This window comes from Phragmites australis, chromosome 5 (assembly GCF_958298935.1).
Source record: "Phragmites australis chromosome 5, lpPhrAust1.1, whole genome shotgun sequence".
Lineage (NCBI taxonomy): Eukaryota > Viridiplantae > Streptophyta > Magnoliopsida > Poales > Poaceae > Phragmites > Phragmites australis.
In genome coordinates, this window is record NC_084925.1 from 39,417,426 (window position 1) to 39,488,988 (window position 71,563).

A 71,563-nucleotide genomic window follows, 5' to 3' on the forward strand; every position below is an offset into this window, starting at 1 on the left:
TTATAGCTGTAGCATCTAGGTCCCTAGGTAAGTGGTAAGAGTTTCGGTGATTAATGACAACCGTATCATTGTGACTAACATATGTGTTTTGAACGGTATCAAAGAAAAAGAAAAACTTAGTTCACAATGATGCTTTGATTCTCTTGGTCCTTTAAGCGCTTATATGGACGATCAAAGGACAAGTGCATGAAGATTAAGGATCTTCTAGTTCTAAGTGTCACAAGGAGATGAAGGACACTTAGAGTAGTATAGGTTCTATTTCTTTTTAATCTTTTGACCGTACTATAAAGGGGGTTAAGAGTTGTAGCTTGACCTAGGTGAGTCTAGACATAGTTGATGCACACTTATGAATTTCTAGAGCTAGGTAGCTCATACAAGCTTTTGGTTGAGTGTCCAAGAAGTTAGAACTCAAGATTGTTTAAATTGGATAAATTCAGCGAAAATTCAACACACCGGATGATCCTCTATATGAAGAGTGTACTCACCAGAGTTTATTTTGGTCGAGGTCAGCAGAATTCTTTAGCTTGGTCAGGATGGTCCGGCGCCAAAATTGTTGTCAGCACCGAAGCATTTTCCTAAGAGTTCTGAGTTGAAAAATTATTGAAGTCCGCGCCGGATGGTCCGGCGTTCGAGTGGTGAGATCGCCGGAGCAATCTTTGTAGTGCAGTCTCGGCTTGATTCTACACGCCGGATGGTCCGGCGTACTGAAGGATAAATGCCGGATGATTTTATACAGAAAGGTTGCAAACTATCATCTGGCCGATTTTAATGCGCCGGATGATCCGGCGTTAGTTCGGATGAAACGCCAGAGCTTTAACGGCTAATGGAACAGTTAACGGCTATTTTGTCAGGGGTACTAGCACCGGATATTCCGGCGTGGAGAGAGTTATTCACTTCGAACCCTCCGGCGTTAAGAAAAATTCTGGGTTGTTAGACAACGGCTAATTCTTGATCCTTAGCCTATAAATACCTACTCATTTGGTCTCATATGGTGCTCTTGCGACCCTGTAGCAGCTCATACACTTGGTGTGTCATTTAGAAGCAAGAGAGAGTATTTGTGTTAATTCCAAGTTCTTAGTTGAAGATTAAGGACATCTTTAGTGCTTGGAGAGTAATAAGTGTGCATCTAGCTGTTGTTTAGGCTTGGTCTTTGTCAAGTGAAGCTTGAAGCTTGTTACTCTTGGTGGTTGGCAACACCTAGACGGTCTTGGTGATCGGAGGTGTTCTCGGTGAGCTCTTGGAGGACTTGTGAGAGCCCTGAGAAGAGATGATGTACTTGGTTTGATGCCCGCCAATCCGGAGATGGAGAAGGTGCAATCAAGAGGGAGCACTTGAGTCTTGGTGACTCAAGGAGAGCTACATCCTTGGTGGATGCTCCAACGAGGACTAGGGGGAAGTGCCAACTTCTCGAAACCTCGGGAAAAAAAATTGGTGTTCTCTTCTCCAACTATTTACATTCCCGCATTTTACTTTGAGTATCTTTGTTCTTGCAAGTCTTTCTTTACCGTTCTCTCTCCTAGTTATTTTGTTTGTTTAGTTGCCTTGTCCTAGTTTAAATCACGTAGTTGCATTCACTTTTATATAGGCTAAGGTTGTTATTTGTTTTAGAAAGCGGTAGAAGTTTTAATTAGCGCCCAATTCACCCCCTCTCTTGGGCCATTCGATCCTTTCAATAGCGTCGTCCGGTGTGGGACTGCAATCAAGATGAAGGTTGTCACGCCCCCGATCAAGGTGCGAACGTGGGGACAGACTCCCCCTTTTTCTCTCGGTGATCAGTTAAAGATTGTTAGGATATTTTTCAAGATCAATTCCAATAGGATTATTTGCAGTTTTACATATCTTACATCCAATATTCAGAGTGCACACTTAAATTTTGCTATCACTTTTTTTCCTTGTTAAAGAGCTTTCTTATTCTGGTTCATCTTATTCCAGCTTGGAGAGGCTGAAAGACTCAAGCGTACTAGTAGGATTCACCAACACCTGTTCCATCCCTTCTATTATCTCAGATCTTGAGTGTCTCCTCATCGTGAAAACCGCTCAAAATTCGGTGAGAATTCACTCAAATTCACTTGGTCAAATTTGTATATCGGAGGCAAAAATCGAACAAATTGACGATTTGGTAACTACTCGATTTCAACTGAAAATCACTCGAATTCTATCAAAAACCAACCGCATTTTTCACTTTTCGTTCGTGATTGGAAACCGCTCGATTTTATCGAAAACCGCTCAAGTTCAAGAAAAACAAAGAAATAGCTCAATCTTGTAAAATCTATAACTAATTCATCTGAGCTTCAAATCAAGTGAAACAAATTTTGTTGGTTTCTGTGTAACATTATCTATATGATAAAAGTATTTATACTCATAAAAATGCTGTATATTTTCTGTGAGAAAATGTATTTTCTAAACCTATTTAAATGCATAGTTAATTCTTTGCTAATCCAAAAATCATGAAACCAATTTTTTTAGTCTTCTTACATGATTATATGTCTTTTAAAAATACATGAACTCATGAAATAGTTATTATAGCATGCATGATTGTGTAAATGTGTTTCAACTAGATTTATTCATAACTAACCCATCTCATCTCCAAAATTAGTGAAACCAATTTTATTAGTTTACTTATACTATTATTTATGTAGAAAAATAATGGTAGATACGAAAAAGTTAATTACAGTGGTGTTTCTTAGTATGTTCACTTTATGCTTGTGAACATTGTAAAGATCATGGAGAAATTAATAAAACTCTAAATAAAGTGAATCTAATTTAAAGATCCTCTTAAGATACGCTCTACATAAAAAAAAATATGTTTGCATGTTAAGCTTTTTCTTAATATAATGGGCCAAATCATCATGTTCATACGGCCTATTTCAATATTTTTCTTTTTTTTTTCAAACTTACTCTCCATGAAATATGATGCAAACGAAATTATTTTTGAAAAAAAAATCGCAGAAGGTCTTAGAATTATCGCTAGTATTTTTAGATTTTTTTATTTTTGATTTTGATTTTTGAATTTAAATTCGAAAACAGGTCGATTTCTAAGTGTGGTGCGAATCGAATCAACCAATATTCATGAATACCGAGCGGTTTTCAATAATTTTTAAAACTCTCGACGCAACCGCAAGCTATAGGGCAACCAAATCCCACTGTAGGTGCATTAATTGTTGGATAACAAACATTCAAATGACCATAGCTCTTAAGCAGTGATTCTAAATTCTATTCCGATTGAATTGCCATTCTCCTTGCAATTTAATTAACAAATCAAGACCCATATTAGCTATGTTTTATTGCTAGAAATTTTTAAATTATGATGGACCCACATGTCATACTCACACACTAGACTTTGTTGGTATTGTTTTAAGTATTTGGCGTGGTCACAATCCAAACATCTTAACTTTAACCAAAACTTGGCCATATCCAGGTTTTGGTAGTGGCCAAATTTTGGTTTGGCATGTCTCGAGACACAAACCAAGCAGCCCCGAGGTTATACAAAATTAGACTCCTGCTACAGCTTGTGATATTGTGAGTTGTGACTGAATGGGAACTCGCTTAACACTGCACAGGCCTCTGAAAAGAACTATAGTAGGTCTGACGGTGCCCAGTCCACGCTGCTGACTGAAGGAATTTGATTGCAAGCTGCGCAGATGTTTGTTAAACTGGCTGTGGTTTCTTATATAAAATCATGTGCTGTGCTAAAATAGCAAATTAGCGATCCTAGAAGCGAATGGTGCAACTCATAATTGTATTTGTGTTTACTAAACCATTGCTCTTCTGTGATTTAGATACGGCTAGTGGAAGTGTGTTTATGCTTTCCAGATACTAATCCGTCGCTGTTTCATTTAACAGATCACTAGGAGGGAGAACTTTATATTAAGAGTAGGAACTGAATTCAAGAGAATCCTCACCTAAGAGTCCCTACGAGTTGCGCCTCTAGCTACGCCCATTAACCAGAAACCCTCGTTGAGCTTGTCATTATTCTTCAAAAACATGGTTGCAGCCCTCGCGGGGGATGATTGACGCGCGCACAGTGTAACATTCCCGGGTCGGGCCGCTCTCTTTGGAATGTTTTTTATTTTTATATTAATAAAATAAAAAAATTATAAATCTATCCTTCCATTTTGAAAAATCGCTGCCAGCGGCGAGGCCGTGCGCCCCATTCCAGCCTGCACAGAACGTTTAGTCCGACCACGCTCCAAATCCAGTATTTGCCTTAGGCCCTTTAGGATGGGCCTGAAGTTGAAAGGATAAGGCCTCTCTGGCAATTAGAAAACCAAAACCCAAAATGCATTTACCCCCTTTTCCTCTCTTGAATTTTCATACAACTACATATCGCCACTCACAACCCTCTCAAAAAGGAAAACATATCACCATTCACACGACTATAGGTCTCTGAGCCATGTTCAGGAACCAGGACTGAACCCCGTCCAAAAAAGAGAAAGAAAACGAAGAAGAAAAGAAGCGAGAAGAAAAGAAAAGAAAGAAGGTAAATAACCGCGACAGAAAAACTGTCGCAAACCTCCTGAGCTGTCACTAACATGATTTGTGCTCACACGCTGCCTTCTTTTCTTCTTGCTTACAAGGAGTACCAAGGAGCATACAAAAGCCCATCTCGCATAGGAAAGCGCGGCGTTCCAGAAGGGGAGCACAACTGACTTCTCCGCTGCAGTTCATGCACATACCATATAATCTTATGAATCGGAGCATCTCAAGGAGACAACATCGGAGGAACGCAACAAATTGCAAAACCAACAACCCCCTGCAAACAATCCACCCAAAATTGCAAATGGAAACAACTGATGCCATCAATTTGGTGGCATGCCATCAATTTGGTGGCATTCCGCATCTCTCCAGATTCAGGACAAAAAGATCCTCCCAAAATCCTTTCTTGCAATGGAAGGTGGCAGTCCGCTTGCTGCAAAAGAGTGACTAGCTCTCCCTCCTGCACAGTTAAGATTTATTTGTATCAGTATTGTGCTTGAAAGGCAAATGCAGGCACGACTCTTTCTACAGTTTCAAATGCACGCCAATTGCAAGAGGCATAAGTAATAGAATTAATTAGCTCAATGCCATCGCAAAGATGTACGAATTGGAACTTCTAAGCTTCATACAAATGTGCAATAGGGTAAAAAGATAAGTTGCTTCCTGAAAACAAAAAATAATTACATAGCATGTTTTGGTCAACAAACTACAAGTTAATATCACCATGCACGGTCACACAACACAAAGTTTCACATTTAACAGTTACAACTTTTTTCCCAGTCCCATGTGCATAGATAGACAGGCAAAACAGTAGATTTGAGCATACTATAAAAACATTTTTGCAATAATTCAACTAAAGATGTGCACTGTGATATCCCTTTCTCTGAATATTAATAGCAAGGCTATAAGATATTGCAAAAATGGCATTGGGAGACTGGTTAGAATATGACTACAACAAGAGAATGCCAATTAAGTTTCAGAAACATGCCTTACCCAAGATCAAAGGTGAAAAAGAGAACTGAATGTGGAAGGAAATAAAAAGACTATGCAACTTACTACATAGATAAAAAGAAATCTTAAGTATGAGAACATGAAACATTACCCCGGGGCATTCCTTCACCCATAGTGGTGGGTGGAAGTTCTGCCAAACTATAATTAGTCCAGACAGGCCGACCATTGTGGTGAGACCTCATTGGACGTATGTAACTGGAAGTCACATTGTTGTACTGCTGAAATGGCTGTCCACGATAATTTGGGAAACTTTGCTGAGAATAATTTGCATGGTTGTAACCATCAAAGGTGACATGACCTGTAGGATGTGTACTCTCTTCGAGAGATGATGCATGAAACAGGTGTCCACTTCTGCAGCAAACCATTGACAGTGATCAGTGGTAGTAGTAAAGCTAGCTTCAACCAGGGGAAAAAGTTTGCTTGTGCTACCATTCAAGGTTAAATTGGTTGACAATGAGAAACTAGAGCATCATTCAGTCACAAATACAAAACATGGAGCATAATCACTTCTCTAGCATGTTTATCATAACAAGTTAGGGTTCTTGAAAGATACTAAACCAAACAGTGTCTGAAAAAGTGGAGCTGAAAAGGCGTCCCCAAGTATGGATATTTGAAAGTGCATCTAGACCCCCTACGTGGGTTTTGGCTTACTGATGACAAATGATTAAAGGACTAATGAGTTTGCTGAAGTTTGAATAGGTTTTAAATCCCATTAGTTAAGATAAGAGATGTTAGCGTCCCTAAAAAAGAAAAGATAAATGGCGTATAGTTACTCAATAGATTTTAATTTATTTTATTTTGAATTTGAGTTAAGAATAGCCATACTATCAAGAGGGATGCATGTTGATAATCTTGAAGGTGTCTCAATGCTCAAAATATCCTTTTAGAATCAAAAAATGAGAGACACAATCACTCACGGACACCGGGAAATAGTTTTTGTTGTCTGAACCCAGAGTCTCTGGGTGAATCCGAATACTCCAGACTTTGTTCATATGGCCGGAGTCTCCGAGTGAGACTCTGCTAGAGAGTCTCGGTTTGAGTCTAAAAAACTCAACCCAGAGTCTCCGGGTTAGCCCGGATACTTCGGGGTTCTGTTTGTGGCAAAGTCTCGGGTAAGCCTTGTGTGCTTAACCCGGAGTCTCCGGGTTAACCCGGATACTCCGGTGTTCTGTTCGTAGCCGGAGTCTCCGAGTGAGACTCCGCCAGAGAGTCTCGAGTAAGCCTTGTGTGCTTAACCCGGAGTCTTCGGGTTAGCCCAGATACTCTGGTGTTCTGTTCGTAGCCGGAGTCTCCGAGTGAGACTCCGCCAGAGAGTCTCGGGTAGACCTTAAGTGCTTAACCCGGAGTCTCCAAGTTGGCCCGGATACTCCGGGTTTTGATGTCTCCGGACTCTTTGGAGAGGCTCCGGATAGTGTATTTGCCTGAGTAATCGTGTGTTACCTGGAGTCTCCGGGTGAACCCGGATACTCCGGGTCAGTTCAAAATAGACGGTAACGGCTAGTTTTTTGAAGTGAGCTATAAATACCCCTCACCCTCTTTGTTGGGGTGCTGCTGAACCGACTCGTGGACAAATACTTTCAAAGCCATTCAATAGCCCGCCTAACTCCTCTAGAGCTTAAACTTGTGCAAGATTTGGAGATTAGGTTTTGGGAAGTGAGTTTGAGTGTTAGAAATAAAAAATTCCACTCTTGAGCACTTGAGGTCATCAACGAGCTTTCGATTCGTATTCTTTTCTCTTGTAGCTGTGAGCTCCTAGATGGCAAGGCGTCATCCGAAGAGCACCTAAATTTATGGAGTGCCCCGGGAAGTTTGTATTACTCTCATTGATTTAAGTAAGAACCCTCGCTTGATCTTTGTGGTCGCTTAGGAGAGGAAATGGTTGGAAAAGACCCGGCTCTTTGTGAACTCCTCAACGGAGACGTAGGCACCTCTTTGTGAAGTGGCCGAACTTCGAAAACAAATTCTTATCCACTTCACTTTGTTGCATATTTACTTGTTTTAGTTAATCTTTGTGGATTTTCCCAATCTACTTGTTTGTGTGCTTGTGACTGCAGGGTGTTAGTGATAAGGTATTTAGATCTCCTTTAGAACATGTGGTAACCTATAGAATTACTTAGATTTACTCAACAATTCTTTAGTTTCGTTTTCCTGTATAGATTTACTCAACAGTTCTTTAGTTTCGTTTTCTTGTATAATCCAGACTCTCCGGATAAGGCTGGAGTATCCGGATTCTGTACAACCCGGAGTCTCCGGATTAACCCGGAGTATCCGGATCCAGTAATCCACTGCAAAGTTTTTAAATTTCAGGAATCGCCTATTCACCCCCCTCTAGACGACATCTCGTACATTTCAATATTCACAAGCAACAACTCCACTGAAACCACCTGAAGGACAGTAGGATATGCATAGTAAAATGTGCATCTGGATCCTTTCAACACAGGGTAAGGCAAACTTCAATGAAAAAAGTGAAAAATCATCATTACTTCCATGAGTGGAACATTAGTCTCAATGATGATAGTTCCTTGAAGGCATGCAACGGTGCAATAGAAACCAGCAGCACAGCTAAAGCTGAGACTTCGAGTTGTGTGGTTCTTTGGGCAAACTATGTAAATGTATTAAGAATTAATCAACAACATAATGTAAAATCTAATGATACTAATGCATCCCCAATGGTTGTGGATCAGAAGCAAGCTATCAGAAGAGGGGTGTTTCTGTTATATAAACTTTTTGGAATGGCCAACCACATCAACTAAATACGATCAAGAAATACCATGATACCTTTGATTCAATGATGAAGGGTTTGAACTTTGGATAGGTGCCAATCTGCTAGATCTCTTTGTTTGACCACTTGCATCTCTCAGGTGAAGACCACTTAACTCAGCTGACAAGGAATGATCCTCTTGCAGGAGTGATTCGTCACTGCACATTGTAACAGGGAAAACAATCCCTAAGTTGTAGGCTACATTAAAAAGAAAATAACTTTAGGATGCATCATTACCTATAGTTGGGATCCCAATCGGCTGGATCTAGTACTGATGAGGTCGAGGGCAATGTATCTGCTGAGACATCAGAGGAGTGTAAAGGAGGAAAGCCATTGTACTTGGTAGGTGGAAAAGAACCACTACAAGGGTCTGAAGGTAAACCACTGCCAACACCTCTTTGCGGTCTCCAACTAAAATGACCAAAATTAGGGAGCGCATTTTGTATGTAGCCAAAATTTTCTCGACCATATGCATCAAAGCGAGCAGCATTGATAACATCTCCTTGGTGTCCCTGGATCTGTTGAGATGCGTGCTCATGTGGGGGCATTGGCATAGGTGGATAACCCTGATTCCTCCTCCTATTGTATTGTCCTACAGCAGCTGCTTTCCCCAATGAGCCATGACCGCCTCTTGCAGGAGAGGTACCATACTTTCCACTACCAACAGTTGGGATTTGCATGTGCGAATTTGGCGGAGTAAATTGTGATGGACTGGCCCCAAGAGACATAGGCCTCGGACCCCCAGGACTTAACCGAATGCCACCACCATGTGAGAGATGAGGTCTTCGTCGAATATCCTGACTAGATCCTAGAAATGATCCTCCAGCTTGTGAATGTAAATCAAAACCAGAAGGATCCATTGGTGAATTATATATGTTGACACTGTTGAAATCATAGCTTCCATAGCTGCTTGCAAGGCCAGCATTATCATTAAAGCTACCATGGCTACCAAAACTGCCACAACTGCTTCCATATGAAAAAGGCATCTTTGGTTGCAAAGTATTATTAAATCGTAGGCATCTGTTAATGCTTCCAATCTAAAAAAAGTCATAAATCAGATATCATGGGAACAGCTTACAACTTGTCGACCAAATAGAAGCATAAGAGAAAATACTTACAACCTGAGGGGAAAGACCGACACCTAACAGGTGACCTCGTCCTGGATTGTGATCAACAACTGCAGCACGACCAACAGGCTACAACACAAAAGAAGACATAAGATGCTTAGACTTATAAACCAGATATTTCCTGACTTTTCTTCCATACTTTTTTGGAACATGCCCACCACTAACAATCTAATTGACCTTAAAACAAGGAAATACTTTCAAGATTGACAGGAAGAAACACTGTTTCATGTATGTCTATTGATTATAAGAAATGGAAATGCCCAAATGTCTCCACCGCTGATGAGGCCAGGGCAGCACATCTGAAGTTAATTTCTGGAGTTTTCGACATGAGAATAATTCATGCAGCAAGTTATCTGGACATTGGATTAACACTGTACTTACAATTCTTGGGGTCTCCTGGACAGGCTCATAAGGACCAGTGAATACTTCACCAGTGATGAACGGATGATATGAAGCCTGAAATAGGTTTTTGTATTTGTGAAGTACATCCAATGATTCTTCATGAAATAAAATAATCCCATGGAAATCAAGTAAAATATAACCCTAAGTACCAAACCGGTCGGAAGATCATTTCTTAGTATTGCAGTACAAGGATTTCCCAACATCAAAAGTTTCCAGACATGAGGATTGATATAGAACAGAAGACAAAACCCAAAAAAGAAACGGTACCGGTATCATCAGTGAATACCTGCAACGGTGACCAGCGCTTATTAGGATCAAATTCAACAAGCCCTCTCAAGAAATCAACCAATGCTAAGCAATCTGCCTTTTCTGTCTCTGAACCAAAATTGAAAGATGTGAGAATATATTGTTGAACTTCCAACTTCATAATAACTATGATATTTTCATTCAAGAAATTGGCACTCATCATTGCAATGAATTCAAGTGCCTCATTATTAAAGCGCCAAATGTGTTACATATCTCCAGTACATGCAAGGATTAAAAGGCCATCATCTAAATTGTCCTGTTTAATGATATTCAACTGCAGCACACAACATGGATAATAGTAAGGGGAGTGTGCTAAGCAGTTTGATCATTTCACAAAAGGTACTGGAGTACTGGACCCAAACTACAAACATATCATCCACGTGTGGAAGGACAGAGCTTGTAAGACATGTACCAGTGTTGCACACTCATCATCTAATCCAAATTAGTCCACCTCACTGATAAACATAAATACCAGCTTGACGATTGAAGAAAATATTTCTGCTACAGTATTAGTATAACCATTTTAAAGTCGAGGGACCTCCATGTCAACCCCTGTGAGTTGTTACAAACTTAAAAATGCAAATACCTTTAGATCCTTAATTCATTATGCAAGCTTTATGCATGCAAGAGAGATGCTTGTTCAAATAAACATTGAATGGACCACAAATATCATGATGAAGAAACACTAATCACTGGGACCATACAAGGCAAATGCAAATGTGATACTGCGCTGAAACTACCTCCATTTTTTCACAAACAAAGGAAAAGGCCACACAGCTCCATCCTGAAAAAAGGAGTCCAAGAACAAACCTGGCAAGTTTTCCTCGCTCAAATTCTTCCAAGGGTATGTAAATATGAGTCTGTCGAGCCTTCCACGAGGGAAATACCATCTCCCTACCTTTGGCTTCTTGGAGTCCCTCTGTGTCGTAGGATATAGACAGATTATAAATGATAAAGAATAAGGCATGGTATTGAAGGAACCTTAAGGATAACTTCAAGAAAACCACTAAAACTTACAGCTTCGATCTCCTCTTCAGTTAATATTCTGTATGCACTGTCAGCGCCATTCCGTGCCTCACTGCCAGGATAGATACTTCCAACATGTTTAAAAAATCTCCCAGTGTTTTTAGCTGCCCGTAGCAGATCATCTGGTGGTTGCCCACTGTATATAGTTGAATTTTGAGAAAGCAGATTATTTACTGTGTTGGAATTTTCTTAATTTAAGTGAAAGAGCTCACACAGTTACCACCTAATCTAGTATAGGTGATTCACCCACAAATTACTAATCGAAACTTAAAAATGAGAGATAAATTTTCAGTAAGAAGCACGAACCCAAGAATCTCAATCATACGGCAAAGGACATCATATTCTGATGCTCCAGGAAATAAAGGCAACCCTATATACAGTTCAGCAACGATGCATCCGAATGACCACATATCAATGGCAGTAGTATATCTAGCATTTGTTAAGCGCACAACTCACAAGTTAAAATTCACAAAGCTGTAATTCATAATGAAGTGTCAACATAGAATAACAAAGCAGTACAACTTATGCATTATGAGATGCTCGTGTGACTATAGATAATGCATCTGCTTTTAGAGATGCCACATAGGATACGGATAACCAAGAAGTACTTCCGGGGACCTGTAATAACGGCTCTGAAAAGGAAAAGGTAGAAGCTTGACTTGAAATCAACAAATACTACTAGAGCACGAAATTCAGACTGCTGAGTGAGTTCAAACAAAACCTGAATATATGAATAAATAGTTTTACCCTCCATGCACGCTGATCCAAAATCAATTACTTTCACTCCAGCTGCTGTTTTTACACTGCAAAAGTCATCACATAGTCATCAAACTACATGACTGATGAACGCCAGCACTGATATTGACAAGAAGGAACTCACGTTGGAGCTATGAGGATATTTTCTGGTTTTAGATCACAATGAATAATACCAGCATCTTTCATGGCAACCAATGCGTCCAATATCTGAAATGAATAGACACGGCACGTATGGTAACAAATACATTAAAAATATTCAATATATTAAAATCACACCTCACCTGTCTTGAGAAAGTTCGGACATATTTCATTTGCAAACCCATTAAGCTATTCCTTTTCAACAGCTCATACCTATAAAAATGAGTTTATGTTACCACATGAATCAAATCTAATGCAGACAGATAGATTGGTGAAGATAAGTTAAATGAAAGCTATCTTACAGGTTGCGACCAAGCATTTCAAAGGCTATACACAAATGATTTTGGCAGAGAAAAAAATCCAGCATCCGGACAATGTGGTGTTGATCATCAGGATCAAATTTCTCGTTTAGCTGCAGGTATATATATAGTCACAGTTGTGATTCCAATTTTTACAAGCATCCAGCAAAAGCAAATATTAGCATGCAAAGTAGAGTACTGTACCACGCTCAACAGCGAGACCTCCATGATAGCCTGCTGGTAAAAGGCAGGCTGGTTTTTTATAACCTTCACTGCAACATAATTATTGGTTTCTGCATCCCAGCATTTCGCAACCTGTCCGAAGGTACCTTGGCCAAGCATTTCTTGGACAACATACCTAATTGACGAAATGTCAATAAAATTTTAGCCCAATTTAATGATGTCCATAGTTTAACAATTCTGAACTCGGAAATGAAAAAAGTCAAACAGAAGTGAAGCAGCACAGCTTTATCACATAAGCTCCACTTATTGAACGAAGAAACTAAAAATTGTGAAAACCCTTTCGTCCTTTGGATATATTTATGCATCCCATACTTTGATTTCCCAACTCTAATAAACAATTGGGTCCATCAAATTTCTCTAAATATTTCTAAAGTCATATATGAAAATCAACTTCGCCCAAATGTGGATTTATCTGGTAAAAAATGTACACAGATCTACTAAGAAATAAATAATACTTCCTCCGCTTCACAACATAAGTCCGTAGCCCCATACACAGAGAACAAGGAGGCACTAAGTCTGAGGAAAAGTCGATGCAAATGAACACACATGCCCTATTAAATGGCATGGTGCAACCATATAATCTTGTTCACACCATTAAAGTAGGGGTAGTTAGTGGAAATATAGCGATAAATACACTCTTGATTTCCTCAATAGACTTATATTGTAAAATGGAGACTCCTGAGTAAATGACCTTATATTGTGAAACGGAACGAGTAAGTTGGTACATCGGAAACAACATAGAGAAGAAAACTAACCTCCGGCTTGACTTTTTATTAACCAATTCCAAGTTGGCGTACAAGATGAGGTCAGAATTTGCATTGTCAAGGCCATCATTGTGAACAGGAACTGCAGGATAGGTGAGAAAGCGCTTGGGGTTTAATGACTCTGAGTACTTAAACTCAGTATTGCATTTTTCAAAAGTTTGGACGATGTCTGTGGTTAATCTTGCAACAAACTGCATGGATAAACAGCTGTAGTTTAGAGTGGAGCATCACAGATATATGGACAAAAGGTGCATATTGTATACAAGAGTAACAAAATCGATTGTAGCATATTCACTCATCTTTTTGGAAATAACATGTTGATGGAGAGTAGCAACACACTTGAAGGATGTTCTTACAGCACTACATTTTCTACACAGGTTTATGTTGTCTAAAGATCCATACCAACCAAAAGAAAGATCTTTTTACTTAACAATAACAAGGATCCTGGCATGATCTGAGTTGTCAATATCTCCAATTCACTTATGATCAAAGTAATAGTAATCGTGTTCTCCTTGCGCTAGCGATAGATGAAAAATGGTGCTAGTGAGTACTAGATTTTAACAGTAAGTCAAACACATGAAGCTAGTATATACTAAATTGAACACTGCAAACGAATTTAGAAGAAGATGCATACACGCTAAATGGTTGGCAATCCTGGGACTATCAGACCTGAAGTTTGCACCGTACGAAATTAAGAATCAAAAGACAATTTGAGTAAATCCACTATTCCAACTGAGCAAACCATAGTTTGCACGAACTATGCGTGTAAGCAACAAGAAAAAAATAGCAGCAGGAGCAGCAACGATGATGATTCGAATAGTTCAAGCCATCAGAGTTTCAGCTTTGGTTTTGCTACTAGCATTTCAGCACAGCAATTACGTCCCATCTGCATCAACGTTGGCTAATTGCTCAATCCAATTGACAATTAAGCACGGTGAGGCCGTACAACGGCTGCTGGAAGCAAGCATCTCAAGGTAGCCGCGGGAGAGGGGAAGGTGCAAGAAACGTACAGGCCTCTTCCTGACGGTGCGGAGGTAACTTGAGCGGGAGGCAACCCCATAGCCCGGGGCGGACGGCGACGCCTCCGCCCGCTCCCCCACCGCCGCAGCGAACGCCCGGAAAGCCGTGGAGTCGCTAGGCGCCCATGACGGCCCCGGGGCATCCTCCTCCCTCCCGTGCTCCTCCATACACCTCACGCGACCGCCTCCCTACCTCTTAGCGCACAGGCGCCGGCGCTCGCGGAGATCAACCGGCAGACCAACACAAGTCACCGCTCCACCCTCGGCTCTTATTAGGATCACGGCGCCCGAAGCATCACAAACTTCAGCAGCAGCAGCTAAGCGACCGCCAGCGGAGTCCAGCTGCATCCTACGCGGCGGCCATAGCCCAATGCTTCTCCGGCCGCCGATCCGACTCCACCCCCCCCCCCCCTCCCTGCTCCGGGGCTCCCGAGGCGAAGCCGGAAGCTGAGAGTCGGACGGATTGGGCGGGTCAGGTTTTGGGACCAGGAAGGGTAGTGGGGTTGGTTCGCGACGCCGGATTTGGGGGCGGAGCAGAGCGAGGTGGGCGGTGGCGGTGGCGGAGGAGTGGGGAATTTGGAGGCGGGAGCGGCAAGTCCCAGTTCCCCCTCCCTCTTCCTCCCCTTCCTCGGCTGCGTCAGTCAGCGTCGCCTCCTCTCTGTTTTTTTTTTTTTTTTTTCGCTCGCTTTGCTTCCAACGCGGATATATATACGGCTTTATTAATCGAGACGTTAATTAACTTGCTTTTTTTTTTTACTGGGGCAGTGATAATATGCTCCTCGGCAACGGCCTCTAGTTATCGACGGCTCATGTGCCCACATCCACGCTAAGCACGGTTGTCATGGCATCGTAGTGGCATCGTAGGTAAATGGATCAAGTGACAGCGTGACCGTTTGATCTTGCGGATCAGGTGCCTCTATGTCGAAAATAGGATAATTGCTCAGTCGCAATTGCTATTAAAAATGATATACAAATCGTCTTTAAGTTTATGTATGTGAGATAAGGTAGTAAATAAGATATCAACTTGAGAGTCAACGGTGGCGAAAAAAAAGTAAATGCCTCTTTTCACGATCAAAAGTTAGTATATGTTGTATTGGCTTTATCAAATGGTTTCCGTTGTTATTAAAACACACTATTTTGATATGGAACTACGATTTATCATTTTTACATAAATAAATAAATTGTTGTTGGATATATTAAGGACGACGTCATATAACGTATGCTTCACAAGATATGATACGATAGTCTTAGATAGTCATTCAGAACGAGAAAAATGATGATCCAAAATATATTATGTCATAAACTAATAATTGTATAATAGATACAGTATAAGCGTAAATATGTAGACAAAATATTGAGCCTTACGCTTTACGACAAACATATATTATGTCGAGTCCTAAGGATAGATAGTTGCCAAGGTCCGAACAAAACCGCGCTTGGAGATATATTTAGGTCATCATGTGGTACTCAAATTTGTATTTTACGATTCATGCATAGGATAGATAAGGAAGTGGTGCGGACATGTGCGGATTATGTAAAATTATATCAATGTCTTGAACCAATGCATTATAAAGTTGAGTGGTTGAGTCTTCCATTAAATATCAGCTTGTATCCAAAGATAGATGTGCTATGATTTATATTACAATCATCATGTATTTCTCAACATTAAATTCTTCAAACCTTTAATGATAATATTATATACAGTGGTGCGCACCAGAAAAAAAACAATAATCCATCAGGATATGGTCACAATATTCCATGGTACTCATAATTTGATTCCACATATCTCACTATGATATGCCTAAATACTAGATAAATAGATTGAACATAAAGACAAATTAGTTTGATATATCACGAGGTATAAATATCATTAGAGTTAAATACTCTATGAAACTCCCCTTATATTTAGATTATATAGTTGGGATCCATGATATACATGAGTATTTAGTAATTGTAGCTAACTGCATTTTAATTTTATAGAACCCACACAATGTAACTATATAAGCGAAACATAGACACTATCAATAATAGATGTACATAAAATGATAAGAAAATAGAAAAACCATTATATTCCTCCTAACCTAACTTATAAGGAGAGAATTGATTATTTGACATTTTATGTAGCCTAAAGAATAAAATCGCGAGCGGGGATCAGATCATGGATCCAACGGACGAGGGCGCGTGCACTTGTCAGGGAGCGGGGCCCGCTCCGGATGCCTTCCGGTGGCGCCACAACAGGCGTTGTGGAGCTCTCTGCACGAAAGAGCAGACGGCGTCCAACTACAAACAGTATTCATGGGGGCCATGTGTCATGGAGGTGATCTTTCTAGGCTTTAACTCACCCCACTGCCCATACTGTCTCTTGTTTTTTTATACAAGTTACAACCGAGCGCCTGCACTCATACATACCGTATTCACGTCTTACATATATCTACGCGTATATATCCTAACCACACGTTAAAGATATATTAGAGAGCCGAGACCCTCAAAATGTAAACACGCGTATACGTCTAGGAACCATTTGAAAGCACTGAGGAATAAATCTCTAGGGAGACCCCGAGTTCATCCCAGAGATCAAACTTGGCAGCGCTCATACCCGAGCAACGGGTCATTCTCCATACCGTCTCTTGTTGCGACAATATATATGCGACGAGAATTCTCGCTTTCACAGACAGTCTGACCCGCTGAATCACCGGAAAAAAAGGCTACCAAATACCAACCAAAACGTAGCATACGCGATATGGCATTATCGAAACTGTACTCCATCTCGTTTCAGTAAGTTTCGCCGCAAATCGGTTGCCTCGCTTCCTCCGGCGACCGCTCGATTTCGGACAATCGTCCTAACTTCCATGACGCGGACGGTATGAAGTAGTCATCGGCAACTCTTTCCGGACAGCACACACAGGTCAACGAGAAAAGGTACTCCTGGACCCCTTGGAGGAGCACACCGAGAGCCATTCTGCTCCAACGCGTGTTTGATCGCGGAATGCTACGCAACCCTGTGAAGACGGCAACCGCGCGCGGCAACAGCCAGCCCAGCCAGCAACGGGACAGGCAGCCAGTTGCCAACGCCTCGTGCTCCTGCTGCCGCCCCCCCCCCCCCCCACCCCGGGGTGATTTGCCGTGGAAGCGAAGGGTTTGCTCGTTTCGCACCGACGCCGACGCCACCAATGCGGAGCGGCCGTGCGTGGGAGACTTGTGCCGTGTGCATTTGCAATCTTTGGAAACTCTCCCTTGCTCCCGTTCCGGACTCCAAATCTGACCTGAGAATTCTCTTCCTCCTATGCCATTCTCTTTTTCCTTCTTCTGAATGAACCCACACCGCACGCACATCTATTGCATGCTGATTCCAGAATGAGGGACGCGTCATCGTGAACCCGTCACGCAAGGTCTACTATACACGCTTTCTGCTTACGTACCCTCGAGAACTGTAACATCAACAGAGGCCGCACGCAAATAAGCAAAGCTGATCAAGAGCGTCAGATCTTTTTGATGCAACAACACCATCTAGACTGCGACCAGCAAGATTCGCCCGACGCTAAACTCAGTACACGGTATAAACTCGTCCCGAAACACATTACATTACACTATTAGTAAGGTAAACTTATGGAGCGGGCACTGAGCCTCAATCACCCTGTACAATGCCAAAAACTTCACAGCGTTATCACCAGTCATTAATTCATCATCATCTGTCTTCACCACCTCAGCTGCTTCACCCCTTTCTTCTTGACCACAGTGTCGAAGCGCCCGTCGACCAGGTTGATCTGGTCCATAAGGGACCGCCGGATGTGCCCCGGTAGAGTCTCGGTGATGCCTGCCAGATACACGTCAGACGAGAGGTCGAACTTCAGCGTGGCCATGGGGGTGTTGGGCTTCTTGATCAGGTCATCCTCCAGCAGTATCTCTGCTACCCGTGACAGTATGCTGAATGCTACCCCAACAAGAACCCTTGAGTAGGCCTCCACAATGGCATGCCCCACGTCCTGCATACAGTAGTTACTCAATACATGTTCAGAATTTTAGCATTTTAGTCTATGGAGTTCGAATGTTGTAATATGCAATGCCAAACTTACCACGTTGTATTGGACCTTTAAAACATCTATAAAAGTTGGAGGTAGGTTGGGGAATCTGGATTTCAGAAGCTGCACAAGAGTATCAACCCTTTCAATGCACGCAGACATCTTCTCAAGTTCCGACGAACTATCCTTCATGAAGTTCCAGGAATGTCGTCCTAGGGACCGCTTGCTTCTTTCATATAAAATCCTTTGATTCCACGCAAACACCGCACCCTCCAACCGGTTAATAGTCTCAAGAACACTATGCTCAGTTTTCAAACTGAGAGAAACAAAGATTTCCTCTATAGGAATGTACTCCGTGGTTATAGCATGATACAAATCTTCGCCCAAGCTAGCTCTCCCAGACTGCAATTGCAAAGTAAATAAAATATTGTAGTGTATCAGACTCTAATTTCGGTCATCAACAAATCTTACAGCAGCCTGTACTAACACGAGTAGATTAACTGGATACTTGCCTTCGGAAGGGCGTCCATAACAGCTGCGGGAATAGGCATCTGAAATAGGACTTGTTCGTTGATGGATTTTGCTGCTTTGAGGATCTGATGAACAAGCTTAGCCTGAAAAACAAGCCTTTTTCTCTGAAATTGAGATAGCCCTTGCTCGGGGACACAAGGGGATGGAAGCCACCACTTTTTACTCTTCCGTGGACCATTATTTTTTCCCCGCACATCAGCTCGGCTACCACTCTCCTCATACCAATACTCTGTGTCTACCATCGAATCCGTCACTTCCTGCATATTTTATTGCATACACCATTAGTAAATACAAATTATACCATTATAAAATTAAGAGAACCAATGTTCACACTTCGGAAATGTACAAGAAAAAACTTGAGCAGAGATGAAAACTATCTAGATTATGCATACACATTGACTAACAGATTAGACAGTGAAAACATACAATGAGCATAGAATCAAGCTTCTGAAGAGCAGGAAGGTTCACATGGACATCTGACCGAGCCTTTGGAGTCATAATCTGTATGAAGCAGTTGGAAATAAGAATTTGAGTACTTCTCAACCAATTGTAAAAAAAAAAAGTGGATAAAAAATAACTCAGTGGCTAATCACCTCAAACATGCATCCGTCAGCTCCACTTTGCTTCATCGGAACCAGCTCGACCATATAAGTTGTAGGAGACAGCAACCAGTCCATTTCCTTTCGCCATCTGATCTTTTTCTCTTCACACAATGGTTCCAGTTTCCAAAGTTCTCCAAAAACAGTGGCTGTCATAGCAAGTTATCCTTTTTTTTACCATGGTCAAGGATGAAAGGAAAACTAAAAAATGAACACAACATAAATTGCTTTTAATATGTTTAAACTATACCTGAGAGATTGGTTATGGCATTGGACAAAGCCAGAGCAGTGCAAACGCCCCTAGCTCCTCCTGAATTATCACCACCAAGCAATAGCTTTGCAAACTTTTCCTTCATGTATTCAATATCAGAAGCACTCAAATTATATGTGATTGGTTTCTTCCCTCTGAAAGGAAGTGGATGAACAGCACTGGGTGTACCCAATTCATAAAGTGAATGCTCGTTCTCCTGCTTGTGCAACGAAAGGCAGTGCGAAGAGAAGGAAGAGCCACAAGCATCTTTACTAGAAGAGCAGCTTGAGACTTCATCGTCAAGGGAATCGGTGGCGACACAGTCATCTGCCCCAGTTGTTGCACTAATGCCACTATCCTCATCATAGGATGGACTGTTGATAATGCGGCTCTCTAGGCCACTGTATGTCATCACCCCTACAACAGTTGGTATTTCAACTTATTTATCTGTAATGAACTGGAAAGATGTTCATTCAGGAAAAAATGCAATATGTCTTTGGACAGATGCTTAACTTGCCTGCGCTTAGGATATTGTGAAAAAAAAAGAGAGAGAAGAAAACATTTTACAGAACAACTGATTTATAAATTACAGTTATTAGACTCTGGTTCAGTGACCTTATAACATTCACAAACACGCCTCATTAGAAGTAGAATTTAAGGCTAACAGTTCACAGTGCATAAACCAGAAGTCTCCCAAATAACCAAAGGATAAATACGGTAATTGTATAATGTGTTAATGTATATTATCAGGCATTTATTAAAGTTTTATTCACAGTGTGATTAGAATGATATCATAAACAGACCATTGTACATGCTTTGCTGTTTGGATGCACAGGAAACCATCCATCTCCACGTGAACTTCCAAGTTGTTTTGAATCTTATCTTGTGCATTCTAGTGTCTACTATAATACCTTCCTCTGTACAATGCAGAAGCTGCCTATTCATTCAACTTACTTGCACCAAAACAGGTGTCGCGATTAAATAACTCTAAGGTCGTGTAAACCACAAAAGCTGCAAACAATCCGTCCACCAGACTGTAGTAGTAATGCTAAGAGCATAAGCCACAGTCAGCGTATTCTAAAATCATAGTAATGAAGGGTTATTCTGCAATTGCCCAGCCCACATGGCATGACATTGACGAATTGTTCAATTGCAAGATACTTGCAACTGCGTAAGTCCAAGCCATGGTCTGGCCCCATTTTTTCTGCCTTTCCTCTGCGCAACGTCTAAAAAGCAGCGTGCCACTACGCTACCGGCTCCTCTAAAAAAAACTACGCTACCCACTAGTCTTTAGCCCGCAAAGTCAATGAGGGCGCAGATGCCGCACTTGACCTTGCGGAAAACAGCCGGAGACCACTTTCAAAGCTATAGAAAACCTAGCGAACACAAACGAAAGATATAAAAAAAGTAGCAAAAGAATCACGGATTCGATGGTGAGATCCATGGCGATACAACCAGAATGGTAAACAAACACTGGTGACTGACAAAAAAAAGTTTCATGGGGTGTAACGGCTGAACAGTGCAACGGGCAGCTATGAATGCGAACAGGAAGCGGCCGTGCAGGCCGGCCGCCGGCCGCCGGGCGGTCACTGGTCACACAACCTATTGCTCCTTGGGTTCCCGGATGACCGGATTTTTCCAGTGACCCCTATTTACTGCCCACGTTCCCAACCCACTGCACAGCCTGCGCCGCGCTGCAGCCGCTCAAGGTGACCGCACGGTGGGGACGGGACCCCACGTTGCCATCTTCTTCATCTTCCTCCCCTCTTCTATCCACCTTGCGTTCGATTTGGGCAGGTGAAAAGGTTGCCAATAAAGTTTGGTCTGCGCCTAAAACCAGTGAATCTTGCCGCCGGAGCCTGGAGCCCCGGGTTGCCGATACGGAGCAGCTGCAACATCCAACCACGAACAACTGCTAGCACTACTACTACCAACCCATGCGGCTGCGCTGCTAAGCAATGGGACGAAATGGCAACCAAATCAGGGAGCACAAACTGCATAACCAAACGATAAGGTACATCTGGCACAGGGAACCAAGAACACGCATGAACAAATCAGGGAACCTGACCAAAAACAAAGGAACTGAAGCAAGAAGAAACGGGGGGAGATCTTGGGCAGGCTTACTGTCCGGCTCTTGGTCCATGTCGATGCTCAAATCCTGCGGCCGCCGCCGGCAGCACGCCAGCGTCTTCATCCTCATCTCCGCCGCGCTCCCCTAGTCCTCCCTCCTCCCCAAGCGCGCTACCACCCGCAGCAGTAACTGAAAGAGATGAAACCCCACCACAGCATCAGGATTTGAATGAGCAGAGCAGGCCGTCGTCAGAGACCGCAAACTGTTGCGAAAAAATTAACGCGCTGCGATCGTGCAAAGATATAATGCAGCTACTGGTGCTTGTAGCACTCGCAACAAACACGGGGACGCGTCCATGGCGACTGCCCGTAAGACTCACCACCACGCCAAAAGAACCCAAGCACACGAAGCACCACGACTCGCGAGTCGCGACAAGCTAATGATTAGACCATCAAGGCAGAGATCACGGACGGGGTGGAGCGAATCCGAAGCAATTAGATGCGGGTCATGCGGCTAATGATAGTGCCCTGATAAGGTGGCTCACGACCAGTAGTCCGCTCCGTTCGCCCGTCCGGACGCGAGTTATAGGGGGCGGGCCAGCGGCCGGTGATCCTACGCTAGTACAGCATCAGGCACTCGGCGGTCGAGGTGCAGTTCGGACTGCGGAGGGGTTTGAAATTTGAAGTGGGCGGAGGAAAGGAACAGGGGCAGGGCGTGTAGGCTTTAGCTGGTGGGGGCGGCTTGCGTCGGTCTGGTGCGCCGCGGCCAGGCTCGGGCTGCGGCTTCGCTTTTCCAAGAAAAGAACTTTGCCGGAAAGCGATGACCTGCAAAAGGCCCTGCGGCTGGGAGGTGGAAAAGGGCGGAAAATCGCTGCTCTTTTCAGACAAAAGGCTCATACCCTGATTCGTTACGAGAGCAACCAGCCTCGAATTGACTGTGCTTTCTTCTTTCTTTCTTTCTTTCTTTCTCGGCTTTCATGACGCGGCACTGGCCGGCCTCGCAAGAACAGGAGGGCGTTCGCTAAACTCGCCAGAACCGGAAGCTACAGGAAGAGAAAGAGAATGCTTCGGTTTTGGATGCTACGGCTACCATCCGTTTCCTGGAAGGGGAAGAGAAAGGGAAAGCTGGGGCCCCGGAAGGGTAGGAGCTGAAACGGCACGGCGGTCCCTCGCCGTCGCCAGCATTTCAGGGGTGGGGGGAGGGGTGGGGAAAACGAGAGGTTCTTGGACAAGAGAATACCTTTCCAGCGTCTAAGGTACCACGGCAAAGAAGTTCAGCAGCCGGAGCAGCAGTCCGACATGGATCTGCGCACGAGAAGAGAAGAAAGCAAAATCGCCTAAGCCCAGGAGCGACTGAATCATCAAGGAAAATGAACGGAAGGAGATTAGAGGAGGAGCTTACCACTGTACTGGGAGAGTGCAAGGACGCAGGCAGAGGCAGGCACTTGAATGTGGAGACATGTATGACAGTGCGAGGAGCAGAGCAGGGAAGGGGAGGAGGGGAGAGTGTGGTGTCTGTGTGAAAAGGGGCTGGAACTGTCTCACTATCTCGAGTAATATAATATAATAAATGCTGCAGGAAGAGAGAGAAGCAAAGCAGGTAGGAGTGTGTTTAATTTGGTTCGACCTGGTTTTCTAAAACTGTATCTTATAAGGGATTCAGAAAAATAGATCGCGGATTATAAAAATTAAATTATATAAAAAGAAATTGTGGACTTTAAAAATTTTTGATGGCTACTTTAGTAAAATGTACTTTTACAATATGTGAAAAGCTGAGCGAACCCATGTTAATCAAAGCAGGTAGGAGTGTGTTTAGTTTGGTTCGACGAGGTTTCTAAAACTGCATCTTATAAGGATTTTGTAAAGTAGATAGTGGATTATAAAAAATTAAATTGTGAAAAGTTTTTAAACTATAGATTTTTTAAAAAAATTGATAGACAGTTTAGTAAAATAAACTTTCACAATATATGAAAAATTAAGAGAAACCGATTTTTGATTCTCACAATCTAACAAACAGATTATAAAAAATTATGGAAAAAAACATTCTGCTTGTTTCAACTTCATATTATAAAAACTAAAAGCTACAATTCAAAACCGACACAAACAAACTCTAAGTAAACTTAGTATTTGATCCATACTACTAATGATCTCATGTTAATCAAAGTAGGTAGAAGTGTGTTTGGCTTGGTTCCACGAGGTTTTCCAAAGCTGCATCATATAAGTAAATTTAGATGAGTCATATTTATTGAAGAAAAAAAAGAAATCTAGTTAGTTATATTTGTTTGGAAAATCTGAATTAAGTTTTTATTTAGTTGAGTGAATATGAGGTTATATGATCGGATATAAAAGTTGATATTATAATTAGTTACTCGTATGAAGATAATTTTGTGACACTGATAAGTAAATACTCCTACATGAGTGAATACAGAGCGCGTATCTGACAGGCCATGCTGCAAACTCCTAAACTAGAATAAGAATATATATTTACACCCATCGAATCATACTATAGCAGTAGATACAAACAATTAAATAGATTTTTTTTTAAAAAAAATCCTACATATCCATTTATCTCCTCTCCCTCCCCGACTTTCTTACTAGCATTGCATCTCCTGTTAAAAAAATTATTACTATCATCTGATTTTGTTTGTTAACCTCCGGCTCCACTATAATCCTTAACTAAAGATAAAATATATTTTCCGTTTGCATTGACAAACCACGATCACGAGGTCGTCAGGTCTGCCACTAAAAAAAGGGCTGGAGCCATCTGCATGCGAAGGGGCACACAGCATCCAATGCTGCTGCAACCGCGATGCCGGATCGTTCGCTTCCCCCTCCCAGTCCATCCCTCAGTCATTCTCTAAGGATCCGGGCTCGTATCTAATGAGCTAGAGTTTGGTAAGATTAGAAAGATATAATAGAGCTTTTTTGGTTGTATATATATGTGTCCAGTTTGATTGAATAAAGATTGTGTTTGTCTGTTAGTATAAGTATGTATTAAATTGCAAAGGAGTTAACCTTTTCACCAAATGGTTAGAAATATTTTTATAAATTAGTACATCACATTACGACAATATTAATAATTTTTCCTAATTTTTAGAATTTATTTGAGGTATAAAAAATTATTAAAAGTTATAAAAGTAGGTTTCTTTAAAGAATTTTAATTTAATACCCTTTAGGAAAACTTGCTAGAAGTTATAAAAGTAGGTTTTTTAAAGTATTGGCTTAAGTTTTTTTAATTAAACTAATTATAATGGGTTGCTAATAAGCTCTAGTTTACTTTAAAAAATATTTATAATTTTTAAACCACTCTTAAACCCTTAAATAAGATCAAGAATTAAATAAAATATATATATGTACACCGGTTTTACCGATCAAGCCAGACCCGGTGGGTTTCCTCAGAGCCTAATCGGTGCAGTGAATTTACGTGATACAAGTCTAAGATCATCTTCAATAGAAACTCTAGAAACCTATCACCTATAATACTATTATAGTAACCTCTAACACTATTACAACATCATCTATTTCTTCCATCTCCAACAACTACTTTATTTTCTACCTTCTATTACTCTAATTCTCCCTTCAAACCCACGTGCATATGCTGTGAACAATAATAGAGGCAGTCATATCATGCCGCAAAAATGCCCCAGACAGCTGCCTCCTGTATCAATATTTGCTCTATACTGCCTCATAGGGATACGGTGCGGAAAGGTGTGGCATTTTTACTGTAGCAGGAAGAAAAAAGTACATATACTATCTCTGTTAGAGATGGCCTAACCCAAACACTGGATCAGACAATTAAACGCGTGGCCTCGCATCCATTTGGCCTGACCGAGTACTCGACCAGCCTACTAAACAGCCTCTCAGTTACTTGTACCGTGCTTCCCTCCCCATACCAATCACTTCAGCCAGTGCTCTATCCCCTATAACATTATTACAGCATCCCCTAACACTATTATATCATCCCTATTTTTTCATCTCCAGCAATTACCTATTTACTATTTTCCATTACTCTCCTCCTTCCTCCGGACCTACAGTCATCCACTCACTACAGTGATGCCGCTCTTCCGGACGATCGGCAAAGTTGTCGTTCCCGCATGCTACAGTGATGAAATCCTGCATCACTGTAGCGTCTGAAACAGGCTCCGCTCGAGCGTGTTGCGGACTGGCTGAGCGGCAAAATCGCTGGCACAGTGATGCGGGTGTTCGTTTGCTGGCTCTTCTGGAGATGGCCTAACGGACTTGCTATCGCATTCATCATTTTTTAGGCTGGCTATCCGCTCCGCGTTGCTCACCAAGTAAGCGGGATCTACTATGAACATTATTTGACAGCTCTAATTTCCCTTTTTATCTTTTCTATTTAAAATAGCGGTCTTCTGTTGCTTTAAAAAACATAAAAAATTTTATGTGTTCCATAATCTATGTACAATTCATTTTAATTGGATTAAAAAAAACTTGTGAAGAATTTAAACTAAAATTCTTTAAAAAGTCTATTTGTATAACTTCTAATAATTGTTAGAGTCTCGAATAAATTTTCAAAAATTTGAAAAAATTCACTAATATTCTTATTATGTGATAGACTAACTTCTAAAATTATTTTCAACCCTAGTTTATATGATGAAAAGTGAATTCATTTGTAATACTCTATTTATATGTATGTTTATTATTTCATGTGATATTTTTCTTTTAATTTAATTTGAATTCAAATATATACAAAATTTAGCCATTGTAAATATTTTTTACTTATATGATATTAATAAAATATAGGTGAATGGAATTTAAAAGTCGATTGAAAAATATAGAAAAATAGAGAGCATATCTTTTAAAAAGACTCTTTATATAAAAATATAGGAAATGAGATTTAAAAAGTTGTTAAAGATGCTCTAATGCTGTATATCTCAACCGTTGAAACCGTGCTGGAAGGCCCTGACCACTGGCCCTAAACCGAGGGGTATCCGAGGACTCGTTCACACGTGTGTATGGGTACATCTGCACACGTTCAGCCTTGGTGATTGGTTATCTGTATCAATATATTTTATTTTTTATATATAATTTTATAAAGAACTGTGTTGATTGCATTGTTTAAGTTTGATTTGACGAATGCAAATGTACATCTACAGTATGTTACTTCATAGTCTGGCTAGGCGGATATTGCATCCGCTCATGCAAACGAGTTCACTTGTCAAAATTTTGACTCTTGCATCCACTCAACAAAAACTTAGCTCAACTTATCAAGACATATATAACCAACAAAATATTTCTCCTTTATAACACTCCTACATACATTTAGCCTATTTTCACTCAACCTATATATACGATCTATATGAGAAATCAATATATATATATATATATATATATATATAATATCTATACGAGAAATATAACATAATATGTGAGTAACCAATCACAGCTTAGGATGCTGAATGCCTCGCTCATCCTGGCTGGACGGATGGCTCCGTTGACCCATGTCCGTACACACACAAGAACAAACGCATTGATGAGCACGGAAGAATCGAAGGATGCTAGAAACAAAGCAGCCGATCGGCTGGTTGCTGTAGCAAACATGCAAATGTTTTGGTCCCCCGGATCGCAACTCCCCAAGCGCGCGACGCGACAATTGGGCGCCATAGTGTCGTGCTGGTTCCGTCGCCACAGCGTGCATGCCGCATTATCTTCTCACCGTGGGATGGAGCAGTGTTTGGTTAGGTTGCCAACTTTGCCTGAGAGGCCGAGGGCGAACGGCAGGCACGTGAAGGCAAGCACTTACGATCTACTGATCTGGTCCGGTCTCTGTTTTTTTACAGAGATTTGCCTACAACACGGAGGGATGTCTACTGCACATCTGGACACGAGTGATCGTGCAATGTCCGTAGCCAAGTCATACTCAAGTGTATTACAGTTCCAGGTATACTTGAGCAATTGTGCCGTTCGAACCTCTGCCCGTAGAAGCCAAAGCACGACACCGATTCTTCGCTTCAACAAAACCCTCCTCGCATGGAAAGTAACGCAGCTGCTATACAGTAGTAGCTAGCTATTTTGATTCGTGATTTCAGTCAGATTTTCGGCCGTTGAATTTGCTTTATGATTCAAGCTCCCCTTGTACTGATTCTTTTGGGCTGATTGGTTTCGCATCGTGGGCCAGCTTTGTGCGTGTCTTGGGCTTCTTGTTTTTGGCTGGCATGTGTATTTCGTTTTTTCAGTTTTTTTTTAACCAGTTCTCCTTTCAGGTTTAGCTACTTGGTGAGATGAATATAAGGATTGTAAATATTTCTTGCAAATGGTATTGTTAATATTTCTCCTTTCAGGTTTACTGTTGAAAGGTTATTATAAATATTTCTTGCAGTTACAATAGTGTTGTAAATTCTAAACTTTATCACCATAACTTCTAAGTTTCCTATACATTACCTTCTTTATATCAACTGTTGACCAATATAAGAATGCTTATTGGTATTTTTATGTCTTTTTTTTGGGGGGTTGGGGGGCTTAAAAAATCCCATGTTTTCTTGTCTTCCTTAAGAAAAGAACAATGGTGCTATGTTTTTTATTTTTTAAGAGTCTGCTACTTCCATATTTTTCTTGTCTTTTTATCCAAAGAAATTGTCATCTGGTTCTGTATGAGTTCACTAATTTTTCAAATCTCTTTGCCATCCTATGAAAATAGTTCTCCTTTCCTTACAATTCACCTCTTGTATTTCTTTTTCTTATGGTACCACTAATCCCATCACTTTGTATGTTACCGAGGATTAGTTTTTTGTTTTTTAGGAGTTCATTAATCCTATAATTATTTTACATCTTTCTTTTTGTAACAGTTCATTAATCAATTTTATATGTTCATTTGTTAATTCTATTTTGTGTTTGGTTGATCGGATAACCCATATTTTCATCCATTGAGCGGGACTTGTACAAATTCCAAAAAGGTCTAAATTCGGCACCACTTACTGCAAATGGGATGTCACATGCACTAGCTACATGTCAAAAATATACGAAGCTCACTATGTATGATGGTGCAGCCAAAAAAGTTGATTGAAAACCTTAAAAATAATCAGTCAAGTAACAAATATCTTTTACTGGTTTTGTTCGTGACTGCAATCAAAAATATTTCAGTCAGTTTTTTTATGTACAAAGTGTGCTTGATTACATGCCATCTCCCTATTGGCTGAAAAATTTGACTGCATTTCAAAAGAAAAATAGCTGATTATCAACTAGACATTCCCGAAAGTAAAATGCCTGCTGTTTTTTTTTTTCGCGAAGCTTCCTTGCCAGGCTCAATAACCTGAGAGAGGGAGCGCTCGTGGGCCAGATCATGGGTCTAATGACAACAGAGGTCGAGAGTAGGGTAACGGAGACGGCCCAACTGACGGGCCAATCACTGTGTAATACGAACAAGTCCACGGTCCACCGTCCAGGCCCGCCACATATCAATACCCAAATTGGACCAGCCCAATACACAATGGATCCACTTCTGTGCCAACGAAACCAAACAGAATACGGTAATTTCGTCGCCACGCTGACCGCTTTCTCATGCACCTTCCTCACCATGTCAGATAATCAGTGGGCAGTGGCAATGCTAAACGAGTTTTTCATTCAATTTTTTTTTTCTGGGGAACATGAACAAACTCAAGATTGACGAATCATCGTTTTGCTTTATTCGACAGAAATACTTACAGAATGTCAAAGTTTCTCACTCAAGCAAACTTCCAAAATCCAAAGGAGCAAAAGAGCATCACTGTTCACTCAAGGCAAGCCATGAAAAAAGAACTCACGCATGACATGGGAACGTGCACTCACAAATCACAAAACGTAAAAGAGAAAGTTCCAAAACTCCGCTGTTAGATAGTTTTTAGCACACAACACGATGCCTTTTCAGAGATGAAATCAACTCCACAGAGTAACTTCCAGACTCGTAAGATGAAATATTGCGTGTCTCAAGCTGCCAAAACTATTATCACAACAAGCAGCACGACCCCAAAGATTACCATAAGCAAGCAAAGCTGCCAACGAAACGCCTTGTTACTGTAAATAATAGATACAATAAAACAATAAAGATTCAGTATTTTTTATTAGTTTGAACATACCAGGGATGAATTTGATTTCTGGGTCTTGTCTGCTTTGGCGACTTCTGTCTTTGACTCTTTGGTCGCCGCCACAGAATTTTCAATGTTCGTGTCGATTTCCTCTGAAACCTAACATGTGCACATTAGCTAGGAAGCCAAAGAACAGTACAAAATATGTATAACACAGTGTAAAACTTGCCAATTGTAACTCCTTGGGTATGCACGAGTGTAGCAAGATCCTCGAACACCTCATGTACTTCACCAATCTGTTGCTGGATCTCTCGAATAGCTTGCTCCCTTTCCTCGATGATAGCTTCATTGAAAACAATTTCATTATCCAATTGAAGCACCTCTTGCCTGCAGAGTAACATGATAATTCATCAGAAAAGGTGAGGAAACAGAATCCTACCAAATCTTGCGTACAACATCGATGCTTTCAGCTCATAGAACAGGTTTAGTTTGCTGGCATATTTCAATGTGATGAGCCTCGTTGGATGCAAACATTATTTTCAATCCATTCCCATCAAAGATTATTTGGTTGCTAGGTTAAAGTCACTCTCTATATCTTGGGCAAACAGTTCTTGATTCATATGACAATCCACTTGTATCAACTAAGAAACAGAGCAGCCCCTATAATGTTACCACACAATCAGGGGCAAATCTGCCTTGAGATGCAGGGTTTAATTGAACCTCCAAATTTTTTCGGGCACATGAGCTAGACTGATAGATATCCTAACATGCATAATTAAATCCCCAGATGCCTAATACACTATTGAGCTTAGTTTTTTAACACCCATCAAGAACACCCTGGATCCACCGCCTGAGCACCACATACAATCTAAACTAGGCTAAAAGAATACTGGATCAACTAATGGCTACAAGAAGCGCTTGGTGTTAAGTGAATGTACTGCCTAGAAGACAATCGATAATTTCACATGTGCAAATGTAAACATAATGCCAAACAATGAAAGCTGAGTTTTTTAGCAAAAGGAAGGAAGAAGGGTTGTAAATGCTACAGTCAATAATAGACGAGAAATGATTAAATCACTATGCAAAAGCTACACCACCTAGTAAATTAAAAACAGTCAATATTAAGCAGTAATCCTTTGTTAAAAAAAAGGCTAGTCAGTATTCCTGGAACAGGTTTTAGCATGAGCACTGAGGAATAATTTGCCATGAAGATTGTAACAAACTCAAGTCATTGATGAATGAAGTTTAGTATCCTGTGTGGCCTGGCAAAGTCAAATTGGCTCACATACAGAACTGCATCTAATTATTCAAAATTTGGCCTTCCTCTTTTGGACAATGATGGGGCAAAGTAATTTATCTTATCTAGCAAATACCAGTAATCCATATTAGCTAAAATTCATATACATATTATGAATAAGTAAAATGTGTATCCAATGTAATTTTTATTTTTTAGAGCGGGTATTCACGAGTCAAACATTACCAACTGAAGCATTGTGACAACAGGACAGGAAATTGAACACATAAGAGAAACTTCATGATGGATTGGTATCAGCATGAACAAACATTACTTTGACTGAGAATTCTGGTTCATGACTGGCTTATATGCCATCTCCTTCCGAATCACAAGATTCTGAAGTCCCCTGAACTCCTCCATTGTCGCAGCGAAATCTTTGGCAAGCTTCATATCAGCTACCCTCTTGTCTGCCTGTACATAACACCCAAATCCCTGAGCACCGTGACAGCTAAGATTGTACTATTACTGCTATACATGTATAACTTGAAACAATCGTGAGAGAAATTTGTCCAAACTGAAGGAGCCAGATAGGTAAGGAATCACTACTGACACTAGTATCAATGCTCCTGTCTGCTTCAGCAGCTCTCCTGAGCTTCTCTTTCGCATCCTTTGCCAATTGAAGAATGTTCTGACTAGTCTTCTGCCTGCGAGGGAATCGAAGCATTAGAGCACAAAGTGCCTTAGAAAGGGACATCACTGTGTGAGGAAGGCGACATGCTGTTAAGGCATGGGCTAGCGATCATATCAACTGAAGGGCAGACTAGCTCCTAACTTGAATTGGGCAGAATTAAATTACAACTACAAACGGGGCATGTGTTTATGCTGAATATCAGGAGGAGGGCGGGGAGAGACAGGTGACCACGAAGGGTGGGGGTGTCCTTGGGCGTGCCGAGAGGCGGCGGTAGGAGGCCACCGCGGTGGTGATCTGGGAGACGAGAGCGCGCGCGTCGTCGGGGCCCCTCACCTTCCTGCTACCAGGGTTAAAAAATCGTCGGTAACCGCTCAAAAATCGCGGTTACCGACCTTCGCGGTCCGGTCCGATTTCAAAAACCGCTCGGTAACCGAAATTTGAATTCAAAAAATTTGAAAAAATAAAAAAATTCAAAAAAAATCAAAACAAATCTTAAAAAAAACTAGACATAATTCTAAGAACTTCTGTGAAAACATTTTTCAAAAATAATGTCGTTTGCATCATATTATATAGGGAGAAAGTTTGAAAAAAATGAAAAAAATTGAAGCGCGCGGCTCAGTTATTAACTCATGTTAAGGAAAAGTGTAACATGCAAACACATATTTTTCTTGTATAAAACGTATTTTAAGAGAATCTTTAAAATTGATTTCACTTTATTTAGAGTTTTATTAAATTCTCTATGATTTTTACAAAGTTCACAAGCATAAAGTGAATATGTTAAGAAACATCACAGTAATTAATTTTTTCATGTCTACTATTATTTTTTCTACGTAAATCATAATATAAATAAGCTAATGAAAGTGGTTTCACTAATTTTTAAGGTGTGATGGGTCAGTTATGAATTAATCTAGTCGCAACACATTTACACAATCATGCATGTTACAATAACTAATTCATGAGTTCATATATTTTTAAAAGATATAGGATCATGTAAGAAGACTAACATAATTAGTTTCATGATTTTTGGATTAGCAAAGAGTAAACTATGCATTTACCTTGGTTTAACAAATAAAATTTCTCACAGAAAATTTTGAACTTTTTTATGAGTATAAATACTTTTATCATGTAGATCATGTTACAAGGAAGCCAACAAAATTTGTTTCACTTGATTTGAAGCTCGGATGAATTAGTTATTGATTTTACAAGATTGAACCCTTTTTTAGGTTTTTTGTTGAACTGCGCTGAAATTCGATAAAACCGCTCGATAAATCGAGAAAACCGAGCGGTTACCGACCCAAACCGCTCGGTAACCGACCGAATCAAAAATGCGAGAAAATCGCTCGGTAACCGACCCAAACCGCTCGGTAACCGACCTAAACCGCTCGGTTACCGAGAGGGCAAAAACATGATTTTTTCGCAAAAATTTAAAATTTGCCGAATGAAATTTCTCCGAATTTTTTTGAATTTTTGACCGGTAACCGCGGTTATTGCGCATTTTCGGTTACCGCCGGAGCTCGGTAACCGAGCTCCGGTCGGTAAATGAAACCTTGCCTGCTACGGGGCGCCCTGAGTGCCCCCGCCTCCAGATCCGCGAAGCTCATCGCCGATCCCTACTTGCTCCAACCCCTTCCCCCTCAACCAACGGCCGACGCGCCGGAACAAACTGGAGCGGTGGAGGAGGTGGCGGAGCGGAGCGGAGCCGTCGTCGGCACCGGCCACGCGGGAGTAGTCTATTCCATGGATCGTGCTATTGCTACAGATGGTAAGGTGGAGGTGGGGCGCCACCACAAGCGGCACGAAAGGAACAGACACCGCGGGCGGCGGGGGCTCGCTCGCCCCCAAACCCAGGATTTGGGAGTAGCGTGGCGCGGTTGGCATGGACCGTCGCCGCGTCACACCTAGGGTTTACAAATACCGTCAGCATCGAAATGTGTTCCCAAAGAATTCTTCGAATATCGCGAATAGATCAAAATTCGAAGAATTTAATAAGAATTTGGTTGAATTTTGCAATTTTTAATTTGAATTTAAATTTGACCGATAGAGGATGGTTTTTGAAATGCAAGCGCTGGCGAATTGACTTATAAGCATCGATATTCACAGTATGCAATCGCATTTTCGAACCTGATCGCACCTTACACGATCGCGCCGCACCGCACGGAAAAGGCAAGGAAGGACGAATGGACCGTGAGGCGGGCCAAAACTGCTGCCGCAATTGATTTTTCGCAGAATAAAAAAGTTCAGGTTAGGCCGGGCTTACCGTGCTTCCTCCTTTTGAAAAGGGGAACTTTACATCAACCATCTTTTTTTTGCAACAAATCGAAATTTGAGAATATTTGGCGGGTTGAACTATACCAGACATGTGTTTTCCATGTCTGATAAGAACATGTACATTGGTTACCCCTTGTCTGTTGTATCATCTTTTTTTACTATATTGTTTTTTCAGATGATGTTGTTATTAGGCTATCAAATATTGGGGAAAAAATGCTTAGCAATTTACAGGTTGCATGTATGAGGAACTCAAACTGTAACTAACCCTGCAAAACAAGGTGCCATGTCATTGTTGTTGGTTAGGCCAACTCCAGCATAGATAGCAAAACTGATGGGTATCCCTATTCGCGTACCATATGGACAGGTTTGAGGATCGGTACTTATTTCAGCAAATGCCGATCCCAATGCTATAGTGATGTCACATTAGGCTAGGTATTTTAAATTTGGAGTATTGTCCTATTAGCATCATTGTTTGTAGAAGATGATTGTAGAGATAAAGAGATATGAAATAATGAAAGTTAGAAAATATATTAGCTGCTGAAGATGAAAAATAGAGAGTATTATAGTAATATTAGAAGATAGTATTATAGAGAATAAATTTTTAAATACCTATTAAAGATGATTTTGATGATTGTCCATTGTGTACCGATAAGACATCGCTAACCTACCGGATACAATTGTTTACAGGTGCTTTGCATTGCCGAATAAGCCTCAAATATGCATAAAATTTTGATATGGGACACTCTTTATCTTTACTATATAAAATATAAATTAGTTCTCGTGTCACATATTCCTCTACTCTTCTCTTATTTAATAAAACATCATAAAATTCAAATAATTTGCACGTTTTTGTTATTCACCTTTGTCCTCTATTTTTTTCGTCTCGTTAACTGCTACGGATATGAGCTTATTTTACTGATGGAAAAAAATAAAGAAATTAGGAGGCAAATTAGTTAATAATCTCCTCTCTTTTCAAATTCCAGATTAAATAAAACTACGGTATAACTTTTGATGTATTTGTTCGACGACACTCTGATGGTACATCTATTTTTCTATAACTTAAATTTATGTTTGATGTTATCGTATTTAATATTTATGTTTTCTGACGTGTTGTGATACGATTCCGTCGTCCTAACATCATGAATAGACCGCTACTACGTCGACCAACAAAAAATCAGGCGGAAATAATCGGCCTCCTCGCTGAAGCTGAACTCTGGTCCAAATCCTCCGGCGGAACGCAGCGACCTACACCTACTGCAGAGCTGCGAATATTCAACCGCCTCCGGTCCATGATCCTCGGACCGCGGACGGAGCGATACAACGACGGTTTCGCTGGTGAGGATAAGCAGGCCACATCGGACTGCAGCTTCGCTTACAAGGCAGCTTGCACGATTAGACGGTCAACGATTACCGGCCGGGCTTGGGCTCCATGCCATGGTTCACGAGCAACGTCCTACGCAGGGCGACGTTTCTGTCTTCTCGATCTGACCGCTAATGGAGATAGCATTCTCTGTTCGCGTGTGATCCTGGCGCTCGCCACATTGTCTGTTCGCGGAAAGCGGGGCGCGGGTTCCATTCGCCGACTTGCGGCCGGGAGCGGAAGAAACGCCAGGCGCAGGGGCGTCCCCCGTCTCTGCCGTGGCACGTCGGGCCCAGCCCGTGCCCAACCACCCAAAAAGGCCGGGAAAAGCCACCCAGATTCCGAATGCCACATAATTCACTCAGCAGAGTGTAAGGCCAGCAGTGCAAGGCGGGATCGAGATCCGCTGATTTCAACATCACAGTGATTTCGTCACTGGATCCTCATCCTCAGCGGCGTGCAGCAGCAGGCCAGCGGCGGCGGCGTGCCAGCGTCTCAGCCTCTCAGGCCTGTCCGCCTGTACATCAATACTTCGATCCTGCTTGCTCCTGTAGTCCTCCTGGTCTTTCTCAAGTTTTCCCTTCGCTTTGTCACTGGCTCATGTGTTACCCGGCCATTTTGGTCATGACACGGGTGGCTTAAAGCGACGCCTGTACAAGTAGGAGCGTTAGGCTGGTAGCCCAGTAGCACATAAACAACTGCAGCATCTTAGGTAGCGGCTAGTGCAGGGCGATTGAGATTTGTGATTAGCCGTGATGATGCGCGATTCTTTACGTGCAGGCTTCCCTAGCTCTTACCTTCCCCAAACGGGGCCTATCTGGTTGACCGAACTAACCCGCCAACAACAGGTCAATTCATCCACTCAAATCAGCAAGTTGAGATCCGAATTGAGAGCCTCTCCTTTTACCAATTCCTTCCTCCTCTTCCTCCCCTTTCCCTTCTCAAAATAGCTAAACGTGCCTACGAATGGACGATTCCATGTGGTTTGTTTAGCATCCAGTCTTATCTTTCCTTCCTCTAGCCCACCAACCTCCCTTGATTCAACGCACCCCTCCTAGTACTCGCCGTCTCGATGACCTGCTCGTAGAAATTCGTTCATTTATATGTACAGGTCGACGCGCAGATGACACGAATTATTGTGCGCTCGTGCTTCCAAGAAGGAAAGAGAGGTAGACAGCCGAGAGCGCAATTATTAGTCGATTAGACGGAGCGATCCATCTGAGGGTGTGAGCGCGCGAGATGGAGAAGGGGAGCAGGGGGCTGTCCTGCCGCGCCGCCATCTGCGGCCTCGTCGTGCTCCTCAGCGCCACAGCCTTCTCATGCTCCCTCGCCGCCGAATTCCACAAAGTCAAGGTCGGGCTCCTCCTCCTCCTCCGCCCTTCTCGTCTCGCAATTCGGCGAGAAACCCCGGGGTTACCGGATCTGACTGACGCGTCTGTCGGTGTGCGCATGCAGGAGAAGGACATGACGCTGGACGGCAGCCTCTGCTCGCTGCCCAGGAGCTCCGCTTTCGAGCTGGGCGTCGCGGCCATCGCCTTCCTCTTCGTGGCGCAGCTCGTGGGCACCACCGCGGCGGTGACCACCGTGTGCGCCGCCAAGGCCAAGAAGAGCTCCACCACCAGAGGCCGCGTCGCGTTCGTCGCCCTCCTAGTTCTCTCCTGGTACGTATAATATGGCCGTGACGGCAAATACATATAGTAAATACGTGCGTGCTGCCCGTGTCAGATACTGTTCGCTGCACAATTTTTTTATTTTTAATTATTTTATAACCGGACCCTTTACCTGGAGCTTTCCTTGGAGGCTTTTTTACAGGAGGGCTGCCGGAGGGGGAGCTGAATTGCTGACAAGTCCATTTGGTGTTGGTTGCAGGGTGAGCTTCGCTGTGGCCGTGATCCTGCTGGCGACCGCGGCGAGCATGAACCACGGGCAGCGGTACGGCCGCGGGTGGATGGACGGCGATTGCTACGTGGCGAAGAACGGCGTGTTCGGCGGCGCGGCCGCGCTGGTCGTCGTCACGGAACTCATCACCCTCGGCCTCACATTCGTCACCGAACCGTCGACGTCTCCGGCGGCGGCCTCCACGTGACCGCGCCGTTATGGACCGCCGCATGCACAACGATCCGTCTCGACGCGGGTTCGGTGGACGCGGAACAACCGGGCGGGCGATCCAAGCAATGAGGCAGGTGGGACGGGACCGGGGCCGGGGCCGGGGCGGACCAACCGGAGACGGCTGGTGAGCTGCGCCATTCGTGCCGCAAAAGGCCGCGCCGCGTGGGGCACCTTCGTGGGCTGGCGAGGCAACGGAAAGTGGCAGACGGGCGCCGGATCGGACGGATGGGCCCGTGCGTGGGGGTGGGTTGGATATACCGGTAGATTGGATATTTAGCGGCTGGGACAGAGGTACATACATTATTGTCCCATTACTGACACGACCGTGTAACATGTATAAATGATAGTGCCAAGTCATTGCAAAGTGCAAGGAAAAAACATACAGAAAGTACAAATTTATTTATTTTTGTTTCTTATGATTCTTTTTGTGTTTGCTGCGGCTTTCCTGCGTACCAACTTGGTGCTAGTGGTAGTGTATTTTTAGCATCTATTTCAGCTTGCTGCCGTGCATTGGTATATCTGGACCGTCTCCTGTGCTGACGAGAATAAATTCGAAAGGACGTTATTTTACGGTTGCTAAACTCAGGTCCGGTGCTTCTCGCCATCTCAGGGCATGAATGGATGCTTATGGTTAGGTGTTTAAATAAGAAGTGTTAAACATTTATATGAAAATTATAATTTGTAATGTAAAAAAAATTATAGAGGTTTAAATATGATTAATTATTTTATTAGTACTAATATAAGTAACGATGTTTAAATAAATATATTGTTCTCCGTATAAGTACCTGTGCAGAAAAGTTATGAAAAAAAAATCTAATTTTCCCTATAAACATATCCTCTAAAGACCCATTATGCATGCTCTTATCATTCTATTTGTCCTTATCTTCCTTCAACCCTTCTTCATCTTTGAGCTTGGAGTTGAGATTCACCGGACAACAGTACATTGTAAGATCCTGCACCACCTAATACATGTATAAGTCCATATTAGGAAGGGTAGTTTTCCTCGTTAGCTTGGGTCCCCACGGGTTTCAAACTCAACGGGAGCAGATTCGGGTGGCAAAATAGCCCTGCGGGGCTATCAGATCGAGGCTGTATAGTGTTAATCTCTGACAATAATTCTGAGGTGTATACGTCGAGAGACACGTGAATAACGCTTGCAGGGTGCGTATGCTATGAACTCAAGACCATAAAGATTATTCAGGTTTAAGCCTTAAAAGGATAATAGCCCTATATCATGTGCATTTGGTTATCAATATTTCGAAACTGGTTACCTATTAGTTTTCTCGACTCCTCCCTCTTTTTATATACCAAAGAGAGGGGGTGAACTTAAAAGTAAACTCATTTTGCTCTGATGATACTGACAAGCCTGTCCTATCCATCAGACATCTCTATGCTCACCTCACCCCGGTCACCTGTCCTACCATGCCCCCACATTGGTCTCGCATGCACGCCTACGAAACGGCCTATCACGCCTACATGCCTGTCTGTTAGCATTTAACGCTACGGAACGAGGTATGACACCTCTGTACTAACCACGACCTGGCCGTCGGGGTGGAGTGACTAGAGAAGGAAAGACACTTGAGTGAAAATAATTTAATGAGAATAGACTGGTTTGGTGAGTACCTGCCCAGCGACTAGCCAAGGCTGGCCGTAGGATTTGTTTATGTGTAAGGGTCCTGGTCGCGAAGGCACAGACTGGTCGCGTAAACACAGACTGGTCACGCGGTGGAACTCCGATCCAAGATAAATTTTCTGCCAACTAGAATTGGCCGGTGTGGACCCACGAAATAGGAGACCCCATATGCTATACACCGACAGGGGCCCAATCCGAATCAGGTTCAGGGTAGAAGCTGTGTTTGCCCTTGTGGCCTCGAAAATCCCCTTCGGCCCAGGCGCAGGTGACCCAGCCCACGTGCACATGCAAGTGCACGTGGCCACACACCAGTGCCCCATGAACCAACAGCCCGACCGCGGCCCACCCGACGCTATTGTGTTTGCGCACACGCTGCCATCCGCTCTCGTTGTGCATGCACTGCCCGTCGTCACCGCACGTCGTGGCCACGTCCTGGTCAGCCACCAACATCGTGCCTTGCCCGCCCGCCATCAGGGTTCAATTTATCGATGGTAACCGCTCGCCGATTCGGTTTCAGAAACCGAACGGTAACCAAATTTGAATTCAAAAAATTTGAAAAATAAAAAAAATCAAAAAATCCTAAAAAAAACTAGAGACAATTCTAAGAACTTCTGTGAATTTTTTTTTCAAAAATAATGTCGTTTGCATCATATTCTATAGGGAGGAAGTTTAAAAAAAATGAAAAATTTGAAGCGTGCGGCTCAATTATTAACTCATGTTAAGGAAAAGCTTAGCATACAAACACATATTTTTCTTGTGTAGGAAATATCTTAAGAATATCTTTAAAATTGATTTCACTTCATTTAGAGTTTTATTAATTTCTTCATGTTTTTTACAAAGTTCATAAGCATAAAGTGAATATGTTAAGAAACATCACTGTAATTAACTTTTTAATGTCTACCATTATTTTTCTACATAAATCATAGTATAAATAAATTAATAAAAGTGGTTTCACTAATTTTGGAGGTGTGATGGGCCGGTTATGAATTAATCTAGTCGTAACACATTTACACAATCCTGCATGTTAAAATAACTAATTCATAAGTTTATGTATTTTTAAAAGGCATAGGATAATGTAGATGACTAAAAAAAATTAGTTTCATGATTTTTAGATTAGCAAAAAGTAAACTATGCATTTAACTTGGTTTAACAAATACATTTTCTCACAGAAAATTGTCAACTTTTTTATGAGTATAAATACTTTTATCATGTAGATCATATTACAAGGAAACCAAAAAAAATTGTCACTTGATTTGAAGCTCAGATGAATTAGTTATTGATTTTACAAGATTAAGCTAATTTTTGGGTTTTTTTTGTTGAATTTCACTGAAAATCGAGAAAACCGAGCGGTTACCGATAATGCGGAAAATTTGAGAAAACCATTCAAATTGAGAAAATCGCTCGGTAATCGGTCCGATTCGATCGGTTACCGAACGAAGAATCTGGTATTTTTTTTATCCAAATTTCAAAATTTAGCAAATAAATTTTGTGCGAATTTCAGTCGAATTTTGAGCGGTTATCGCGATAACCGCATATTTTTTGTTACCGCTAGGGACCGGTTACCGTTTCTCCAACGGTAACTAAAACCTTGCCCGCCGTCACTGCTCCCGTGCTGCTCCTCCTAGTTATCGTTGCACCTCACCTGTTCACCGCCGCCTAGCTTGCGCCCGCTGCCACCTATACTGCTTCCTGGTCGCCGCCGCCCTTGGCCGATCGACCCTCTCGCTTCGGCGCTCAGGTCCCCACCGGGTCTCGGATTCTCGCCGAGGCCGAGATCGGAAGCCGTTTTGCACCCAATCGGGTTTGTTCTAGTAAAACCCGACGGAGATAAACATGTTGCCACCTTTAGTCCATATACCCATCAAACACTACCTAAGTTGCAATAGAATGTTCTTAGCGACTGACTGACATTAACCGGAGAGGAGAAACAAAGCATAAAGAATGCAATTACCGTGGGTCACATACACAAAGCAACAAGAAGGGTAAGCGCACGCGCGCCTTAGACGGATGGGATGTGAAAGACGTGAAGAACCGAATTCTTCTCGAGTTGGATTTTTCCAAACAATCGTATCCACCGGTGGAAGGAGACAGCTTTGGAAGCGACGCGGCAATTGCAATGTCGAATCAGACGCGTCCGGCGTCCGAGAACCAACAAAGCGGGCGAGCTACGCGATGCAGAAGAAGAGTCCAAGATGAAACTGCCTATGCACTTTGTCCGGCGGGAAAGCTGCAACCTTGCAACCATTGACTGGTTACAAGAAACGATGCGATTGCATGGTATGACAAGGTATGGAACGAGTAATTTATGTTTTCAAATGAACATAACGTTCCCATGCTTATGCAGCTCTTCTGGAAACAGAAGGATAGGGCTTTGTTTGGATGCTAAGTTTTTTTTGGATTTTTCAAAAAATACCATAGTTTTATAAAATACTTTGGTTTTAGAAAACTTGAAGGTGTTTGGGTGTAACAGATCTTGTAGTTTTAAAAATCATAGTATAGCCTAAAGTGTAGTCTTTTAAAAGTTTTAGCAACTCTACTTATGACTTTTTTCCCTAAACCACGGTATTGCGTGGCTCTAATTTTTAAAACTGTATTTTCTCAGGACCATGTTTTTTAAAAACTACTGACATCCGAACAGACCCTAAACGTGGTGCATGTCGAGCTGATGCTTGCTTCCTGTCCTCCAGGTTGGCGTCAGGATTCAACAGCAGGCAGGTTTGCCTGGCCATAACTTAGATGGAGCAAAAACCGTGCAAATTTAGTTCTCAAAAAACACTGCAAATTTTGACGAAGCAAAAACAGAGGCAACGCTGGGCCTCCAATTTCAAAAGGCCGAAGAAGCAACATAAGTCGTTTGATCGTGGGCTGCGCCTTTTACCAGGCAGCGTGCTACCGATTTTTTTTATATTTTTTATTTAATACTTGCAAAACTATATGTCCGTTTTAAGAAATGATAGAAATATACTACTATCTTCTATTTATCGTGTGAGAATAAGGACGGATCATAATACTTATGGATGACGGGTGCTATAAGTGACGGGTAATGACCCGTTACCAATAATGTTATGGTTGACAGGTCAAAATTTGACGACCTATCATAAGTGATGGGTTGCAAGCAATAAGTGACAGACTGTAGTTATGACCCGTCACTTATAACCGACGGATATTTTTCTTTTTTTTACCAAAAAAATCAAAATAAAATATTTTTTCACCTGAGAGCCAACCTAATACAGGGCCCATAGCTTATGGACAACTCACATCATTTTTCAAACATATTTCGGTCTTTGCATTTTATGGGACTCGAAACCGCGCACAAGGCCTCACGCGTGACTCTCTTACCATCTCAACTATTACATGTTTGTGATAGAAACCGGATATGCTATCCTTTTAAACTTTGCTACCAAAGCTCATAGGTGATGAGTCATAACTGTGACCTGTCACTTATGCAAGTCATAGGTGACGGGTCATAATTATGAACCGTCACCGATGACGTTTTTCCTGAAATATTGATATGGAGTGCGTTTAGTAAAAAGGGTATAACTTTTACATACATACTCCAATTTCGATGTTTTTTTGACCCTACGGACATCTAAAAAAAAGTTACATCTATTTATCCCCTACTTTGTCAGGTTCGGAGATTTTTTTGAGACCAAAAACAGCTTGGAAGATTGAATTCTTGCTCCCGAAAGTTTCTGCACTATTTTCAAAACGCGCGTTTGTGTCCATATCTGCCACCCCTTACATCAAACTTGAGCAAAATTGTACAATAATTCCTATTCTAGTGCTGTTTAGGTGAGAAAAAATAAGAGAAAAATAAAAGAAAAATAATTTTTTTAGCATCATATACATATATATATGAGTATATATATATATATATATATATATATATATATATGAGTATATGTTCATATTACTATACATACATATACACACATGGCATAAATCAGGAGTATATGCACTTTTGCACCACATGAAATAATATCTTTATATATCGATCATGTACATCTATAAAAATAATCATAAATATTGTCTATATATATATACATAAACCTAAATATATGATACCTGGGGACATATATACGCACAATACATAAAATGATAGCTCTATGTATTGATCAAGTCATTTGCGCTCAAGGTTACAAAGATATGGATGAACGACAATTCAAGTTAGAGATCATGCAATCAACATAGGTTCTACCTATTTTTGCCTGACACTTTGACTTGCTAAACATGCGACATACATAGGTATAATTTATCAATTTTAGATTTCATTCAACTGAATAAAAAGGTGCAAAATACTTATATGCTTGCCTTGCTGCTTCAGGGTTTATCCGATACTTCCTGTACAACACTCACAGAAACTCTAGGAGGTTAGCATTATCCTCGATCGTGCTCGCATCACGCTCCGGTCCTTCGTTCACTAATGAAGAATACGTGTAATAATGAGCATAAATGAAGTACAAAGATGGATGCTCTAAAGTGCATGATAAAGTGGAGATACAACGCATTATGACATAAGTTTAAAGCATCAAATTTCTTGATTTGGATTCATTACTAAACATTTAATACTTTTCTAACAAATTCCAGCAAATAACGATTACTAGTTTATCTATAAGCCTACACCCCAGTATTTATGTAAAATAGACAGTCGTTATATTAAAAAGTGAAAACTTATAGCAGGTAACGTATGTACATGTCATACATGTGATACTGTCCTGTAGGTACGTGCTACGACATACAAGTGTTTGCATGGTCACTTATATGGCCATGTAAGTACACGCATACAACTGTGTATGACGTGAGCGGAGTGGGTACACGTGGGAGTCTCCCGTGCAATTATGCAACGAACTTGCAGGACCAATTGTCCAGTGTCTCGCGGTACACGTGGATGGCGCTCGGCCAATGCGGACCAGCGCACATGGGACCGGTGGCTGGCTAGCGCGAGCTGGCGGTGCGTGGGTGGCTGGTGCATGTGGGCTGGCGGTGCGGGCCCGCACACGCGGGGCTGCAGTGGGCTGGCGGTGCGGGCTGGCAGACGTGGATATAGAATAAGCTATTCTACTACCGAAATCGTGGGCTGCCACCCATTACGCACTTGCCAAAATAGTGGGCCGCAGCCGAGCAGGCAGGCCCGCTTTTAGTTTTATGAACGGCACCCAAAGTCTCATCATGTAGCCCAGCGTCCAGGGGATGGTACAAAAGGGGATCCAGACACCACCAACTACGGAAGGTCCCGCGCGTCTCATCCACCAAGTGAACAGTGGGCCCATGAATGCCCTTGATGCTTTGTATATATTTTTCAGATGGTGACTAATGTCCTCTCAAACAGAACACTAGATGATTGCTTATGATATTTCATGCGGCTTCACAATTGCGATGGTCAAGACTCAAGAACGAGTATATAGTACGGCTGTGTAGGGATTTCGTGAAATTGTACTCCCTCACAAATGCATCCATCGCAAGAAGAAGCAGACAGGGACGAAGCTATAGCTTGTTATCGGGGTCACACCACCAAACGAAATTTCATGAAATCTACTAAAAACTACTGTTCACCATTGCCGCTGACCCTATCGTGCAAGGGTAATGACCCCGGCGGGTTCGTGGCTGACTGCCCCTGGCAGAGCAGCAGTGTACCCTAGATCTGCTTGGCCAACACGATGTCTCGGTAGTAAGTGGTCCTACTAAGAAATGTGGTATCACAGGATCCAGATCATCACAAGTACCGACGTTTTGCGCACCGGCCAGTCCTTAGCTACCAGCTAAAAAGCTGCAGTTGCATGATCTGCGATAAGCTTTTGCTGTGTGCTGCAATCTCAGTCGGCTACTGCCTGTCAGACAGACAGACACAAAAGTTGCGCTGTAAAGTAGATTGCGCCACGTACACGATGAGTTCGTGATCGGTAGTGGAGCGCGCGCGAGGCCTTAGTTCACGGTGACTGTAATCTCAAAATCAGAAGAGCGACGCCTTTTATGTCCTTTGACCCCTGAAAGCAACGCGTAGCCAGCTGCGAGCCTGCAGCGTTGTTCCTGGGGCGGCGCTCATCATGCTTCTCCTCTTCGTCTTTTGAGCGAAAGTAAAAGGTGCAGCTCGATCGGTCCAAGTGACCGGCTTGCATTGGCGATGCAAGTGCATGAATACTTAACAAGTGAACTAGAAAATCCTGGCGCATTATCTTGGATGTCTGCATATATCTTGTGACGTCTGGCGACCATGCTGTAATGGCCTGTGACAAGGGGGAGGTATCGGAAAAAATCAGAGGGACAAATCGTATTTAATCAATATGCCACTGATTCCACTGGAAAACACTAGACTGAAAAATCGGAAGAAAAGCTGATGGCGCATGGGTCTGAGCCACGAAGTCCAGCCAAGAACTGGATTAGCACAGCAGCAGCCTCTCGCTCTAATTTGCTTCGGCTAAATTATGCAAGACTTTGATTACTTAACTAGGCAGAACTGATGCTTTTGGGACATGCATGGGAAAACAAAAAGGGATCAGAAAAAGGACGACCTGTCATGAGAGGGAGCATTGTATTTTCCCAAAGAGTTTGAGACCAGAATGCAGCAGCTGTACCCCAATCTCTCTTCCCAGATCGCAACTAAAAAGGATGGAACCTGTCACTGGCCCCCCATTGCCTTTCGGATATCATCGACAAGGAGTGGAATACAACGTATGGAAGCAACCAAGGAAGGAAGCATAAATAATTGCGATGAGTACGTGCAAATGCGGCTATCTTAGCTAGAAAGGTAAGTCCGGTCACGTCATGTCAGATGGGGGGGAGGGGGGATCGATCCGTTGCGGAAAGGAGACCGGTGATGAGAAGGCAGGCATGCAGGCAGGGGAGTACAACTGTAGGTTCAGTGCACGGCGAGGACTGGGGTCTGGGGCATCGCCCGAAAAGGCGAGCAAAAGGGGCTCGCGCCGAGGGAAAGAAAAGAGAAGAGGATCCCGGAACGGGGCGGGGCGGAAAGCGAAAGCAAGAAACGGTGGGGCCACGTCTTACGCGGAGCGGGGAGCGTTAGATTAAATATATCGATGAGTTATTAATAAGATTATTAATTTAATTTAATAATTATTAAGATTATATGAGCATATCTATGTATTATAATTATGATCATAACTAATAGAAGTTATAGAAAAAATAGAGTTGGTGTTTTTATTTTTGAGCCAGAAAAATTTATAAATGATGCGACTTTGAAAAATTTATATACCTCTGATAGTTCGGCGCTCAGAAAGATTTCACATCGGAGGGTTTTGACGCAGAAGAAAAAATTCATTGTAATACCGAATGGTCCAACGATGATCAGCACTGCATGCTGGACTAATTTTTTTAGAGATGTTGCAAAGCTTGTCTGGTAAAGATGTATACGTCAGATGGTCTAGCGATAAAGGATATGAACGTTGGATGCCTTATCAGTGAATTTATTCCAGAGAGGTTGCAAAATGACTTGTCTGGTAGGTTGCATTCACCAGATGGTCTGACGAAGGAGGAGTGTATATCGGATGTTTCGCTGGAGGATTTTCTAAGAAGTTTTTAGTGGAGTCAGAATTACAAGCGTCAAATGGTACGGTGATCAGATGGTAATACACGTCGGATCATCCAGTGTTCATGTTTTCTGTGTGATGTGTTTCAACAAGGATTTTGGTGATGGTTAACTGGACTTTGTACTTAACTATGGAGTTGAAGATACGTGTTTACTTGTCTCATAGTATGTAGGTGATGGATGTAACTTGACAGTCGACGGCGGGATAATCGGGGCTAAACGGAATGCTTGGTATCAAAAGATCAAGGAGGTAGGGTATAGTCAAGAATGATTCTAACTGTACACATGAAAATCAAGTAAAACATGAAAAGGTAAATGAAGACGATATGTTGACAAAATCAAGAGAAAAGGATGTCGGTGCAAGTGCTAAGACGATTAGAGGGATCATAAGCAGGAGAAACTTACCGACGGTCAATATCGCAATACGAAGTACACGTGTCGATATCAAGTCGTTTGCTTAAGGTGTAAGCAACTGACAATAAGTCATATTTTGAGAAGCATGCAAGACAATTTCGCGGTTTGACCCCAAAATAGTGGAAAGGATGAGTGCACGTGGCATCATCACGAAACTTATGTCGAGATGAAGCTAAGTCATGAAGGCATCACAACAGTTTGATGTTCGAGAAAAAAAAATAGATAAAAATACTTTCGGTGATAGGTACGAGTGTATTAAAAGAGAAGAACATTTTAGAAACAATCTAGGAAATTTAAATATCAAGAAATCTAGGGTATAAATAGAAGGGAGGGTTGGTTAAGCCCTTTAAGCCATCTATTTGAGAGTTGTGTGCTAGAATTTTAGGAGAGAGACAGAGAAATGCTTAGCTTATGTATTATGTTAGAGCTTTTGTATGTAAAAACACTTTGTAATCCGTTAAAAATAGAGCGTTCCTTTGTAAGAAATGAAGTTTATATTTTCTTTTATGCTTGTGTTCATCTACTTCTAGTTTTTCTCTATTGACTCATTTGCTTGGTTGCAAGTTTCTTGATTTTCGTTGCGATTTTTTGTTTTGGTTTAAGAGTTGAATTTTTTCACCATGTTAAAATAGTTCTTCTTATTACTAGAAGCATAAAATTTATATTCAAAATTAGTCTTGAATTCTCTTGCATCTAAATTATCAACTTGAAAAGTTTCTTCGCCCAGTGATTATCCCCTTAGATTTAAATGTTTCTTTATCAAATTACATGCTTTTTTTCGCCATAATGCATGAATTGGTTTTCAATGAAATATAGGGTTCATTTTCATCTATGAGAGCTATATTTTTTTAGAGGATCTTTTAGTGCAACGTGTTTATCTTGAATTTTTACTTCTGCATATTATTTTTGAGACGCGTTGGTAAGTGCATATTCACCTCTTTTAATCGCCATTCTCAATTCTGCAAGATTAGTTGTATTTGGATGAGAAATTGCAAAGCTATACAAACTTGATGCATATATGATTTATCCCAACCATCTATTACTTTTACTTAACACTCATCTATCTATTTGATTATCCTCGTTTATCTTATAATTTTTGGACGGCCGGCCAGGTACAACAACAACGCAACAACTAGCACGGCAGCAAAACCGCTCCAGCTGAATGCTAAGCCGCTTTCTTCTTTTCAGGCTTCGTTTTGAGTGGTTTTTGCGAGCTAATCAATCACTGGCTCGTCTCACCCGGTGGATTATCCCGTCCATCACGCGCCCGGGGTGCATGCACGCGCGCGGTTGAGCGTTTGATTAATCTCTCTGGCAGTCTCGCGCGTCGCTGTCTCCCGCAGCCTCGCTGTCAGCACCCCGTCGCGTTCCGCTGCTTCTCGCTCCTTCGCTTCGACCGGGTCCAAGTGGCGGGGCCCCCGCGCGCAACCGGCGTCGGACACCGGCACGACGCGACGCGTAAAAGTCACACCGCCGTCGCGGTCTCTCGCATGCGCTACGAGGATGGCGATCGGGGGGCGGGGCAACAAAAGCGCACGCGCGTCGTCTCCGGCTAGAAACTAAAACTGCCTCCGTTTGCTAGGCTGTTTCCTGGCCGATGAGGCGAAGGTGCGCTGGGCGTCATTTTGCCGTGATGGCAGGTGCTTTGCCGCAGCTGAGAACTTTACTGGTGGGTTGGAAAATGGATGATGACGGTCGGATGGATGGATGGAACCTTCTTTCTTGGTTGCCCATGCCACACACTTTACAGTCAGACGCTCAGTCGTGGTCACTTTACGTTTGCGCTGTCTAGGCGGGCGAGGGACCTGGGGAATTAATTAAGTGCTGTTGTATACGCTCGATACAGACTCAAGATTGAAAATAGTTAAGTGCTTCCCTGATCTCTGTTTGTATCGTAGGACGTAGCAATGTAACACAGGAGGGGAAAAATATCTAAGACCAATTGCCTTGAAAACATATTGCAATTTCTAGGTGATTTGGAAATTAACCCTGGATTGTGCCCTGAACATCCTCACTTTTGATTTTTGATTTTCTATGTGCGCATTTTATCAATCACACAAACAGCCTATACTAGCTAGTCGGCACGGTATGCGCAAACTGAGTCAACTACGTGCTTTCGTGCAAGACGTGGCATTGATTGGAGTAGGCGTGCGGACTACCAGAACTGGAGTTCTTGCATAAAACAACCAAGTAATGATATCAGACAAGAGCTAGCTCTCTTTGAGATCCAACCAAATGATCATTATTATGTTGGAACCGGACCATGCGAATTATTCTCATATCGATGGGTTCCCTCTAACAGCAACATGAGAGGGGAGGAAACTTTTCAAATTAATTAGCCAATGAACTTTTTTTTCTCAGATAATGGAATAAACATGTCCCGGCAATTAGCCAATGACCTTAGCAGCTCTCTTACGCTCTCTTAATAATAAGATAAGCTTACATCACCGATTTATTGGCGAACATAAATTTTTAGTAGTTCTTGCTTGTATAGTCGTCTAGTTTGTCCGGCCACAGCAGAGTCAACCGGCCGCGACCTTGACATGCACGCATGACTTGAGCGACTGGACGCTGATCGGATCAGAGTCATGTGGTACGTACAAAAGCAGCCATCGTTGGCCATATATAAGTCGGTATTGACCCTGCACTCTGGAATCTGGATCGGTAGGGTAGGGACGACGAAATCTCACGCGCCCTATAGCGATGTCGTGCGTACGGTGTATGGATAGATTGACCATTCCCGCAGGGCGGTCAGGTGCATGATGCGCTATCTCGGTACGTACGGCTCGATCTATTCGATCTGCCGCTGGCTGGCTGCTGTTCCTTCAGCAAGCTCCATCGTACGGCAAATAATGCATGGTGACGCTGGCGCATACGCGCGCCTACTGCGACACATGCGTCATGCATACAGCCGAGGCGTGCATAATATCAATCTATCATGCGCCTGGCCAGGCTAGGGCATATGCATCTGCGAGTGCATCTGAAATACGTACGTGGTGACCCGCCACACGCGTACGTTTTGGAACCGGCCGGGACAGCAGCATGTACGTGCACCGGCCCCATACGGATGGACAGAATTGCCATGTGTGGCAGGACCCGATGCCGGGTGTCCGCGGCGGGCGAGCACGGGGTGACGGCCGACGTGACGAGGGACCAACCCCAACCGATGCCTACGCGCGCCCGGCGGGCCGCCACTGTTCGATTCCATCGTACTGTCTAATAGTTTATTATAAAAGGATTTTAAATCTAATCATATGCGGTTATATGTGTTTATCTAGAAATGTTCGTGATATCAAATTTGTTACCGACAGTTTTAGAATTGTTTGAAATACACTTACACAAAGATGAATTTTTTAATAATCGTCTAGTAAGAGTCACATACGAGGTATTTAAACCCGTCCGTGAGTACTAAGAATCACAGATAGTCTTTTGTTAAATCCGTTCATAACTACTAAGAGTCATAACTGATTTTTTTAAAACCCGTCTACATTAATGGCACGAACGATTTTTTATAAAAAAAATCATTTGTGTCTCTTTTTCTCCTGATAAGTAAATTTGTTTCTTACTGCGCATCTAAGTAGCAAATTTGCTTATAGGAGAAAAATGTCACACATATACACACTTTATGATTCACAATTAAACACATTGATACATTATTTAGAACATCAATCATACATTGTTCGAAAAACAAAACACGTGCATTTATATATCACAAAGATCAAGAACTTCACATATTATTTAAAACACATAAACCTAGTTAGCTATACATCATTATTGATCAATCGACGCCGTATTCAAAAAGATGAAATGATTGACATTATAGCGACGTCGTCTTTCAAAAAGATAAAAAGTGATCGACAAATATAGATCAATATAGATCGATCGATGTTGGCTTTCAAAAAGATGAGATGATAGACACCATCTCAACCTCCTGCATGTCAACACAATATCAACCCAAGAATCAACTTCAATTAGCAGCTCACAACCATCCGAATTTGGTTGCACCTTGACGATCTCATGCATCAGTCAGAACCTGACTGTGTTGCTGCCAAACCGCCATCCATTGTTTAGCAAGAAATGAGTATTTAAGCTTGCCTTGAAATTGACAAAAATATCTCAATTATGGTGAACAATGATGGAGAAATTTCCATCCGGTAGAATTGAATGGAGAACACGGTTAATGGCGTACAAAGGGTCGACGGAGGGGGCCTTTACAACAGCAAAGAAGACGAACTCCACAGGGTCGAAGTCGGCGCCAAGCATCCACTCCGTTGAAGCCTCCATAGGGACAACACCATCCTGGCACCTCCTGATTGCTGTGAATTGCGCCATTGTAGATCTATGATAAAAATAAGGTCATGTCATTAGTTACATAGATCGAAGCAATGAAAATCTCGGTGTAGTAAAATGAACCACATGATACTCACTTCGATGTAGTGAAAGGAATTTGGCCCCTGATGAGATCTAGCTTCTCTGATGCGAATGACGAGTGAGGACGCAGAACACTTCTCGCTTCTCAATGCGGTGGAACACTTGGATATGTCAAGTGAGGAAGAAGAATACTCATCATCGCTTTATATGAGGAAAGGCAATGGGTTGTGAGTGTGAAGCCAAAAGATCCTTAGGAGCGGTTTGTTGGAAGCCAAAAGAGCGAGGGGAGACGGACGGTTACATTTAAAAACATTCACTGGTCTTTAAATATATATGGGTGTTTATAAAATCCATATTTATCTACCAACTAGTCACACACGGATTTTTGTTCTAAAAGTCGTTTGTGAGTTCATTCATAACTAGACGTCTAGTTTGTTACAAACGTATCTATCTTAGCAACCATCTAAGGATATTTAGTCCGTGACGGCTTAAAAAACCGTCTATAACATATCGTCTACTTTAAGTGATTTTGTGATAGTGTTGGTCAATGAGCTTTGATTATTTTTAAGTACAAGTAGGATATACATACACATACTACCCTCACGTCCGCACACATTCATATAAGTGTATTCTAGCGTAGATCTAAATAAAATTAGAGATATAAGCTTACATGCCTGTATATATACCCTTTTCTTGTTGCTGCTAACATACATGTGTATGTGACCATCGTCGAATGATGCTGCGTGTTAGCGTATATGGTAGTATCATATTGATATGGTAGTTTATTTTGTTGCCGTATCACGTTAGCACTCTCCCTGCTTATCTCCTGGGATTTACTTCTAAAAACCGGTTGAGATACGAAAGGCCAAGCCTATATATGCATGTACGAGGAACCCAATCGGCATTGTGTAATTCCTACAATTCTACACGCTTTCATGAGCCAACTTGATTTTTTTTTTTGGCTTCCGCTTACAGAGATCGAAGTAGAGATCCTGCGGCTGTGCGCGCCATGTCCGTACGTACGCCCGGGTACCGCTGCTGCACGGTCACGGGGACTGAGCCATGCGAATTGGGACGATTTATTTTCTGGGCCCGTACTTGTGTTTGTTTCTGTTCGTGACTCTCTGTGTACATGCATGCCCTGTACTGACGCCCTAACCGCATGGGACGCACGTACGTCTGCTAGCTAGCGGCTGCTCCTGATTTGAATTGGGAACACAAATCAGGTACCACTACCGTATATCACGCTGTCACATACGATTTTTAACAGAGATTATTATAGATGGATAATTATTCATCTGTAATATAATATATTATAGACGGTTTTTAATAAAAATAGTCTATGATATTAGTTTTAGAAAAAGTAATATTTTCAATGTAGTTTCCAAATAAAAAATTATTTTAATACCCGAGCCATCCATGGGGTTGTGCGTTGTAAGTCACACGATTTTTCACGTAAAATATGTGTGCATACATTTTGTAGGTGTCAAACTCGTGACCTCATACCTCATGCGTAGTTTTCTTAACATCTCACATATACATCATTGTTGATAGTAATAAGATATTTTATTCTTTTGTTTCTTATTATCTAAAACTTTGTATAATTATTTAGGTATTTAAATAACTTCAAACGAAAAAAGTTATAAACTACAAAGTTTTAGATCTTGTGCAAAACTATAATTTTTATATAATAAGTTTCTTCATCCTTCGTATGAATATTTTATGAATTTACAAATATATATTATAGATGATTATTTATAAAACTAGTCTATGTTGATTATCTAGACACAAATAAATATTTATAAAAAATTATCCGTGTCTAGGAGAAAAAACACACATATAGTTTTACTAAAAGGTCATATGTATGTTGACAACTCCTAAACATTTAGGTTTTTTCATATGAAGCCGTCTCTTTCGTTCAACAATACACAGACGGTTTTTAAGGAAAGCTGTTTGTGTCTAGAAGCCGTCAACACACAGACAAAATTTTAGTAAAATCGTATATGTGTTGTTGAACGACACATACGGCACTGTGTGAAAAAATGTTTGTGTCTAGGAGCCGTCAACACGCATACAAACTTTTAGTAAAACCGTCTGTGTGTTCTCGCTCTCATAGACGACTGGAAATATCATATACACCTTTTCCTATTAATCATGTGTGCATAATTTGCCAGTGAGGATTTTAAGTAACCATATGTGATGCTATGTCTTCTATTGTTGTTTCTGTGGAAGTGTATTGATATGATGCATATAACTGCATAATACTACAGAAATGGTCATCAGTGTCGGCTCAAAGACACTATCAGTGCTGTTTTTTGAACCGGTATTGATAGTTCATGACTATCAGTATCGGTTTGACTGGCCCTGATAATGAGGATCAGTGCTGGTACCAGCACTGATACTCTGACTATCAGTTTTAGTTTTTTTTACCATGAGTCGACAGTGTTGCCATTTCTTAAAAACAAAAAAAGAAAAATTTACTAAAAACGAGCTAGCTCGATGCCACCTTTATTGTAATCATCTCACAATAGTGAATATTAATTACAATCATCTCACAGAGCATTTGCAACCACACAAATTGGATATACAAACCAAACATTTGTAACAACTCAATACCGATTTATTCAATACAAAGGAGTTCATTTTGACATATACATAGTGTGTACTACTTTCACACATAACATAGAAGCAAAGAGGGGGAGAGAGATATTGTTACTTCCCCGAATCAACCAATATGGATTTTCTCAACAACAATGTTCGCCGGTGTTCCCCGAATAAGCCATTTTGGCATGTTTTCTCCCTCATACTATCAAATAAAATGGCCCCTGAAATCAAACCAACCAAGGGGGAAAATAATTAACAGGTCAGACTGTCACTGCAGTCGTTGAACAAATTAAGCTAAATCTCAGTAGGGCTAACTTTCGTGTGTGGATTGAGACACAATCAAGCCGTCGCCTACAACATTCACGGTCATCGTCACGAGCTCCCATGCCTCGAGCTTGGATACCTGGGTTCGCTGAAGACTGACAAGTTTCCTCCTCAGTGTCTCGACCTCCTCGATGGGCCACTGCTGTAGCTGCTTGCCATCTTTGTCCAGCCACACCTTCCTTGGGAGCGTCTGCATCGCACAAGCCAATGAGAGAGAGAGAGAGAGAGAGAGAGAGAGAGAGAGAGAGAGAGAGAGAGAGAGAGAGAGAGAGAGAGAGAGAGATTTGGGGAAGTAACAATATCGGTGGCCGCGGAGCCAACGGTGTCGCTCGGGGAGGATGCAGAGGTGCCAGAGGGGGAGCGCGGGATGAGGTGGTCCAGGAGTAGAGCGTCGAGCGGCGTAGCTGCAGAAGAACTTGCGGAAGAAGAGGCTGTGCGTGATGAGGATACGACGGTGGATAAGGAATGGTAGGCTGTGGAGAGAGAGAGGAGAGTCCAAGAGGATAAGGAATGATAGGGAACAGTGGCGGACGTGAGAGGGCCAGGAGAAAAAGTGGAATCAAAAAAAAAAATGGATCTGTCAACACTCATTAGTAACAGTCGTAACACGAACTGGCACTAAAAAAATATCGATGTCGGGTAATAGTTATCAACCGGTACTAAAGTATCAATACCGATTCAATCCAACTCAATCATTAATCAAGCACGAGATGTTATGAACCGATACTGAAACTTTATCAGTACATATTCTTTTGTAGTGGTAGCGAATACAGGATACGCATGGAGTTCATGACACAAGTACCACATGCTGCATTATCCCCAAAGCATGCCAAGAAATATAGACTCAGAGCCAGCTAGGGTAAGGACAAACCAGGCCTGCAGCCAGACATATGTCCTATATGCAAGACTGACTAGCTCAATGCTGACTGTGTAGCGAGCTCTAGAAGCTTTCCTAGAGCAATCTGAGCTGAATCGAGGGAGAAGTAGACATGCATGCATGGGATATAGTCGTTGTATATACCCAAATAAAATTACATGCATATTTGTATCGAAAAAAGGTTATGGATATCGACGTTTCGATCGTTTCATGAAGACAAATGCTACGGCACTAACTGTCTCACACACGCAACGACCTGTATGCATGCTTCAACCATCAACAAGTAGCTTTCCGTGGTATATATTGAGCAGACCTATATATTCGACGATCCGGTCGCCGGGATTGGGGCTGACCTTCCTGCGGAGTCTAGTGCCGACATTGCAAGCAGTGTACGTAAACTTTACCATCGGCGTTGCTAGGTCAAAACTCAAAAGATGCCGCCTATTGAGTTCTCTTAATTTGCTTTCTACTTAATCTATCTATGGCTATGCTAATATAAACAACGTATATGATTAAAGGACCGGGTCAACTTTCGTTGAATAAATTATATACTATTTATGTTTGTTTACATAAACACAATATACTTTAAGCTTTATATTATATGGTATTTATTGATATGGAAAAGGTTTTCATGATGTACTTTGTACTTTTGGAGCGAGAAGTAGTATATTTAGTTAGGAATTTAGAACCGAAGAATTGCTTTATTTTAACTTATGCTTGTTAACAGAGTACGAACTTTTAGAATATATGGTCTTAGTCTATTATATTTATATAATTATAAATAAATCTTAAATGTCTAACTATATGAAGGAGGTGTGTTTCTTTAGTCCCACCTTGCTAGTGGATGTGGATGGAGGCCAACTCAAAATGGTTTCTCTCCTCCACTCACTTAGCATGTGTGGATGAGAGGACTAGAAGAATACACGCGCGTGCTCGCTTGGCGCCCGGCTAGCCATGGTCATGGCTAGAGGGCGCGGGCGCACGATACTTGCATGAAAGGTCCACTGAAATTGAGTCCAGTTGCTTGCGTAGGTCCGGCTTTCTTTTGCGATTTTATTGCTTTTTGCTGCGTGAGTAAACATATAAATATATGGAAATCGTGTCGGTCAAGACTCCGATTGTGGCGATGTAACTATCTCTGATCGTGATGCGTCTCAACTGCGCTTCTCTCCCTATATATATATATATATATATATATATATATATATATATATGTCAGCCACCGCATATGAGGAACCGTTCAAACAATATTCTAATTAATCATTAAGTCGATCATTTACATAATTATGACTATAATGGTTAATCAGAATACCGTCCCGGTAGTCCCAACACGTGTTTTATGCCCAAGATCAGAATACATGCCTTTCCAACATATAACATCACAACAAAATTTAAGAAAGAGCAAGTAATTAACATTATATTACAAATTCTTAAGCATTCAATCATTTAAAACAATTTATATTAAAAGAGATAAACTACCTTGCGGAAGAATTAAAACCTAACAACAACAAAAAGACCGATGGAGCCATATGCCCTTATGCTCCACCCAAAACCACTCCACACGAGTAGACAACACTACTCTTGCTCGTCGTCAGTATCAGCGGATATGAAGTAGCTAGAAGCTAACTTTTCCTCGCCTGTAACCTGAAAGAGCAGTGTGGGTACGAATATACTTACAAGATTTAATCCATATAGGGTACATATAATAACCCGACTCCAAGGATTATGCATTTGAGTATTTAGCAAGAATAGGTCACAAGGTTAAGTAATTTCATACGCAGTAACAATCTTAAGACCTATGTGTGAACACCTATACAACCTCTTTCTTTTTTGGTAAACACCATCTGAAGTATAAATGTAACTGAAAACATAATAAACATACATATGAAAACAGAACCATCTCAACCATAACCCAACATACCAAACTATCACCCCTCATTTGTGACTCTACGACCAATGCAGATGGACGGAAGCATGCTCATAACTGAGAGCATGGCAATTCGAATTGATTTTACACCCTGCATGGGAGTACTCCTGGATCCACATGAAACAAGACCACCACCCACAAAACCCATCAGTTGCGAGTGATGATTCACGTATCAACCGTTCACGTACCCATCCCGAACCTTTGTTCGCATATCGAGTAATGTGGAGGACACCTAGATTCCGTGCGTACCATGACCTACCGGCACAATCTTAGGCACCCCTAATAGCATTCGTGCTCATATCTAAATGCATAGGTCAAATGAATGCGGTGACTTACGGTACTCGGCTTATCTGTCCCATATGCGGGTATGTGGTAAGTATAGAAAAGTGCTAAAGCCAATGACACCGACTGTCACGTCCTGAAATCATAATCACGTAATTAAGTCTAATTATATGTCATTAGGGTCATGATTTATTTTGGGGCAATTTACTTTGGAACACTAGTGCAATTCGTTTAAAGTCAATAAGATGAGAGAAGGTAATTTGGGAGAGAAAAGAATAAAAATTGCTTTGGAAATGTCTTATTTCTCTAACACGTGGGCCCCGCCGAAGTGGGCCAACCACCCCTCTCTCTCCCTCATAGGCAGCAGAAGCTGCCCCACCCACCCCCTCTCTCTCACTCCCGTGCTCCCAACCGGCCCAAGGAGCTGAGAGCTCCCTCTCTCACTCCCTCTCTCAAGCACTCTCTCCCTCTCCCCAAAATCCAATCTCAAGAGAAGGATTCGAGGTATGCATGTGGTACTCACGCGATCAAGAGCTCATAACCTACCCATCCATCCAATTCATTTCCGTTTTTCCGGAAGATTCAAGCCGGTTTTGACTCGTTTTGTTGTTCTTGGTTGAAGAAGGAGAAGCACCGGCGTTCTTCCTCTTTTCGAGCGTTTCCTCCATCCCCTGACGGTCACCAACCTCAACAAGCACCGTGGGTAAATCCATTAGGCTTCCCATGGCAAGAATGCATGATTTGGTTGTTCGATTTTGAGTTTGGAGCTAAAGTTGTGATTTCTTGAATTCTTGAGCTTTAGAGCTAAAATAAGGATTTGGGTGAGATTTGAGTTAAGAATCGTGTTGCTAGGTTGGTGTGTGAATTCTAGACTCTATGAACTATCCCAAACATGTTTCCCTTTGGTTTGAAGAGGCTCTCAAATCAAATCGGCCGAGTTTTCCCCCTCGAAGAAACCTCTCTGGACAACCCGGATACTCCGGATCAACCCAAGTAGTTCGGGTAGCCCAGTGAAAACCCTATCGAATTGTATTCAAAATTCATGCGGAGTCAGTATGTAATTTAAATCTAGAACCCTCTGTATAGTGCATATACATGTTTGTATAGTACATATACATGTTTGTGCAGCATAGATTTAACATGCAAGTGGAATCGACCGAGGAAAAACACTTTAGAACTCAACTCAGCTGGAACCTAGAGAGTTTGGGTTAAACTCGGAGATTCCAGGTAGATTCGTTTTGGAGTTAGCAAAGAGCCCCACTCGGAGCCTCACCTGGAATGTCCAGTCCAACCCGGAGTATCCGGACATACCCGAAGGTTCCAGGTGAATCATAAAATGGCTAACCGAGACCCCAGTCTAGAGGATAGCTTGAAGGTTCCAGAACCCGGAGTCTTTGGCCTCCTGTTACTTTTTTTTTGCGTTGTTTGGATTGTAAGTTTCGTTATTCCTCCGTATGTCTTACACCTTTAGCTTGTTGTTATGCATGTTGTGGCATACATTGTGCATTTCATTGATGCTCATAATCACACATGTTCTTCTTTAGTGAACGAAGAACCGGAGTGTGTCGCGAGTGTGGTTGAAGGCAACGCTGAACTACCGAAATTCTACGAGTGTTGCGCGGGTAGCATTAGGCGGTCATCTGAGCAGCAATGCAAACATCTAAGAATACTTCTCCCAGTATTTTGGATCTCGTATGATATAAATTGATAAATATGCTTTATGTATGTTATGCATAAGTTCGAGTTGTTGTTGGGTTTAATATGGGTAGAACCTATATTAATGCATTACTTTCCCCGTCTTGAGTATTAGAATTCCATATCCTTGTATCCGGGCTTTAACTTGATGATGTCTAATTCAAAGGCTAACCGAATTGCTTAGCCATGCTTAGGTTCTTCGGTAGAAGTCGAGCAGTGAAATGTTTCATCGTTCGCAAGCATAGGTCTAATTACTTACACTATGATTACTTACACTAGTCGATTCTACTCGAATCTTGTCAGGGCTCATCCAAGCTAGTCAATAATTGATTATTTGCATCTATTCATGTTCATGTTATATCAGGAATTGAATTAAAATAAATAAATATGAAAGCACTATTATTTCCAACAATCCAAAAATCTTATCGTAGACACCTTGATTTAACGATGGTTGGTTTTGCTGATGCACTGAGGCTGGACAAGTTTACCGGTGTTTACTTTAAGAGATGACAGGTCAAAGCCACTCTGTGGCTTACGGCTATGAACTACTACTGGGTTGCGTCTGACAGGCCTGAAGAAACTCTTGCCTCTGATAAAGAGAAGAAGTTCGAGGAAGCCAACACACTTTTTGTAGGATGTGTTCTTAGCGCTCATGTCGATTGTCTCTGTGATGTATACATGCACATAAAGGACGCAAAGGAGTTGTGGGATGCACCGAATGCAAAATTTGGTGCATCAGATACATATAGTGAATTGTATATCATAGAGCAATATCATGACTAGAAGATGGTCGATAATCGATTAGTAGTCGAGTAGGCCCATGAGATTTACTGCATTGTAAAAGAACTCAAGCTCCTAAAGTGTACCTTACTCGACAAGTTTGTTGCTGGGAGCTTTATTGCCATATTGCCTAAAACACAGGAGATATGAGTCTGTCGAGAGTCTGATCGCGTCTCTTGATGTTGAGGAGAAAGCTTGAGCTAAGGATGTGCATAACAAATGAGACGATGGATAGTCTAGTGCAAATATGGTACACTAGTCCTCTAACGGAAAATATAAAGAGAAAAATAATAAGGCCAAACAAACCACCAACTTCAAGAAGAAGAAATGTTAATCAAGGGAAGAACACCAAGTCTATCAACGTTGCCATTGGCAACATTGGAGATGGAACTAGTGGGTATGATAATCTACCTATTGTTATTTCGGTCAATTAGTCTACCAGTTGGTGGATTGATACCGCGGCTAATGTACATGTGTGTGCTGACAGTTTAATGTTTTCTTCTTATCATGCCACTTAGGATTTTTCTGTCTTAATGGGGAATTGGTCTCATGTTCTGTTCATGGTGTTGGCATGGTAGATCTGAAGTTTACTTTGGAAAAGATCGTGTAGCTGAGGAATGTACAACATGTTCTTCAATAAAGAAGAATCTAGTAATCAGTTCCCTTCTCTGTAGAGACGGGTTTAAGGTGGTACTCGGGTCCAATAAAGTTGTTATGTCTAAACATGGAATTTTTATTGTAAAGGATATGAGTGTGGAGGCTTGTTCCGCTTCTCTCTTTCTAATTTTTGCAATAAATCTGTGAACTATATTTGTGGCAATGTTAATAGAGATGAGGCTAATGTTTGGCACTCATGGTTACGTCACATAAACCTTGGTTGTATGACTCGGCTTTCCAGCTTGAATTTAATTCCGAATCTTTCCATTGTCAAAAGTTCTTTGTGCTAAAGTTTTGTGCACTCTAAGCAACCTCGTAAGCCTCACAGGGCAGCTGAGGAGAGAAATTTGGCACTGTTAGAACTCATACATTCAGATTTGTTCCAGATGAATGGTGTGTTGACGAAGGGTGGAAAAGGTATTTCATGACTTTAATTGATGATGCGTTTAGATTTTGTTATGTGTATTTATTGAAATCGAAAGATGAGGCTCTAGACTACTTTAAAATCTATAAGGTGAAAATATTTTTGAAAGAAAAATAAATAACTTAGGTCAGATCGTGGTGGAGAGTACTTCTCGAGTGATTTTGAATTATTTTGTAAGGAACATGGAATTATTCTTGAGAGAATGTCTCTCTATTCGCCCCAATCAAACGGGATAGCCAAGATGAAGAATCGCACCCTGACTGGCTTGGTTAATGCCATGTTAGACACCGCGGGTTTATCTAAAGCATGGTGGGGAGGCTTTGTTGACTTCGTGCCATATTTTAAATAGAGTTCCTACTAAAAATAAGGAGAAAATCCCATATGAAGAATGAGAAGAGAGAAAATTATCACTTTTTTATTTGTGCACTTGGAGATGCTTGAGGAAAGTCAATGTACCAATAACTAAAAGTGCAAGTTGGGATCTAAAATAGTGGATTCTGTCTATCTGGGATATCTCATCGGAGCATTACATATAGGTTTTCAGTAGTTAAATGTGAGGTATCTTACATGCTAGTCAATACAATTATGTACTTTAGAGATACCATTTTCTTTGAGAGCATATTTCCTATGAATGATATATATAACACTTCTAGTCAAACCTCTAAGATAATTACTGATCCTATCACACCACTCAAGTATTCTGAACAACCACTCGAGCTAGTTCCTGAGGAGGATGACAGTGAAGCTCCGAGAAAGAGTAAGAGATAAATGACAATAAAATCCTTTGGTGATGATTTCACGGTGTACCTTATGGATGACACTCCCAAGTCGATTTTAGAAGCTTATGTATCTCTAGATGTAGACTACTGGAAGGAGTCTATTCATAGCGAGATGAATTTCATTCTCACCAACGAGACTTGAGAAGTCACAGATCGACCTTATGGTTGTAAATCTGTAGGTTGTAAGTGGGTGTTCAAAAATAAGCATAGACCTGATGGTACTATCAAAAAGTATAAGACTCGGCTTGTGGACAAGGGTTATACCCAAAAAGAAGGCAAATATTTCTTTGATACTTATTCACATGTCGCTAGACTGATCATGATAAGACTACTACTCTCCTTGGCTGCCTCACATGATCTTCTCGTTTATGAGATGGACGTTAAGATAACTTTCCTTAATGGAGAGTTTGATGAGGAAATCTATATGGATCAACCTGATGGGTTTGTAGTAGAAGGTCATGAGCACAAAGTATGTAGGTTGCTGAAATCTTTGTATGGCCTCAAACAAGCTTATAAGTAATGGCATGAGAAGTTCGATAGAATGTTGATATCTACGAGCTTTGTTGTTAATGAATCTGATAGATGTGTATATTATCGCCATGGTGGAGGTGAGAGTATTATTCTGTGCTTGTATGTTGATGACATCTTGATTTTTGGGACAAATCTTGATGTGATTAATGAGATCAAATCATATATGTCTAGAAATTTTGATATGAAAGATCTAGAGAGTTTGATGTGATCTTAAACGTTACGGTGATCAGAGGTGAGAATAGAATTACACTTTCGCAATCCTATTATGTGGAAAAGATCTTGAGCCACTTTGGCTACATGGAAAACCAGATCGCTCCAATGCCTTATGATCCTATGTTAGTACTTCGAAAGAATAAAAGAATTATAGGGATCAAGTGAGATACTCCCAGATAATTGGATCACTCATGTACCTAGCTAGTGCTACAAGGCCTGGCATCTCATGTGCTATGACCAAATTGAGCTGGTTTACTTCTAACCCGGGTGATGATCATTGGCATGCGCTTGATCGAGTCATGCGTCACTTGCTAGGTACTCTGAATTTTGGACTTCACTATATTGAGTACCCATCAGTACTGGAGGGTTGTAGTGATTCAAATTGGATATCCAATATTGATGAGATCCAGACCATTAGTGGATATGTATTCACTCTTGGCAGTGATGCTGTGTCATGGAGGTCTTGCAAATAAACCATATTAACGAGGTCAACTATGGAAACAGAGCTCACATCATTAGACACAACCACTATTGAGGCAGAATGACTGTATGAGCTCTTGATGGATTTGCCAGCGATCGAAAAATAGATACCATCTATCATTATAAGCTATGATAATCAAACGGTTATTATCAAAGTGAACAGTTCTAAGGACAACATGAAATTCTCAAGACATGTAAAGAGAAGATTGAAACTGTCAAAAAATTGGGAAACTCTGAAGCGATAGCGTTGGATTATATCCAAACGGCTAAAAACCTGGCATATCAATTTACAAAGGGACTATCACGAAATGCGATAGATAATGCATCGAAAGAGATGGGTATGAGACCCATGCGAGTTATACTTAAGTGATAACCCAACCTATGTGATTAAAGATCCTATGAAGTAGGACCTAGGAAGAACACACTATTGGTTAACTGAAGATGAGTACCACACAACCCACTCAAGTAAAGATGTAAGACTCTCAAAATCTGTAAGGCAGGTTGGCTACTGACTTAATGTGTTATGTTGGCTTTAATTAGCGAAGATGCTAACGTATAGAACATTATTGAAAGAACACACCTATATGAGCCTAATTGTTGGTTGTAGTCAATGAGACTTGAGTGATCTCTTATAAATTCATGAAGAGACCACAGAGTACGACTTATATGCTCCACCCACGGGGTAGCCTACTGGCAGCTGTCAGTGACATGGGAACCAAGGGTCCTCGAATCCCGAGGCCAGGATAGCAGAGTGCCACGTGTTGCCCTCCCTCGGGGATTATCTCCCTGAGGTCCGAGAAGACCAAGTTCCGGGAGAGGGTGCTCGGGGCTATGAACAGTGATCCCTAAGTACCCGAGTTCCCCGATGACCCGAGAAGGCCAAGTTACGGGAGAGGGTGCTTGGGGCCATGCACAGTGGTCCCCGAGCACCCGAGTTCCTCGATGACAAGAGAAGTCACAGTTCCAGGAGAGGGTGCTCGGGGCCATGACCAGTGGTCCCTGAGCACCCGAGTTCCCCGAGGACCCGAGCAGTCAAGTTCCGGGAGAGGGCACTCGGGGCCATAAACAGTGGTCCCCGAGCACCTGAGTTCCCTGAGTACCAAGAAAGGGCATATCCGGGAGAGAGTGCTCGGGGCTATGAACAGTAGTCCCCGAGCCCTCACAGTTCCCTGAGGACCTGAGAAGTCCTTAACCGGTGGTCCCCACGGGGGCTCAGCAGTGAGGTGTCAATTGGTGAGAGACCCGATGCTGCATTTAAGAGGGCGCGTGGCCTGTCACTTCCAACCACTCCCCCCACGCCTGCTGTCAGTCCCTGCCACGGTCTGGCAGGGAGGCGTGGGGACATTTAATACGTGGGTCCCATCGCGCGTCATCCGGCGCGCCTCGGGATAACGTCGCAGGGCTCGAGGCATATCGCCTGCCGCTCTACTGTATCAGGTTCGCTCTGACTGGGCGGGCACGCGGGGTGCTCGGTGGCTACCCGGTGGGCCCTCCCTGCAGCACCCGCCGAAAAGCAGGATGATGACGACAAGACCGGACGGGGGCGCGTTTTCATCCCTCCCCGTAACATCAAGCTGCAGCCCATGATGGTTGCTTTCCATTTATGGCGCCTTGAAACTCGCACCATCCTTTTTGCGCACGCTACCCGCCCCGACAAGGTATAAAAGAGGGGTGGGCTCCCCGGAGAAGAACAACTCTCAAAGGACGAAACAAGAACTCTGGAACTCGGAGAAGATCAAGACACATAGAAGACAAACCGACGAAGAACAAGAAACACGAAGCTTTAGACTTAGACAAACATCCTTGTAACACGAGAGATCCTCAGAGAGGTATTCCCTGAGCATTTATAGCATACACACATGAGTAGGGTGTTACGCTCCGTGCAGCCCGAACCTGTCTAAAATCCCCAGAGCATTTATTTCCTCCTGCATCTGATCATCCAACCCACCTGCATCTCATTTACTCCCATTTATCACGTATGAGGTAGATTCAGAATCATCCCCCCGGCCGAATCTCAAAGGGGGTCCCTCCGGATCCCCGCTTGTGGAGTTCATCCTCCGATAGCTGGCGCGCAAGGTAGGGGGTTGCATCCCTGAATCCGCTTTGTTTTCTGCGGAAAAGATGGCAGCGCCTAACCCTCAGCAAGCGGCAGACACTCCTGCCGCGAGATCTACGTCCGGACAGCGCCGGGCGCCGTTACGGCACAGGCTCGCCTTCGGTGACGCCAGCCCTGGGAGTGCGTTGCTTGTGGTACAAGCACTCCTCAGGCACCCGCCTGTCCAGGCAGCGGGGGAAACCCCAGAAGGCCGTTGGCTTCAGGAGGTGGCCGCCCTGGTGGGCACAGCTCACCGACAGGTGCTAGCCGAAAGCTCTCGCATCACCTCCCGCCACGGCGCAACCAAGGCTGGTCCATCCTCAGGTGGCGGCAGAACCGGTCGGGGGGCCTCCAGGCAGAGTGCCGCCCCCTTGGCCACAACCGGAGCTCAGGACCTCCGCTTACACCTAAACGAGCAGAGAGCCGTCGAACATGCGCGCGTCACCCTCAAGCACCATCGGGAGTCCCGGCACGAGACCGAGGCAGAGGACCAGGCTTCCTCTATGCCGGCCCGTGACCGTCGGGGTTCCCCGGTATGCTGGCGTTCGCCCCCCATGGGCCCTGCTCGCACCGCGGGATATAGCACAGGTTGCCGCGCCTTCACCAACGAGCTCCGTCGGGTTAGCTGGCCCACAAAGTTCAGGCCAGAACTACCGAAGAAGTAAGATGGGTCCATCGACCCCGTCGTGTTCCTCCAGATCTACACCACCGCCGTCCAAGCGGCGGGCGGTAATGAAAAGGTTATGGCCAAGTACTTCCATGTAGCCTTGAGGGGCTCTGTCCGTTCCTGGCTTATGAACTTACCCCCATGATCCATTCGTTCTTGGGATGATCTCTGCCACCAGTTCGTGGCCAACTTTCAGGGCACCTTCACGCGCCCCAGGTTGGAGTGCGACCTCCACGCCGTGAAGCAACAGGAGGGTGAGACGCTGAGGCACTTCATACAGCGATTCAGCCAGGTCCGCAACACCATACCACGGATAACCCCCCATGCCATCATCGTTGCATTCCGGCAGGGCGTCCGCGATGAGCGGATGCTCGAAAAGCTAGGTACGCACGAGGTCGAAACCACCGCGGAGCTCTTCGCGTTGGCCGACAAGTGCGCAAAGGCGGCGAAGGCTCGGGCGTGGCATGTCCCGCGCCCTGAGAAACCCACTACTGACCAACCAGGTTCTTCCCGCTTCGATAGGCAGGAAAAGAAAAAGTGAAGAAGGCGCGATGCTGCCCCGGTTGTACCGGTAGAGGGCCCTGCCCGTAGGTCGGCAGAGGGCCCTGATCGCAGAACGGCACGCCGGGTGGCTGCCGATAGAAGGCCCGCTCCCGCGAAGCCCGAGCCAGGAAAGTGGTGCGAGATCCACTAGACTGACTGGCAAGACCTCACAGAGTGATGTTCGGTCAAAGGCCTCATCGAGCGGCACCAGAAGGAGCGAAAAGAGCGCCGCAAGGGCGGCGACGACAGAGCCGCCCCCGAGAACCAAGAACTCGGGTTCCAGGATCCCGAGCACACCGTCGCTTTCATTGATGGGGGCGCATGCACGCCCTCCTCTCGTTGCTGCGTCAAGACCATGCGGCGGGAGGTGTGCTCAGCCACCCCGAGCACAGTGGCCGCAAGGCCCCTGAAGTGGTCGGACACCCCGATCACCTTCAGTCTGGCGGACCACCCCACGAGTACTACAGGCGTGGGGCGACTACCTCTGGTAGTGTCCCCTACCATCTGCAATGTAAAGGTCAGCATAGTGCTAATCGATGGGGTTGCAGGCCTAAACCTCCTGTCCCAGGAGACCTTCAAGCAGTTGCAGGTGCCTTCTCGGCGCCTAAACCCGTCACTCCGCTTCTACGGGGTGACGCCGTGGCACACTCTGCCCCTCGGGCAGGTTGAGCTGCCCGTCACATTCTGGAGCCGGGACAATTTCCGGACGGAGAACGTCATCTTCGATGTCGCGGAAGTCCCTCTCCCCTACAACGCCATACTCGGGCGCCCGACGCTCGCCCGGTTTATGGTGGTCACGCACTATGCCTACCTCACGGTTAAGATGCCGGGCCCTGCAGGCCCCATCTCTGTGCCCGCCGAGGCCGGCAGCGCCGTCTCCTGCGCTGAGCAGCTCTACTCGGCCTTGGTCTCTGCTCGAGCCGAGGTCGAAGGACACCCAAGGGACCCGAGACCCTTTTCATCCAAACCCTGACTCGCCGCCGATGCCTCCGTCCCCACGAAGGAGGTCATGGTGGGCGAAGACTCCTCCCAGGTCGTCTGGATCGGCGGTGACCTGGACGGCAACTAGGAAAGCGCGTCGCCTTCCTCTGGGCTAACGTCAACGTGTTTGCTTGGCAACCGTCCGATATGCCTGGGATCCCTAGGGAGGTGATCGAGCACCACCTTGCTGTGCGCCCCGTCGCACGGCTGGAGAGGCGAAGGTCCGGCGGCAGGCGCCCGAGCGCTAGGAGTTCATCCGGGAGCAAGTCAGCAGGCTCCTTGACACCGGCTTCATCCAAGAGGTCCTCCACCCAGAGTGGCTGGCAAACCCAGTCATCGTTCCGAAGGCTAGCGGTAAGCTTCGCATGTGTGTCAATTACACCGACTTAAACAAGGCTTGTTCGAAAGATCATTTTCCTTTACCTCGCATAGATCAAATTGTAGATGCCACTGTGGGATGCGATCTTTTGTATTTTTAGATGCAAATTCGGGTTATCACCAAATCCACATGGCCAGACAGGACAAAGAAAAAACTTCTTTTACTACCCCGGTGGGGACCTATTGTTATGTCTCAATGCCTTTTGGTCTGCGCAACGGCCGGTCATCATTCTAGCGGGCCGTGCGTATTACCCTTGATTCGCAAGTTGGCCGCAACATCGATGCTTACATCGACGATCTCGTGGTCAAGTCCCGAGACTACGCCACCCTGCTGGAGGATTTAGCTGATACTTTCAATAGTCTCCGCACTACCCGCCTAAAGCTCAACCCCGAGAAGTGCATCTTCGGGGTGCCCGCGGGCAAGCTCCTCGATTTCTTGGTTTCCAGCCGAGGAATCGAGGCCAATCCAGAAAAGATCTGGGCCATCGAACAGATGCGTCCCCCGGCTTGACTCAAGGAGGTTCAGCGTCTCGCTGGCTGCATGGTGGCCCTGGGGCGCTTCATCTCCAAGCTCAGGGAGTGAGGGCTCCCACTCTTCAAACTGTTGAAAGAAGACCGGTCATTTTGGATGGACACCGGAGGCCGAGCAGGCCTTCCAGAACTTGAAGAAGTATCTCACCTCACCACCCGTACTGGTGGCCCCCTCCGAGGGCGAGCCTTTATTGATCTATGTCTCGACCACTCCTCAGGTCGTGAGCATGGTACTGATGGTAGAGCGTGACGTGTGCTCGAGGCAAGGTGCTGGGTCCCAGCTCACAGCCACCCCGAGCAGCCTTCCGTTCTCAGGGCTCCTCCCGAGCAGGGAGTCGAGCTTGAGAACCCGGCCGGCCCCGACCACTGCGCCGAGCTCGGGGGCTGTGACAGGCCCTCGGGCGAGGCCTCAGTCCAGGCCTGCCGTGTACAGCGACCGGTGTACTTCATCAGTGAAGTCCTCCGAGATGCCAAGACAAGGTATCTCGAAGCCCAGAAGATGCTCTATGCCGTGCTCATCGCTTCCAGGAAGCTGCGCCACTACTTCCAGGCGCACAAGATCTCGGTGGTAACTACCTATCCACTGGGGCCGATCCTCCAGAACCGAGAAGGCACTGGGTGCATCGTCAAGTGGGCAGTGGAGCTGGCAGAGTTCGATCTGCACTTCGTCAGCCGCCAGGCAATCAAAAGCCAGGCCTTGTCTGACTTTGTGGCGGAGTGGACGCCGGTCCCCGAGGTCGACCATGAAGAGATTTCAGCGTACCCCAGACAAGATGGGCCCGGGTACTGGGTCATGCACTTCGACGGCTCCCTCACGCTGAAAGGTGTGGGGGATGGAGTGGTTCTCACCTCCCCAACAGGTGAAGTACTCCAGTATGTTGTGCAGCTGCATTTCCGAGCAACCAACAACATGGCGGAGTATGAGGGCCTCATCGCTAGCCTCCGAGCAGCGGTGGGCCTTGGGATTCGGCGCCTGCTAGTGAAAGGAGACTCCCAACTGGTGGTCAACCAAGTATCCAAAGAATATCAACTGGAGAGGCACTTCGACAGCCTAGAGCTGCGGTACATACCTCGCCGCGACAACGCTCTGGCCGATGACCTCTCTCGCCTGGCCTCTGCCCGGGCGCTCGTCCCAGCCGAAGCCTTTGAAGAAAGGATCACACGGCCATCTGTCCTACATGCCGACCAGGATGAAGGGGAACCCTCGAGCCCAGTTGAGGGAACCCAGTTAGCACCCTCAGTGGGAGGTGCCGTCAGGGTGCCGCCGCCCGGTGAGTGCGCTGCGCTTGCCGGGGGTTCTCAAGATGCCTCGTGGATCGACGAGATCCGAGGGTACTTGAAAGAAAATATCCTTCCCGGGGATGATGCCTCTGCGTAGAGGATTGCACGGCAGTCTAAACGCTATGCCATAGTAGATGGGGATCTCTATCGGCGCGGCACGAACGGTGTCCTCCTGAAATGCATCACCCGGGCAGAAGGCAGTGAGCTCCTCACTGAGATCCATGAGGGCGAGTGTGGTGGCCATGCATCGTTCCGCACACTGGTCGGAAAGGCCTTTCGGCAAGGTTTCTACTGACCTACAGCTCTCCAGGACGCCTCCGAGTTGGTACAGCGCTGCAGGGCGTGCCAGTTCCACGCAAAGCAGATTCACCAGCCAGCTCAGGCTCTCCATACCATCCCCCTGTCATGGCCCTTTGCGGTCTGGGGGCTGGACATCTTGGGTCCATTCCCCCGAGCAATCGGGGGCTATGAGTACCTCTACGTCGCCATCGATAAGTTCACCAAGTGGCCAGAGGCGGTCCCAATTGTCAAGGTTACCAAGAACACGGCGCTTCAATTCATCCGTGGTATCACAAGTTGTTTTGGTGTCCCGAACAGAATCATCACCGATAATGGCACCCAGTTCACAAATGTCCTGTTCGGGGACTACTGCGAGGACCTCGGCATCAAGCTCTGCTTCACCTCTGTCGCTCATCCTCGGAGCAATGGGCAAGTCGAGCGTGCAAATGTTGAGATACTGAAGGGGCTCAAAACTCGGACCTACGACGTGCTCGCAAAGCACGGGAAAGGGTGGATCGACGAGCTGCCTGCTGTGTTATGGTCCAACCGGACCAAGCCAAGCCACGCCACCGGGGAGACTCTGTTCTTCCTCGTCTACGGCGCTAAGGCGGTCCTCCCCTCCGACCTCACTCTTGGCTCCTCTCCGGTGAATGCCTACTCCGAAGGCAAACAGGAACAGCGAAGACGCGACGACGTCGACTACTTGGAGGAGCGCCGGCGACGCGTCGCCGTCAGAGCAGCCAGATACCAACAGAGCCTGCGGCGTTATCATCAGCGTCACATCAGGGCCCAATCACACGAGATTGGGGATCTAGTTCTCCGACGCGTTCAATCACGCGAAGGAAAGAATAAACTGTCCCCTATGTGGGAAGGCCCCTTTGCCGTGATCGGTGTCCCACGACAAGGCTCGTTTCGGCTGGCTACGGAGGATGGGCAGCCACTCCCAAATGCGTGGAACATCGAGCATCTGTGCAAGTTATATCCCTAGGCAGACATGTTTGTGCTCGGGCCAACCAGGCCAGGGGTCCCCCCAGCCCAAGTTGGCCGGGGGCTGCCACCAACCATGTAAGTTATCACTTCTGTACAAAATTGTCAATATACTCTCTTATTCTGAGTTTTTTCTCTCTGGAATCCATATGTTTAATATGTTTGGTGAGATGCTCGATTGTGCGAGAAAAACACGCTCTCTCATTTTTCCCGTTGATAAAAACGAATCCCGGTCGGTATGCGCACAGGCAGTTGCTGCCGACCTAAGTCTGTTGTGGTAGGCTGTGGTGTCCGGTTGCATGGCAATGCCCCGAGCATCATCGAGCCTCTGGGATTCTCGGGTAATCCAACCGTTTGAGCAAAGAGTGGTCGGGACTGCCTAGACCCCAGGGGCGTGCTGTCGGTGCTCGGTCTGGCCAGTCCTACCCTGGGCGCCACCGAACCATTAGACCTCTTGGTTATGCCTCTGTCTGTACACTTCGCCGGTCCGGGTATTCAAGAGGTCTCGGGGTAAAAAACGAGAGCAGTCTATAATGAGTACCGCACTGACAGAGCGCACCAAACAAAGAGTCTTTTCCTATCTTCTTAAAGCTTACAGATCAATGATCAAGCATAAAGCAGCCCGACCGCAAGGGCCACAGTGCCCAGGGCGCTGCTCGAGCCTACGAGGTCCTCGGGTAATCCTACCACTCGAGCATGAGTGGTCGGGACCGCCTAGCCCCTGGCTCTCTCACCTGCTTTCCAGTGCTCGGACACTCCGTACAAGGGAACCAAGTTCCCGGGTACCCCGAGCTCGAGGCGCGTACA

The 71,563-nt window shown here is 43.6% G+C and overlaps 3 protein-coding genes, 1 long non-coding RNA gene and 2 pseudogenes across 6 annotated transcripts; 1 reads left to right on the forward strand and 5 right to left on the reverse strand.

Annotated features, from left to right (window-relative positions):
- Window positions 1-4,347: 4,347 nt before the first annotated feature.
- LOC133919604 (dual specificity protein kinase YAK1 homolog) lies at window positions 4,348-14,994 on the reverse strand. Of its 2 annotated transcripts, none has more exons than XM_062364044.1 (18): window positions 14,320-14,994; window positions 13,301-13,500; window positions 12,507-12,660; window positions 12,306-12,415; window positions 12,147-12,216; window positions 11,990-12,072; window positions 11,831-11,912; window positions 11,701-11,741; window positions 11,416-11,538; window positions 11,101-11,245; window positions 10,894-11,002; window positions 10,064-10,152; window positions 9,757-9,831; window positions 9,370-9,444; window positions 8,486-9,285; window positions 8,266-8,406; window positions 5,579-5,838; window positions 4,348-4,936 (listed from the first exon to the last, which is right to left on the reverse strand). In XM_062364044.1, the coding sequence occupies exons 1-18, from the start codon at window positions 14,494-14,496 to the stop codon at window positions 4,851-4,853; spliced, it is 2,820 nt and encodes a 939-aa protein (XP_062220028.1). In that variant the 5' UTR covers window positions 14,497-14,994; the 3' UTR covers window positions 4,348-4,850. The 2 variants fall into 2 exon arrangements, with proteins under 2 accessions (XP_062220028.1, XP_062220027.1); XM_062364043.1 differs by having other exon boundaries at window positions 9,367-9,444.
- A 2,893-nt stretch (window positions 14,995-17,887) lies between these two features.
- Window positions 17,888-23,341, reverse strand: LOC133919605 (rop guanine nucleotide exchange factor 14-like). Of its 2 annotated transcripts, XM_062364046.1 has the most exons (9): window positions 23,200-23,340; window positions 23,038-23,102; window positions 21,852-21,987; window positions 19,728-20,144; window positions 19,472-19,626; window positions 19,305-19,379; window positions 18,860-19,135; window positions 18,402-18,749; window positions 17,888-18,311 (listed from the first exon to the last, which is right to left on the reverse strand). In XM_062364046.1, the coding sequence occupies exons 3-9, from the start codon at window positions 21,925-21,927 to the stop codon at window positions 18,024-18,026; spliced, it is 1,635 nt and encodes a 544-aa protein (XP_062220030.1). In that variant the 5' UTR covers window positions 21,928-21,987; window positions 23,038-23,102; window positions 23,200-23,340; the 3' UTR covers window positions 17,888-18,023. The 2 variants fall into 2 exon arrangements, with proteins under 2 accessions (XP_062220030.1, XP_062220031.1); XM_062364047.1 differs by lacking the exon at window positions 21,852-21,987 and having other exon boundaries at window positions 23,200-23,341.
- Window positions 23,342-29,417: 6,076 nt separating this feature from the next.
- Window positions 29,418-30,821, reverse strand: LOC133919606 (uncharacterized). Its single transcript, XR_009909939.1, has 2 exons — window positions 29,870-30,821; window positions 29,418-29,785 (listed from the first exon to the last, which is right to left on the reverse strand). It is a non-coding gene; the product is annotated as an uncharacterized LOC133919606 (long non-coding RNA).
- Window positions 30,822-30,898: 77 nt separating this feature from the next.
- Window positions 30,899-33,621, reverse strand: LOC133918049 (syntaxin-22-like; annotated as a pseudogene).
- Window positions 33,622-35,953: 2,332 nt separating this feature from the next.
- On the forward strand, window positions 35,954-37,896 carry LOC133919607 (protein MODIFYING WALL LIGNIN-1-like; annotated as a pseudogene).
- Window positions 37,897-53,948: 16,052 nt separating this feature from the next.
- On the reverse strand, window positions 53,949-54,960 carry LOC133918050 (uncharacterized). The gene is made up of 3 exons (XM_062361819.1): window positions 54,667-54,960; window positions 54,361-54,559; window positions 53,949-54,266 (listed from the first exon to the last, which is right to left on the reverse strand). The coding sequence occupies exons 1-3, from the start codon at window positions 54,958-54,960 to the stop codon at window positions 54,154-54,156; spliced, it is 606 nt and encodes a 201-aa protein (XP_062217803.1). The 3' UTR covers window positions 53,949-54,153.
- Window positions 54,961-71,563: the final 16,603 nt, after the last annotated feature.

Excerpts from the sequence above, each read along its gene's own strand:
- LOC133919605 (XM_062364046.1), bottom strand. The coding sequence starts at position 21,927 with ATGAGGATGAAGACGCTGGCGTGCTGCCGGCGGCGGCCGCAGGATTTG. Across the intron at positions 19,136-19,304 it reads AGCTTGATTCTATGCTCATT|GAAGTGACGGATTCGATGGT; the intron begins GTATGTTTTCAC and ends TAAAATATGCAG. Across the intron at positions 18,750-18,859 it reads TTATGGACGCCCTTCCGAAG|TCTGGGAGAGCTAGCTTGGG; the intron begins GCAAGTATCCAG and ends TTGCAATTGCAG.
- LOC133918050 (XM_062361819.1), bottom strand. The coding sequence starts at position 54,960 with ATGAGTGTTGACAGATCCATTTTTTTTTTTGATTCCACTTTTTCTCCT. Across the intron at positions 54,560-54,666 it reads GCTCCGCGGCCACCGATATT|ACGCTCCCAAGGAAGGTGTG; the intron begins GTTACTTCCCCA and ends TGTGCGATGCAG. Across the intron at positions 54,267-54,360 it reads GTCTCAATCCACACACGAAA|GGGCCATTTTATTTGATAGT; the intron begins GTTAGCCCTACT and ends GTTTGATTTCAG.
- LOC133919604 (XM_062364043.1), bottom strand. The coding sequence starts at position 14,496 with ATGGAGGAGCACGGGAGGGAGGAGGATGCCCCGGGGCCGTCATGGGCG. Across the intron at positions 5,839-8,265 it reads CCTTCATCATTGAATCAAAG|AAGTGGACACCTGTTTCATG; the intron begins GTATCATGGTAT and ends GGTTTGCTGCAG. Across the intron at positions 4,937-5,578 it reads GGGTGAAGGAATGCCCCGGG|GAGGGAGAGCTAGTCACTCT; the intron begins GTAATGTTTCAT and ends TTAACTGTGCAG.